Source organism: Rhinopithecus bieti, unplaced genomic scaffold, assembly GCF_001698545.2.
Source record: "Rhinopithecus bieti isolate Rb0 unplaced genomic scaffold, ASM169854v2 scaffold_14233, whole genome shotgun sequence".
Taxonomy (NCBI): Eukaryota; Metazoa; Chordata; class Mammalia; order Primates; family Cercopithecidae; genus Rhinopithecus; species Rhinopithecus bieti.
Genome location: NW_016807715.1, coordinates 268,171 through 333,452, shown reverse-complemented (window position 1 = coordinate 333,452; position 65,282 = coordinate 268,171). Strand labels below are relative to the sequence as shown.

Below are 65,282 nucleotides of genomic sequence, written 5' to 3'. Positions count from 1 at the left end.
TTCTAACTGGTGTGAGATGGTATCTCATTGTGGTTTTGATTTGCATTTCTCTGATGGCGAGTGATGATGAGCATTTTTTCATGTGTCTGTTGGCTGTATGAATGTCTTCTTTTGAGAAATGTCTGTTCATATCCTTTGCCCACTTTTTGATGGGGTTGTTTGTTTTTTTCTTGTATATTTGTTTGAGTTCTTTGTAGATTCTGGATATTAGCCCTTTGTCAGATGAGTAGATTGCAAAAATTTTCTCCCATTATGTAGGTTGCCTGTTCACTCTGGGGGTAGTTTCTTTTGCTGTGCCAACTAGCATTCCCTTCATCTCTCTTCCTCTACTTGGGTCTCCATAGCAATATTTAAATTAGGCTGGTTAATATGCAGTGATCTCTACGTGTTTAAGTGAGAGGAAAAGTTGGAAGTTTCTCAGTTTAAATCAAAAGCTCGAGATGATTAAGCTTAGGGAGGAAGGCATGTTGAAAGCCAAGATAGACTGCAAGCTGGGTCTCTTGCACTAAACAGTTAGACAACTTGTGAATGCAAAGGAAAAGTTATTGAAGGAGATTGAAATGTGTCTCTAATTGAATGATAAGAAAGTGAAACAGCCTTAGTAGTGATGTGGAAAAGGGTTGAGTGGTCTGGATAGAAGATCAACCCAGCCACAACAATGCCTCAAGCCAAAGCCTAATCCAGAGCAGGGTCCTAACTCTTTTCAATTCTATGAAGGCTGAGAGGTAAGGAAGCTACAGAAGACAAATTTGAAACTAGCAGAGATTGGTTGTTGAGGTTTAAGGCAAGAAGTCTCCATAACATAAAAGTATGAGGTAAGGCAGTAAGTTCTGATGGAGAAGCTACAGCACGTTCTTCAGAAGATGAAGGTGGTTGCACTAAACAAAAGATTTTCAATGGAGATAAAACAGCCTAGTAGAAGAAAATGCCATCTAGGGCTTTCATAGCTAGAAAAGTGAAGACAGTGCATGACTTTAAAAGGCAGGCTGGCTCTCTTGTTAGGAGCTAATGTAACTGTTTCCTTGAGGTTGAAGCCAATACTCATTTACCATTCCTAAATTCTAGAGCCCTTGAGAATTATGCTGTTCTACTCTGCTGTATTAACAAGGCCTGGATTACAGCACATCTGTTTACAGCATGGTTTACTAAATATTTTAAGCCCACTGTTGAGACCTACAGTTCAGGAATATAAAGATTCCTTTCAAAATATTATTACTCATTAATATTGCACCTACTCAGCCAAGATCTCTCATGGAGATATACAAGGAGATTAATGATGTTTCCATGCATACTAACACAACGATCTATTCTTCAGCCCATGTGATCCATGGGTCATTTTGACTTTCAAGCCTTATTACTTAAATACGTTTTGTAAGGCAATGGCTGCCCTAGATGGTGATTCCTCTGGTGGATCTGGGCAAAAGGAAAACTTCTGGGAAAAAAATCACCATTGTAGATGCCATTAAGAACATTCATGATTCAAGGAAGGAGGTCAAAATATCAACAGGAATGGAAGTTTGGAAGAGGTTGATTCTAACCCTCATAGGTAACTATGAGGGGGTCAAGACGAGTGGAGAAAAATAACTGCAGATGTGGTGGAAATAGCAAGAGAACTAGAATTAGAAGTGGAGCCTGAAGATGTGACTGAATGGCTGCAATCTCATAATCAAACTTGAATAGATGAAGAGTTGCTTCTTATGGGTGAACAGAGAAAGTGGTTTCTTGAAATAGAATCTACTGGTGAAGATGCTGTGAACATTGTTGAAATGACAACAAAAGATTTGGAATATTACACAAACTTAGTTGAAAAAGCAGTGGCAGGGTTCAAGAGGATTGACTCAATTTTGAAGTTCTACTCTGGGTAAAATGCTGTTAAACTGCATCACATGCTAGAGAGAAATCTTTTGTGAAAGGGAGAGTCAATTGATGCAGCAAACTTCATTGTTGTAATTTAAGAAATTGCCATAGCCACCACAACCACCCTGATGAGCAGCTATCACTATCAAGGCAAGACCTCCCAGCAGCAAAACCAGCTGAAGGCTCAGATGATCATTAGCATTTTTAACAATAAAATATTTTTAAAGTATACACATTGGCTTTTTTTAAAAAGGTATAATGCTGTTGCACACTTAATAGACGACAGTAGAGTGTAAACATAACTTTTATACACACTGGGAAACTGAAAAAATTCGTGTGACTTGCTTTATTGCAATATTCACCTTATTGTGGTGGTCTGGACCCTAACCCATAATATCTCCAAGGTATGCCTATACTAAACATACTTTAGCCCTTTGATAATGATTTAGTTGTCGTGAATTTTATTTAATGTGCTCAACTTTAATACACTGGTATTCCATGTTATTAAAAATGCCAGGATATTGGAATATCCATTAAAAAATCTCAAGTATTAATTTTTTATTTATTTTGTGTGATCTTTTAGAGGGGAATTCTAGGCTTTTTTTTAAGGACGAATTTTTTTCATCACGTTCTCTTCATTTCTTGTAACTACCTGTGTACTTACCTCTAATTCTTCATTTTTCTTTGTCTAATTTGCTCTTTTAATGTGGTGTGGATTGGGAAAGCAAATAACTGAAACCAAGTGCAGTTGTATCAACTAGTAAGTATAAATCAGCTTTGTAATGAATCAATTGTATGGTATTTTGCTGTGGGTTAGTGCAAGGACGTAAAAAACATTTGCTCAGTAAACATTTGCAAGGTGCTTATTTTTTTCAAGGTAGCATAGGTATTAGATAATCTATCAGATATAAACCCTGCAGTCAAAATTAGAAACTAATCTGAATGCACACATGTAGAATTGTAATATACTGTTAGCAATTTGAACAGCATTATTATAGTGAACACAGATACAGGAGTATGTAACTCTGTGAAACATTAACAAATACTTATTTTGAATGCTTGGCTGTTTTCTTCCTCCTAGCTTTTGAATAATTGATGTTGCCAAATGAGTTTCTTTTTTAATTGGGCACACAAAATTCATTTTTTACAAACATAAAAAATGCATGCCAAAATATATGCATATACAAAGCAGTAATATATATATTCCCCGTATTTGAGGTTTAAATTTGTAAATTTAAAATTTTTTTTCTGTGTCAAACTTTTGCCTGAAAATAAGCTGTATTGCCATCAGGTGGCAGTCATACCTTAGTTATGGCCACACACTGCAGTTAATACCCTTACTTGTAATAGCTACAGCATGATAATTATGCTGAGGGTGAATTTAGAAAACTTCATTTTGGTGCATACAGGAAAGGAAAGATTTCTGATAACAAGGAGTCTTAATTTAGAAAGGAAAAGATAAGTGGTTTGGAGTACAAGATTTGGAGTTTCTCAAATCTTCGTTTGAATCACAGGTTTATTGCCTACTAGCTATGTTATATTGGCCAAATAATTAACCTATTTGTTTCTTTGTTTCCTCACCTATTAAATGAAGATAATATCATCCTAGCATTTTTATTTGTTTTTTCTAGATCATTCAATTTGACATTGAGTTTTTATGTAGTTTAAGTCAAAGAATGAGAACAAAGTTTTCAGTATAGAGACTATGAGGTAGAGTACTGTCAAGAAATGATCGTTATTGTGGGACTTAAAGAAGGTAGAGAGAGAAGGAAAAGCAGCTAGCGCCAGTTTCTTAGGTCCAGCTGCAACTGCAGGAATCCAGATAACTTAAAGATGTGTTTTTTTCATGCTTTATAGCCCCAAAGGAAATCATCTTAATAGCCAGACAGGCTGTTATTTTTTCTCATCTTTCCTTTAATATTGGAGAGGAAAAAAAGAAGCATTTGGACCACATATGAAAGTAAAGATACAGAACGCATCCTTCTCATTGATATCTTCTTTCCCCACTTCCCTCATTGACTTGTTTGTCTGAAGACCCAGGTTTATCTGCTTAGGGAAACAAGTTTAGTAAATCAGAAATTCATCTGGCCAGATGTTGATGATAAGTAAAATAGGTCTCTAATTTGTTGGACATTTAAAACCAAAGAATCGTAGATCTTACTTTGTTTAGAAAATAATTGTAGATGTAATATAATTTCTCCTCTCTGTACTGTCCAAATAAGACATCTTTTCCAGCTCCTAACTGTTGCCTAATTTTGCTCCAGTAGCTGACAAAGCTTTTCCTTTCATAATTGAAAATGAAAGGGTTAAAATACAAATACAATGGAAGAAATGTTCAGCTAGATTCAACATGTATTTACCAAGTACTTGATTCTGTAATATGCCAAGCTGCATGTTTTGGGGGGATGCAAAGGTCATCAAAACATAGCCTTTTTTTTTTTTTTTTTTTTTTTTTTGAGATGGAGTTTCACTCTTGTCGCCCAGCCTAGAGTGCAGTGGCGCCATCTCGGCTCACTGCAACCCCTGCGTCCTGGGTTCAAGTGATTCTCCTGCCTCAGCCTCCCGAGTAGCTGGGATTACAGGCTCCTGCCACCATGCCCCACTAAGTTTTGTGTCTTTAGTAGAGACGGGGTTTTACCGTGTTAGCCAGGCTGGTCTCGAACTCTTGACCTCAGGTAATCCATCCACCTCAGCCTCCCAAACTGCTGGGATTACAAGTGTGAGCCACCACGCCTGGCCCACAGCTTCTATTCTAAAGAACATTATGCTTCAGGAGGGGACACAATTCACATATATAATTATTTTTAAGAAACAAGGTGGTAAAGGCTATGGTGGTAATCATAATAGCTTGTATTTATATATGCTTTCCAGATTTATTTTATTTCATGCAGTACAAAAATACATTGCTTTGGCAACACTGAAGAGGGAGAAGGGAAGTTTAATTCTGACAGGTGATTATGGAGGGCCTAATGGAGGCTGTTTCTCTCCTTCCCATAAGATGCCGGATTGACTTTTTAAATATCTCACGTTGTTAATACTCTCTTTTGGAATTTCTTAGGTACGCAGATTTTCTGAGGCATTCTTTTGTTTTGAGCATCCAAGAGAAGCTGCCATTGCATACCAGGAACTTCAGTGAGTAGTATAAATCCAAAATTAAAATGATTTTATTTCCTTTTACATAAGATACCTGTCTCAGAATTTATCAGTGACAGAATATACAGTATTAATATAAGAAATTAGGAGAATTTGAATTTCAGAAATCCCATCTTTAATCAAAGTAGGTTTCTTCTTATGAATTACTTCACAAAAGTCCCATACTTTACATATAAAGAAGCATAATGCACTGTATTCCTCCTTCCCTTTTTATCAGATCTACCATAATCTTGGTAGTCTCTTACAGCTTTGGCTCTATCCTTCCATTTGGCCATATTCTGTCTGTATTTTCACAGGTCAGAATTTCTTATGTTCATCCTTTTTTATTATAGATTTTCATAGATATTGTTTTCTGTAATTGTAAATGATTTACAATTAAAATATCCAGAACAAATGCCTTCTGTCTCTCCTACTGAGTAGATTCAGTCCTAGTTTCCTTTAAAGAATATTTAAAGGAATATTTAGAATATTTAATTAATATTAAAGAATATTTAGAGGACATTATGCTGAGCGAAAAAAGCTAGACATTAGAAATTGAATACCGTATGATACTACTTATATGAAGTTATAGAATAGGCAGAACTAAGATGAAAAAAAGACAGGACAGTGGTTTTCTTGGCATTGACTTGGGCTGGATTGGGAAGACGTGAGAGAACCATCTGAGTAGATGGAAATGTTCTGTATCATATATCCATTTGTCAAAATCATACAGCTAAGATTTATATTTTAATGCATATAAATTATACCACCAAAAAATCCTATAAATAATAATAGAGTATCAAGGTAGGTAGTGAGTGCTGATAAAAAGGACACATGTTAATTGTTGAAGTTCAGAGGTATGTATGTGGGGTATTTTATACTATTCTTTGATTTGTTTGAAATTTTCCATAAGACAAGGTTATCTGTTTTAACTGTTTTGTATTAGAAAATTATACATCTTGTTTTAAATAGCTGTTAATTTTATTTGTCAATATATGTTAAGTAGAAACAGTAAAATGAAACACGTCTTTTCCCAGCACTAGCATCAAATAATTACTAGGCAGTTAAGCTTTTGGTATTTCTCTTATATGTGATTTGCAGCAGATTAAGAAGTTGAGACATTAAGCATGGAAATTCACTTTGAAATAACATAAGAAAGTATAGAAGAATATAATGGAAATTACATAAATAATTAGCAGTCTGTAATTTAATAAGTCAATAATTTATTGCCAACAAACCATCATTTTCATTTTACCAGTTTTTATCGCTGACCAAGCAGCTCTTTCATAAGAAGATTATGTCTTACAGATGGGGGATAGGAATGGAGGAGGGAAGGGGAAAGTCTATAAAGGGGAGTTGGGTATAATTTCTTAAAATTACAATCTGACTTAAGAAATATTTTTCAGTGCTCAGAGTCATCTACAGATGTGCACCGCTATCAAAAATACTTCCTTCTGCAGTTCTCTTCCACCCTTACCTATTGAATGTAGTGAATTAGATGGAGATCTCAATTCATTACCTATAATCTTTGAAGATAGGTATTTAGATTCAGTTACTGAAGGTAAGTGTAATCTAACTAAAATATACAAGCTATGTGTATAGTTTTCAGTATATTCTTCCTAATATACATAAAACCATTCCCTAATGTGGAATAGTTTTTTTCCTTCTCTGGTTTTATTTATGTTTGAGGATATTAGAAAGTTATAGTTAGAAAAAGAATCATATGAGTTCTCACACTTTGTTTTAAACCTGAATCTTTTTTTCTTTGGATAAAAGACTTAGATGCACCCTGGATGGGAATTCAGAATCTTCAGAGATCAGAGTCCAGTAAAATGGATAAATATGAGACTGAAGAAAGCTCTGTAGCAGGACTTTCTAGCCCAGAGTTGAAAGTCAGACCTGCTGGTGCCTCCAGTATTTGGTATACAGAAGGTGAAAAGCAGCTAACAAAATCTCTAAAAGGAAAGAATGAAGAATCAAATAAATCGAAGGTTAAGGTTACTAAGCTTATGAAAACAATGAAATCTGAAAACACAAAAAAATTAATAAAACAGAACTCTAAGGATTCTGTGGTTTTGGTAGGCTACAAATGTTTGAAAAGTACAGCATCAAATGATCTCACTAAATGCTTTGAAGGCAATCCTTCACATAGTCAGAAGGAAGGTCTGGATCCCACAATATGTGGATATAATTTTGACCCAAAGACCTACATGAGACAGACAAGTCAAAAGGAAGCTAGCTGTTTGCCAACTAATACAGAGAGAACTGAACAAAAGTCTCCAGATATTGAAAATATGCAACCAGACCAGTTTGATCCTTTGAACTCTGGCAACCTAAATCTTTGTGCAAATTTGTCCATTTCAGGTAAACTTGATATCTCCCAGGACGATAGTGAAATTATACAAATGGAACACAATCTGGCATCCAGAAGGTCATCAGACGATTGCCATGATCATCAAACATCCCCATCTTTGGGAGTTAGAACAATTGAAATAAAGCCCGGTAATAAAGATCCTTTCAGTGGAGAGAAAATAACTGTCAAACTAGGACCTTGGACAGAGCTTCAACAAGAAGAAATACTTGTGGATAATTTATTACCCAATTTTGAGTCCTTAGAATCTAATGGTAAATCTAAATCTATAGAAATAACATTTGAAAAGGAAGCTTTGCAAGAAGCAAAGTGTCTTTCTATTGGAGAATCATTAACTAAATTAAGAAGTAATCTACCTGCCCCTTCTACAAAAGAATATCATGTTGTAGTAAGTGGAGATACAATTAAGTTACCAGATATTAGTGCCACATATGCCTCATCTAGATTTTCAGATTCGGGTGTTGAAAGTGAACCAAGTTCTTTTGCGACACATCCAAACACTGATTTAGTCTTTGAAACTGTGCAAGGGCAAGGTCCTTACAATAGTGAAAGATTATTTCCTCAGCTTTTGATGAAACCTGATTATAATGTAAAATTTTCATTAGGAAATCATTGTACTGAGAGTACAAGTGCTATAAGTGAAATACAGTCATCTTTGACATCCATAAACTCTCTACCTTCTGATGATGAACTGTCACCTGATGAAAATTCTAAGAAATCTGTTGTACCTGAATGCCATCTAAATGATAGCAAAACTGTATTAAATCTAGGAACGACTGATTTGCCAAAATGTGATGATACTAAAAAGTCAAGTATCATTTTGCAACAACAGAGTGTTGTGTTTTCAGGGAACTTGGACAATGAAACTGTAGCAATACATTGCTTAAATTCAAGCATTAAAGACCCTTTACAATTTGTTTTTTCAGATGAAGATACTTCCAGTGATGTGAAAAGTAGTTGCAGCTCCAAACCTAACTTGGATACTATGTGTAAAGGCTTCCAGAGTCCTGATAAATCTAATAACTCTACAGGGACAGCAATTACATTAAATTCAAAACTGATTTGTTTAGGCACTCCTTGTGTCATTTCAGGTTCCATTTCTACTAATACAGATGTTAGTGAAGATAGAACTGTGAAAAAAAATAGTGATGTATTAAATTTCAAACAAATGTATTCAGAAATCCCTACAGTTGAAAGTGAAACTCATCTGGGTACAAGTGATCCTTTTTCAGCCAGTACTGATATAGTAAAGCAAGGGCTTGTGGAAAATTATTTTGGTTCTCAAAGCAGTACGGATATTTCTGACACATGTGCTGTCAGCTACAGCAGTGCACTTAGCCCTCAGAAGGAAACTTCTGAAGAAGAAATTAGTAATCTTCAGCAGGAACAGGGTAAAGAGGATGAGGAGGAAGAGCAGGATCAACAAATGGTTCAAAATGGGTACTATGAAGAAACAGATTATTCAGCTTTGGATGGAAGAATAAATGCTCACTATACAAGCAGAGATGAACTAACAGAAGAAAGACTTGTAAAATCTGAAAAAATAAACAGTGACTATCTGAGAGATGGTATAAATATGCCTACTGTCTGTACTTCTGGTTGTTTGTCCTTCCCATCTGCACCACGAGAGTCTCCTTGTAATGTTAAATATTCTTCCAAAAGTAAATTTGATGCCATTACAAAGCAGCCAAGCAGTACTTCTTACAACTTCACTTCTTCAATTTCCTGGTATGAAAGTTCACCAAAACCTCAAATACAAGCGTAAGTAATGAAACACAATAGTATCTGCTGCTAAATATATATATATGGTGTGTGTGTGCATATATATGTGTATATATATGTATATATGTATAATCACGGATAGTGCTAAAGCATTGAGTGTCTATTTTGTTGTCTGGTTTCTGTAATTCAAAAAGTGCGTATTTGGTGACTCTCCGAAAAGGAGAAGTGAACATAATATACCCTTGGCCGGAAAGACCTATAGTTCCTGAATGATTGTGCTGTTCTGCTGTTCTATAGGCTAGACATCCCTGATACAGATTTTCCAGTGGTAGTTTTGTGTTAGAAGTATGGAATAATTGAGGTTAAAACCCTTTTTTCATCAGTCCCTCATTTCTTCTCCATTAACTTCCAGACAAAAGCCAAGTTTTATGAGTTTATCTAGGAAATAAGGACAATATTAGTTAAATGAGTAACAGGGTAATGGAAACTTCTTAAACTTACCAGATGCTGATTGCCTTCAGCTAAGTCAGTGGTTTCCAAAATTGAGATTTCATGTACCAGTAAAATATCCAGAAAAATCTGGGGATGATACAAGTTTACCAGTGTGTACTGGTTCTTAAAATATTCTACTGCCTCAGCCAGACTGAGTCATAATATTTGGGGTAAGAGGTCTGAGCATGTATATATAGAAAGAGATTTTTAAAGTTCTCAGATTATTCTGATTTATGCACAAAAATTAAGATACATAGAGTCTAAAGCTAGTGAAACCACTGAGGTTAACAATGACCCATTAAAAAATTGTAATATGCAGGGAGAATAAAGTTTGTATCACCATCTGGTTACTTCAGACTATCTGAGTCATCAGAAAGCAATGATCTCTCATATAGACTCTATATGTTTTCACCCAGCTTATCCTACTCAGTTTAATGTTTATCAGGTTCCTCTTCCAGCTTCACTTTATCAGTCCAAATGATGTATGTTCAATAGTTAATAATTTTTGATGTTTGCAATCCCCAAATTGATTAGATTGTCCATCATTGCAAACGAGTATATACCACTAATTGTATGTAGTCATATTACCCTCTTCATTCTGCTCCTTCTTATTGGTATTTTAGAGAAAATACAAAGAACCTAATCTGCTAAATACTGTAACTACCATTCTGTTATATTTTGTAAATCACTCCTTCCCTTCCACTTATGCAAGATTAAAAAGGAGCAAAGGGGATAAGATTTGATTACAGGATAAACATCAGATTATCACCTCTGCAGTCCCTCTCCCAGCTTTTCTGTGCATACAGTATTAAATTTTGCAGAAAGCGTAACTCCACTTGGAATGTTTTCTTAGTTGATTTCAAGTTTAAAAGAATATTTTCAAGTGATTTCAGGTTGAAAGTGTTCATTGTATTTGATAGAATATATACTACAAATGGTAAAGAAAATTACTCTCTGGTTTCTAAATCACTTAGGTGATGCCACATATTTTCGTGGTTTTAAAACCAAATATTGTTGGGTTTCCACTTCTACAATTCTCTAAATTCAGGAGACTCTTTTTGGTTCTAACAACTGAATATGATCCTTGGTAAAGGGTATCTTTTGTATTTTACTTCAGCTTCCTTCAGGCAAAAGAAGAACTGAAGCAACTAAAACTTCCTGGGTTCATGTACAGTGAAGTTCCTCTGCTGGCATCCTCAGTACCTTATTTTAGCATAGAAGAAGAGGATGGTTCTGAAGATGGAGTGCATCTGATTGTCTGTGTGCATGGTTTAGATGGTATGTGACATCTATTGATGTAACCCAGAGCAACTCAATATGTTTTTTTCCTAGTCTCATTTAGTTTCATCTAATCTTTGAACCAAAAAAAGATTTTTAATTGCTTAAATTAATTGAATCTTAAATGCATTCTGAAACAGAAATATGCTTAATTTTACTTATCTTAAGTGTAGTATTAGACTCCTTCGTAAGTAAACTTTCCGTGGAACTGACGCTTATGTGCCAACATTTTGTTTAATTTTGGATTTTTTTTTTCATTATACTTTAAGTTCTGGGATATACATGCAGAACATGCGGGTTTATTACATAGGTATACACATGCCATGGTGGTTTGCTGTCATCTACATTAGGTACTTCTCCTAATGCTATCTCTCCCCTAGTCCCCCACCCACCGACAGGCCCCGGTGTGTGATGTTCCCCTCCCTGTGTCTATTTGTTCTCATTGTTCAACTCCTACTAAGAAGTGAGAACATGTGGTGTTTGGTTTTCTGTTCCTGTGTTAGTTTGCTGAGAATGATGGTTTCCAACTTCATCCATGTCCCTGCAAAGGACATGAACTCAGTGGATTTTTTTTTTATCTTCTCTCATATTGTTGGTTTTGCCAGCTGTCACCTCATGGCAGTTATTTTGTCTCCCTTTGATAGTCTTTCTGGTTCCCTTTTACTTGGCTGCTTTAAACTTTATGTGCTAGAAAAATCAGTATTTCTAGAAGTTAAAATTTCATTAATTAAGATATAAATTAAATTCGAAATACAGGTACCTGGCTTTAGTGCTGGGGTTTAATGACAGCCATTTGGTTACTCAGCAGTTTTTTTCTAGATGTAGGAACTGTTAGAAGATGCCAAATTTCTCTAGACCAATGCAATATTACTGTATTACAATGAGATTCTATAGCAACAAACTGGATTTTTACAGATTATGAAAATATTAAACAAATGACCCTGGTACCAAATTAGCATAAAACTGTAGATTTTCTTTAAAAAAAAAACAAAAAAAACAGGCTCTAAAGAAAAAAAGCATTCTCAATGCTAACTTTTTTTCCCTTTCCCCAAATAATAAAGTTTTCAAAGAATTATCCTCCAAGAAAGACTTCTGGACCCAGTAGAATCTCTGGCAAATTCTTTTTAAAACATTTTAAGAAGCAAATTATCCCTATGTTACATAAATTGTTCTAGAGCAATAGAGAAAAAGGTAGAAAACAGCCCGTTTTATTCCTTAAAGTTAACCTAACCTTGTTACCAAATCCGATAAAGATATCACACCAACACCTGCCCTCAAAAAACAGTAGACCAATATAACATAAATATGCTTTTAATGAACTCAAATATATTTAACAAAACTCTAGCACTTGGAATTAATATACTAGAGTAAGTTACCATAACAAATAAGGTTTATTTCCCAGAATGGAAAGATAAGTAAGTATAAAGAATTTTAGTAATAAAATACCCTACATCAGCAAATCAAGTAAGAAACTTTATACAATTTAGCCGGGCGCGGTGGCTCAAGCCTGTAATCCCAGCACTCTTGGGAGGCCGAGACGGGTGGATCACCGAGGTCAGGAGGATCAAGACACATTTCTCTGGCTAACATGGTGAAACCCCGTCTCTCACTAAAAATCAGAAAACAAGCAGGGCGACCTGCGGGCGCCTGTAGTCCAAGTCTACTCGGGAGGCTGAGCAGGAGAATGCGTGAACCCGGGAGGAAGGAGCTTGCAGTGAGCCTGAGATCCGGCACTTGCACTCCAGCCCGGGCGACAGGCAAGGACTCCGTCTCAAAAAAAAAAAAAAAAAAAAAAAACTTTATACAATTTAATAACCATTCCCAATTATTAAAAGTAAGCACAAAACTTTGATCTCAGTCGGATTAGTCTGTTTCCTTAATGTGATTAAGCATATATATTTCAAGCCTATGGAAAACTTATAGTTTGTGGTGAATATTAGAGGTACTCCTTTTAAAATGAAGAATAAAACAATTACCTCTGTCAATGCATTAAATCATAAAATTCTAAAAGGTAAATATCAGGTAAAATAAAAATTCAGCAGTTGATAGTGACGTGTTTATACTGCTAGTAAACCAAAGGAATCCACTACATTATTTTTGAAGATAATTATTTTTGTATTTATATATGAGAGGAATTCAGAAAGAATGTGGAAAAATAAATTTGCCAGGCATGGTGCTGGACGCCTGTAATCCCAGCTACTCGGGAGGCTGAAGCAGGAGAATCACTTGAACCCAGGAGGCAGAGGTTGTAATGAGCCAAGACTGAGCCACTGCACTCCAGCCTGGGCAACAGAGTGAGACTCCATCTCAAACAAACAAACAAAAATTGTGGGAAAATGGAGTTAAAAGATAAAAATAGAAATATAAACTTCATTTCTCAATATAAACTCTGTCTACTTCAAGACACCTTTGTAAGTAGTTATGCCAGCCATTCTAGTACATTTCTAAGAACTGAGGGTCCTGGGAATTTAGTCATGTCAGTGCTTTATTTTTTACTTAAAACCAAAGAAAATGGATCCCCTTTACAGAGTTTTAAGATAAAAAAACAAAGTAGTCACAGGAACCAAATCAGGACTGTAAATCAAAACTCTCACAAAATTGCCCTCTTCATGAGAGTAATGAGTAGGAATATTGTCATGATTGAGAAGGACTCTCTGGTGAAACTTTTCCAGGCATTTTTCTGCTAAAACTGGCTGATTTTCTCAAAACACACTCATGATGAGCAGAAATTATCATTCTTTGGTCCTCTGGAAAGTCAAGAAGCAAAATGCCTTGTACATTCCAAACCACTGTTGCCTTGACCTTTGCTATATTAACTGGTCCACTTTTGCTTTGACTGGACCACTTCTACCTCTTGATAGCCATTGGTTTGATTGTGCTTTGTCTTCAGGATCATACTGGTAAAGCTATGTTTCATTTACTGTTACAATTCTTTGAAGAAATGCTTTAGGATCTTGATACCATTTGTTTAATATTTCCATTGAAAGCTCTTCTCTTGTCTGCAGCTAATTTGAGCACAATGGTTTTGACACCCATTGAGTGGAAAGTTCAACTTTAATTTTTCAGTCAGAATTCTGTAGGCTGAACCAATTGAGATGTCTACGGTGTCAGCTGTTGTTTGTGCTGTTAATTGTCAGTCCTCTTTAATTAGGGCATGAATAAAATGAAGTTGTTCCTCACAAATTGATGTGGGTGGTCTACTGCTGTATGCTTTATCTTCAACATTGTTTTTTCCCTTTTTGAAACAAGTTATCCATTTGTAAACTGCTGATTTCTTTGGGTCATTTCCCAATAAAGTTTTTGTAAAGCCTCAATTATTTCACCATTTTTCCACTGAAGCTTCACCATAAGTTTGATGTTTGTTCTTGCTTCCATTTTAGCAGAATTCATGTTGTTTGATAAGGTTTCTTTTCAAACTGATTTCTTTTCTTTTTTTTTTTTTTTTTTTTTTTTTTTTGAGACAGAGTCTCACTCTGTCGGCAGTGGCATGATCTCGGCTCACTGCAAGCTCCACCTCCCGGGTTCACGCCATTCTCCTGCCTCAGGCCCCCAAGTAGCTGGGACTACAGGCGTCTGCCACAACGCCCGGCTAATTTTTTGTATTTTTAGTAGAGACGGGGTTTCACCCTGTTAGCCAGGTGGGTCTCGATCTCCTGACCTTGTGATCTGCCCGCCTTGGCCTTCTCAAGTGCTGGGATTACAGGCGTGAGCCACTGCACCCAGCCTCAAACTGATTTCGTGCCTCCAACTAGATTCTATTCAGACACGTTATAACAGATTAGTATGTGTTTATTTTGGTGTGAAACATTTTTGAAACCCATACGTAGATTTTTTTATGATGCGCTTTCCATGAACCTTTTGAAGAACGCTTGTGTTCTGTATCTGTATTTTAAGTATATGTGTGAATGCCTTTTGAGTTAATAATTATTAAAATAAACTTTCTTAGATGTTTAAATGAATTTTTATTTTTCTCAGTCTGTGCCAGTATCACCAAAGGAAAGTCAACAGAGTAAATCTAAAATGGATGCAGAGTTTGCTATATGATTACCTAAAATGGTGATGGTAAGGCACCATTTATAGCTACTGTAGCCAGCAGTCACCAAAGTGATGTGCAAACAGTTTGATAAATACGCTGTTAGGTAGAAAAGTGAAAGCCACCAAAACTACCTAAAAAACAAACTGTTGGCCAGGCATGGTGGCTCACACCTATAATCCCAGCACTTTGGGAGGCCAAGGTGGGCAGATCACAAGGTCAGGAGATTAAAACCATCCTAGCTAACACGGTGAAACCCCATCTCTACTAAAAATACAAAAAATTAGCTGGGCGTGGTGGCATGCACCTGTAGTCCCAGCTACTCGGGAGGTTGAAGCGCTTGAACCTGGGAGGCAAAAGGTGCAATGAGTCGAGATCGTGCCACTGCACTCCAGCCTGGGCAACAGAGCAAGATTCTTTGTCTCAAAAAAGAAAAAAAGAAAAAAAAACTGTTGAATTGACATTGCCTGGCTAATAGAAATCAACTTTGACATAAAAATTGAGAACTCTATTTCATAGTACATTGTCTATTCACAAATGGCATAGGCCATAAGCTTGTCTCTAAAACTGTAAAATATATGATGGTGGACTTTGTGCCTTTTACTTTATCTCATCCTTTAAATATCATTTTCATTTTTTAGGAAACAGTGCAGATCTTCGATTAGTAAAACTTACATTGAACTTGGACTGCCTGGGGAAGAATTGATTTTCTTATGTCTGAGAGAAATCAGGTACAATATGACAGTGTTTTCAGTGAAAACAAACATTTTTGTACCAGTTTCTACCTAAATTTTGACTTACTACAAAATGCCTGTAGTAGTAGAAATAGTTTTTCTGATTTCTATGAAATTTGATGTAAATATATATCCAGAGGAAATATATATGATTTACATTTTGACTTATGATCTCTTCACATATGAAACATTTCTAGAATTTCACATTTCTATAGAAATATTTCATTAATTAAACCATTGTAAACATCTTATGTTTCATACTGGTAGTGAGCTAAACAACTAAATAATGCAAGTATTTTAAGAACACTGAACCTTTTTTTCCCCTAGAAATTTAGTCTCTTTGCTCATTTTAATATAACAAATATTACACTCACTAACTTCTCTAAAAAAGTTGGACTTAACCATATTTTCAGTACCTAAATTAAAAATAATGTTTATATTGTTAGTTTTTCTTGTGATTATACATATTCCCAAATATAATATATGTGCTTTGCTTTCTTTTTAGAATGATACTTTTGCTGATTTTGATAGCATGACTGATCGTCTTTTGGATGAGATAATACAATATATTCAGATATATAGTCTAACAGTCTCCAAAATAAGGTATCTTCTTTAATATTATTCAATTTATTTTTATATTTCTATGAATTATAGAAAAGTTAAACAGAATTTGTGGTAAGGTTGCCCTATTCTGAAATGTAGGAGACTACAACTCAAATTAATTTACAGTGAAAAAAAGTAAAGATTTTAGGGAAAGATTTATATGAAATGTCCAAAAAAGCATTATCTGTAGAGAAGAAAGTAGGTTAGAGCTGGGGAAGATGAGGGATGGTTGGGATAACTAAAGGATACAGGATTTCTTTTTGAGGTGGAAAAAAGGTTCTAAAATTGATTATAGTGAGTTACAACTCTGTGAATATGTAAAGGCTCTGTGACTTACATATATGTATATGAAGCAACAAAAACACTTTCAAAGTTTGTATACTTTTTTTTTTTGAGGCAGGGTCTTGCTTAGTCACCCAGGCTAGAGATCAGTGGCGCCATCTAGGCTCACTGTAGTCTCAACCCCCTGGGCTCAGGCGATCCTCTCACCTCAACCCCCCAAGTAGCTGGGACTATAGGCATGCGCCACCATGTCCAGCTAATTTTTGTAGAGATGGGGGTTTCGCTATGGTACCCAGGCTGGTCTCGAACTCCTGCGCTCAAGTGATCCTCCCACCTTGGCTTCCCAAAGTGCTGGGATTACAGACGTGTGCCACCTTGCCCAGCCAGATTTTATGACTACTGTATACGTTTGTGAGTCAGTTTTCCACAAGCAAGACATGATGATTACGCCAATATGAGTTTCATTATTTAATTAGATCTTGTTAATAGATGTAGGAGAGAAGAGTCTTTGTTTCAAAAAGGGTAGAATAAACTGACTACATTCATATCCCATCTCGGTTAGAGGAAGAAGCTGGTTCTGCGTACTGTAAACTTTTGGACAGTTTGTTTCCAACTTGAAGTATAGGGAATAAGAAGAGAGATAAGCAGTTTTTACCTAAAGTCATTTTTTAAAAAACAGAATTCTGTTAAAATATGAGAGAAGGTTCAGGTTTGTTGGTTGAAGAGATTATTTTCTTGTAATTATTCATTTGTGGATCTTAAAATCTTGTTTAGCTTTTATTCGTTTATTATTTTATGATGAGAAAAATAATATTTCAACTTATTTATTCCTCCTCAAAAGTATTGTCTTTCAGGTTAGATTGTCAGTTATAATCAATCATTTCCAAAAGTGTAATCTGGTTGATTGTAAACTGTTAGCTACCATCAGAATTCCCACCCCCACTACTTTAGGAAGTTCAGTTTGGGAGGGAAGTTTGTCCTGAGCTTCTCACAAGATACATCTGCAAGCTGGTGTTTAGACAGCTCTCAAGCTGTCTTCTTTCATTGCTAATTGTCCCCAGAGAATCTTATACCATCTATTGTAAAATAACAGTAAGTAAACAGGCTCTTTTGATTTAAACCAGGGGTCCCCAAACCCTGGGCCACAGACTGGTACCTGTCCGTGGCCTCTTAGGAACCAGACCTCACAACAGGAGGTGAATGGCATTGGGGTGGGTGAGCAAGCATTACCCCCTGAGCTCCGCCTCCTGTCAGATCAGTGGTGAGCATTAGATTTGTGAACCCTGTTTTAAACTGCACATGCAAGGGATCTAGGCTGTGTTCCTTATGAGAATCTAATGCCTGAGGTGGAATAGTTTCATCCCAAAAGCATCCCCACAACTCCGTTTGTGGAAAGATTGTCTCATGAAACTGGTCCCTGGTGCCAAAAATGTTGGGGACCACTGATTTAAACCATTTCATAATAAAAGTGAAGTGCTAGCTACATAAATACTATTCTTTTTGCATAAGTGAAGATTTATAGTAGGAAAATGCACGTATTTTAACCTATGCCTTGAAAATATTATTAGTCAAAACCTGTCCATCTTTGAAGTATAGACCAGAGAATAAGAGAAACAGATATATACTTTCTCCAAGTTGTCCTTTATAAATACAATTTCATAATTTTGTTTGAAATGATGAGTTAATAAGTAAATAATTTGTGTATGTACCTAAGAAGGCAAATAAGTAATCTAGTCATTATATTATTATCTTTAGTATGTATTTATATCTAAGCAGTTACAAACTTTGAGTAAAAGTTTTCAGATTAATATCTTGTTTCTTTAAACATTTAAATTATATAATAATGAGGATCTTCTATACATTCTCACATTTTTTTCCTTCAAAATGTGGTATATCATTTCAAAGTAGCAGTATACTTTTACTAACATTAGAAATTTTCAAATTATTAGTATTCACAATCCATTTTATAGTGGACTCAGCTTTGATTTTTGTTTCTAAAACTAATGCTGTGAGAAAAATAAAACTTTTTTTTTCCCTCTTAAAGCTTTAATTGGACATTCACTTGGGCAATTAATAATTCGTTCAGTGCTTACAAGGCCAAGGTTAAATATTCCCAACAAACTCATACGTTTCTGTCTCTTTCTGGCCTCACTTGTACACTCTACAACAGCAGTGCTCCACCTTGTTCTAATAACAGGTAAAAAGTTTTATTCTGTATTAAAAATATGGAATAGAGAAAAAAATGTGAACTTAGTATTTTCTAGTGTTTATTTTAAACCAATTTGTCAACACTGGAATTTTGGAAACAAAAAATGTAGCAAATTTTCTGTTTTGTTATGCACGTGAAATAAGTTGAATGAAAGTCATTTTGGAAATGGCTTGTCTTATATTGAGGATGGCATTTGGGTCAAAACTCAAAGAGCATTGTTTTCTTTTTTCCATTAAATTCTAATATTTTTAGTAAAGTTTATTTATAAACTATTTTGTCATTCCATTAATTGAACAGATTAACAAACACCTACATTTAATACATTATAAAGTTATAACATTTTTATATAAATATTAATCCTAACTTTTGATTCAAAAACAGTAAAGAGATATTATGAGAAGTTAATATGAAAGTTAAGACCCGAATTTTGATTAGTATTTATATTCTCATCAACAAATATTTGGAACTTGATTTGCCTTTTTTTTTTTTTTTTTTTGAGACAGTCTTACTCTGTCGCCTGGCTGGAGTGCAGTGGCGCGATCTTGGCTCACTGTAACTTCTGACTCCCTGGTTCAAGCGATTCTCCTACCTCAGCCTCCTGAGTAGCTGGGATTACAGGCATACGCCACCATGCCCAGCTAATTTTGTATTTTAGTAGAGACGGGGATTCACCATGTTGGCCAGGATGGTCTCGATCTCATGACCTCGTGATCCGCCCACCTCGGCCTCCCAAAGTGCTAGGATTACAGGCACGAGCCACTGCGCCCGGCCTTGATTTGCCTTTTGTTTGGCTTGGTTTTTCCCTTAGATTTTTACCAAAATGATTTATAAGTTAGTCAATGATTCCCATTGTGAAAATAAATTGTATTTAACTCTGTCTCTTTTCATTGATCCCTGAAAATCTTATTTCTGTTTCCTTTACCACTTCCTTTTAATAACAAACCATACCATTTTTTCTGTATCCCGTTTCAAGTTGGTGATTTAAAATACAGCCAGTTCTAGACTTTTACAGTTTGAAAAGAGGAAATGAGAAAAATGAAGTCCTTAAATAATGTGTAATAGAACCGAACATGAATAGAATGTAGTACTTTGAATTTCATTCTTCACTAAACTTTTTCCCAGATATGTTTCCAGCTATCAGATTTAACCAATTAAAGGATTGTTTTCCCACTCTGCTCTTCCTGTTTCCCTGTCTAATATTAGAAGTAATGAAAATGGAAAGGAATATTTCATAGTCTTGAACACTAACTTGAGTGATTAAGATTTTGCTTAATTTCCTTAAGAGCAAGATGCATTTAAATATGGGTTACTGATAATATAAAAAAAAATTAGTATAAAACAAATGATATTCAGCTGTCTTTTGAAAACATTAAACAATTTTTCATTCTAAGACGTGGTCCCTTTGCAATTAGTCTATTATGTCATAACTCAACTGTAAATATAGACTGATCATTCTGCATAGGCATTTGACCTACTACTATATTTGAAGTTTTTCTTCATCTGCTTCTTTATCATTTGAACGAATATATCTAAAGGTATGATTTTTCCAATTTGTTCTTCATATGCTATTATCTGTTTTATTACTGAATGAAATAGAAATAGCAAGCCGTTCATCAGCCACCATTAATTCATGTTAACCTAAGCATGCATCTTTATAAATGTTATCAGAACATGGAAATATTTTCCAAATGTATTTTGATTAGCCAGCAAAATGCTAATTTAGGCAGTCATCTTTTGAAGTGAAATATATATTAAAATGAATAATCTTGGCATATGTTTCTATATGTTTCATTTCATACTTCTATGTCATATATGACTCTCTAGGTCTCTGGTTTATGCAGAAATGGAAAAAATCAGGTTCGCTTTTGCAGCTGACATGTCGAGATCACTCAGACCCTCGCCAAACTTTTTTATATAAGCTTAGTAACAAAGCAGGTAAGTATATAACAGTTTGGAAAATATACATGTGAAAACTTTTTTAAAAATCAACATTTAGCAAATAAATTATCAACATGTCCTTCTAGTGATTAAAAAAAGAAGTGTCATTCTACTGTAATTTCCTAATAATGAAATAGCAGACTCACAACTGAAACTAAGCAGTTGAGAGATTTGTTTAGTCTTTTTCACATGACTATTTCTCTTTTGTGAGCTACACAGCTACTTTGAAATTGCCCAAAGAATTTCAACATTTGTAATTCAGTGCCAGTTTTGTTAGTCTCTGTTTTTAAACCATGTTTCTGCATGTCCTATCCCCGCTGTTCTAGCTGTCTCCCACCCCAATCCTCACCCCTTTTTATAAACTGCCACGTTTTTCTACCTTCATATTTTATTGTATTGTATTAGATTAGATTAGATGGCTAGCAAGCATTTCTGAAAGTGTCAGAAACTAAACTGTTAATGATTATCCTTTCTACAATTCTCACTACTGGATGAATCTTACTACTTATTTCATATTAACTAATTATTAATTATATTCCCCATTTTGCATATATATTCCAGGCTTTACAACCTAAAGTTCTCAACTGCTCCTTTGCCATTTTTACTCTCTATAAATAACCTTACTTCTGACCTTATGCTCTCCCTCAATTCATCCTCGTACATCTTCCCAGCATATTTTTTCCAGTGTCCTTTGAAATCCTTATTTGAGGGAAATTTCAGACTGCCTTTATTTTCTTCAAAGAATGTTATCGCCGCTTACTTCTGAAAGTGGAGATGTAACTGAAACAGATTTTTTTTCCCCTCCTCGCCCCATGTCTTCACTCCCCGGCTATAGAGTGGAGTTTGGCAAACTTTTTTTTAAAAAGGGCCAGATAGTAAATATTTTGGCTTTGTAGACCATACAATCTCTTTGCAACTACTTAACAATATCATTGTAGTATGAAAACAGCCACAGAAAATACAGAAACAAATGAGCATGACTGTGTTTCAAACAAACTTTATTAATTCAAAAACAGCAGTAGCCAAATCTCACAGGCCATGTCTTGCTAATACCTGCTGTAGAAGCTCAGTTCCTCGTTTACTAAGTACCACCTAAAGTAAGGAAAATAGTCCTCTTGCTTTCTATTTCTAATTGCAATCATTACTCCTCCACTGTCATATAAAACCACTTTATTTGAGGCTTGTATCATCCAAGCTGTGATACCATCTATTCTTCTTTAATATAATGACCTCCTGGTTATCCCAGGAGAATAAAAGACATTGACAAATGTTTGTGACATGATTATGTTTGGGAAAAGATTCTCCTCTTGGATCTTAACATACTTAGATCTGGAATCATTTTTGGTAATTTGACGAGTCAGCCCTTTCGATAATTGGTTATGCATCAGCGTGCCTTTCTCACCTCCAGTGTCCCTTCATTCCACTCCATGCTGAACTCATACCCATGGCTACACTGTACTTACGAAATTTCAGCCAACATTCCATTCTATTACTGTGATGTCTTATCCTTCTTTTTCTCTCGCTCCCTTCTTCTCAGCTGCTTTTTAGACTCATTTGTGATTCCTACTACATTTTCTTAAGTCTCCCTGCCCTTCGTGCTTTTACTCCCTTCCTGACTCAAGCCTCAGACTCTATGGATTACTTTTGTCATTCATGTATTACTCTTTGTTTTTCTATCCTAGTCATCTTGCAAATCTACATTACTGTTTTTATACCTAGCCTTTGAGCTGTTCCAAAAAAGATCACACAGACACACAGAATCAGCAGCACTGTAGGTCCATGGGGTCCCTATCTAGTTATCTCTAGTTAGCTTCCTATCTATTCCCTTAGATACTCTCCCAAATTTTCACCTTTCCTCAAACTTCAGATTTTCACTGCTCCCTTCATTTCTCACAATTAGTTTTGCTTTTCCTTTCTACTTTATCTTTGAAATTCAAGACATTTCTTTCTACCTACCAATATTAACTAACCTATGTTTTCCTTTTAGTTCAGTGAAAGATTTATAATCTGTTCAAGAATAATTACCCTCTCCATTTTGGAACTCATTCCTTCTCATCAGTATCTTTAAACTCTTCCCCTTTTCAGTAATTAATCCTTTAATAGATAAAGTTATTCCCGTTTCTTCCATCTTAATAATAATAAATATTTCTCTTGATCACTTATTCTGTACTTGTCCCCCTATTTCCCCTTTTATGAGGGGGTTGGGGGGTACGGTTGAACCTTTTGAAAGAGAACAGTCACTTTCATTACTTCCCCTTTTTTTCACTTTTTTGGTTTTGTATGCACCACTACACTGAAGCTTGCCAAATCCAGTGATCTCTTTTCTTTTATTTGAACATTAAGATATTTAAGACTACTGAAAACTCCTTCTTGAAATACTTTTCTTTCTCCATTTTTGTGGGATCCACTTCTCCTGGTTTTTTTGCATCTTGGCTTTTTTTCTGCTTCCTATATGGGCTTCTTTTCTTTCCTTGTCCCTTTATGAAAGCTGTTCTTGTGTTTTAGCCTCTGTCTTCTGCTCTTCTCACTCTGTACATTCTTCTTGGACACCATCATTCCATATCCATCTTTACCATTGGTAGCTCTCAAATATTAATATATATCTCTAGCTTGTCCTATATGCTGTGCTCTAGACTTATACACCTAGAGGCCTACTTAGCATCTTCACAGAGATGTCTCATGGGTGCTTCAAATCTAGCGTTTTCAGACAGTGCATCTGTTCCCTCTGATTAGTTCTCTGGATTCCACATCTACTGGAATGGCATCACCATCTGCCTAGTGAGAAACGTAGAAACTGTTCTTGACTCTGCTTTCTTATTTATACCTCATATCTACCGAATTACCAAGTTTTAAAACATTTAATCTTCTTAGTGACTGATGGATGCTTCTCTTCTTCTTCTTTGCCACTGCCTTAGTTCAGCCTTCATCACTTTTACTTAGATTATTGTTCAAACTAGTTACCCTTCCACATATATACCCCCTTCTCCCCATTCTCACTTCCTCGTTAGATGAAATGATCATCCAGTGAAGCCATAGATTATATTGGCCATCTAATATCAAACCATACTGGTCCCATTTGAAAATCTTTCATGATGCTTTGTGGTGTCCACAGTGAAGTTTAGATTCCATGGATAAGAGCATCAAGCCCTCTATAATCTGGTCTCTGATTCTGTTTTCTTTTTATCCTACACATACATACACAAACACACACACACACACACACACACCCTTTGCTGTGGTCATGCTATTCATGGTTTTTGATTGCTTGCATTTTCTCATGCTTTTTGTATCACCCATTCCCCCTCATGTATTTACTCATCTTTTCAGAAATAATTCTGTTTATCTTGTAAAATTAAACTCTAATGCCACCTGCTATCAAAAGCTTTTCTTGATACACTATCTGATTTAATGCTCCTGTATTCTCAGAATACTCTCTATATACCTTTGGGGTTTTTTGAGACAGGGTCTCACTCTGTCACCCAGGTGGGAGTGCCGTGGCACAATCATAGCTCACTGCAGCCTTGAACTCTTGGATCAAGCAATTCTCCCACCTCAACCTCCTAAGTAGCTGTCCCATATATACTTTTATATCCCCAATCTTATGTCTCCAGGACTGATTTCATTAATGAATTTCAATCCTCATTTGCCTGCTAGACATCTCAATTTACATATCATACTAAATACATCTAAAACAACATACTGTCTTCTTTGGCCACTTCTCCTGATGTCTTTTTTTTAATGGTACTGTTCTCTCAATTACTTCTTTGAGACATCTTCGGGTCATCTTTGTTTGACCTCACTTCTTTGCCTCCCATATCTCAAAATTGTTAATATTATCTCTGAACTTCCATACCATTATAAATCAACCTTTTACCATACTCATTATAGTTTATCTCATGTCAGTTATTTTTATGTCTTAACTTCCTTTCCTTAAGTAGGATCTGTCATGACAACTCATTCCCATTTCCCACATACACATTCAGTATGTACCATAGCTCTTCTAGTATATACCGATTGAAGTAACAAATCAATCAATGATATTTTAATATTATTTTCAATATTCAAAAACATTTTAAATATTATATAGTAAGATATAAGTCTAGCCCATATAATCAGTGACTGGTAGTTGCAAGTCCAAAGTTACTTGGATTTGTGAACTTAAGCCCTGGCCATTTAAATCTACATCTGTCTTTATCCTCATTCCTATCACCCATGTTTTCCATTCTACTCTTGAAATATTTGATATTAATATATTTAGTTATTGAACATACCACTACTTTTGAGTCCTGCTTTAGCTTTTTCAGGATTCTGCCTTAAATGTTGTTCTTAATATGAGAAAGAGATTTGGGAATGATTATTACAGGTACTATTATTAGAATCAGTGAAAGGAAAATTCTCTTATAGATTGGGTTTTATGATTTTGTTTGTAATGATACGAAGCATCAATGGTATGTTTCTTACAATATACAGAAATATATACTTGATTGATCAAATTACAAGATATTCCTACAAAATGAAACATGGCATATACTTCTCATGCGAGAAAAACAACATTAGCTAGAACCATTTTGTGGAGCTATGGAGTTCATACCCTTTGCTGACAGGTTAGGAAATGTGTGAAAGGCAGAGCTGAACATAAGTGTTCCTGAGGTCTATGTCTTTATACAGCATTATACAAAGTAAAATTTAATTAGCAATAATAATAGCAGCATAAGAATATCTAAACTGTAAAGAAAATATAACTGTAAAGTTTTACAATATAGATTAATCCATGGCCTTCCACATCTTTACAGATATGTGTGTTAATAAGTTTCTAATTATTAACAGGAGTGAGTATATCTTTTGTACTTGAGCTGTTCTTAAGGATTAGTTCAATTTTTTTCTTTTAAGTTATTAATTTATTATTCGCCGTATAATGCATGATCTGGTTGTACTAGTCTAAAACTGTTAAGAAGCAAACTCAGACATCACACATAGGTATTAGTTATAGTTCACACACTGACTAGGCTACCTAATTTAAATAAACTCCAGTTTCCTTATTGGTAAAATGAGAATAGTAGTATCTCACAAGATTATTAAAAGGATTAAGTGAGATAATATGTGTAAAGTGATTCTGTAGCGTTCAAAACTTAGTAAATGGTAAAAAAAAAAAAAAAAAAAAAAAAAAATGAAGAAGTGACTTAAATAATACTACTATCATAAGCTGGGTGTAGTAGCTCACACCTGTAATCTCACCACTTTGGGAGGCTGAGGTGGGTGAATTGCTTGGGCTTAGGAGTTTAAGACCAGCCTGGCCACCGGGCACAGTGGCTCACACTGTAATCCCAGCTCTTTGGGAGGCTGAGGCAGGCAGATCACCTGAGGTCGGGAGTTCGAGACCAGTCTGACCAACATGGAGAAACCCCATTTCTACTAAAAATACAAAATTAGCCAGGCATGGTGGTACATGCCTCTAATCCCAGCGACTTGGGAGGTTGAGGCAGGAGAATTGCTTGAACCTAGGAGGCGGAGGTTGCAGTGAGCCGAGATCTTGCCATTGCACTCCAGCCTGGGCAACAAGAGCAAAACTCCATCTAAAGAAGAAGAAAGAAAAAAAAAAAAAAAAAAAAAAGACCAGCCTGGGCAACATGGTGAAACTCCATCTCTACAAAAGATACAAAAATTAGCCGGGCATGGTCATGCATGTACACCTGTAATCCCAGCTACTCCAGAGGCTGAGGCACAAGAATTGCTTGAACCAGAGATATGGAGGTTGCAGTCAGCTGAGGTCGTGCCACTACACTCCAGCATGGGTGATAGAGCCAGACTTTGTCTCAAAAACTAAAAAAAAAAAGCCCACTAGTGCCAGGCATGGTGGCTCACACCTGTAATCCCAGCACTTTGGGAGGCTGAGGCAGGTGGATCACCTGAGGAAAGGAGTTTGAGACCATCCTGGCCAACTTAGTGAAACCCCATCTCTACTAGAAATATAAAAATTAGCCAGGCGTGGTGGTGGGCGCCTATAATCCCAGCTACTAGGGAGGCTGAGGCAGGAGAATCACTTGAACCCAGGAGGTGTGGGATGCAGTGAGCCGAGATTGCACCATTGCACTCTAGCCTGAGCAACAAGACTGAAACTCTGTCTCAAAAAAAAAAAAAAAAAAAACACTAGCATTATAGATTACAAAATTGACTTTTACACAAACAATATATATCTATTTTAGGAAAATTTTTTAACAAAATTTTATCTAAATGCTGATACTACTAGCTATAAAATTATTTGAATGACTTAAAATTGTTTTTATGTTTTAAGATTTATCTTTGTACTCACAAATTTATTAGTATATACCTGAATTGAATTAATATCCATTTTTGTAAAAAACATTAAAGAGTACTATTTTCTGGCTGGGCACAGTGGCTTATGCATGTAATCCCAGCACTTTGAGAGGCCGAGGTGAGTGGATCATCTGAGGTCAGGAGTTTGAGACCAGTCTGGCCAACATGGTGAAACCCTTCTCTACTAAAAATACAAAAAAATTAGTCCAGTGTGGTGGCACACACCTGTAATCCCAGCTACTCAGGAGGCTGAGGCAGGAGAATCGCTTGAACCCAGGAGTTGGAGGCTTCAGTGAGCTGAGATCCTGCCACTCTACTCCAGCCTGGGCAACAGAGCAAGACTCCATCTCAAAAAGAAAATAAGTACTATTTTCTGGTAATTGTGACTAATGCATTGGTTAATACTAAAATACTTGAAAAATAATAATAGCTAATACACATGTAACATTTACCACGTTCTAGGTATGATTTAAACACACAAACATATTAGCTTATTTAACTCTCTGGGGTGGGAATATTGTCCCCACTTTGTAGATGAGGACACTGAAGCACAGAGAGATTGAATGACTTGCCTGAGGTCACTTAGCTTTATGAAAAGCTAGTAAGCATTCGTGCATGGTTCAGACTGCATCATGTTAAGCCAATAATGTACGTTTTCAAGAACTTAAGAAGCTGCCTCTAATTGCACTTTTAAATATCAACAAGTATTTCAGTTGATTTTAAAATTATAATGTTATAGAGATGGAAACAGGTGTCTCGAACTATTTCATGTGGGGTGTTAGGTTTTGGGTTTTTTGAGCGGCGGGGGGCATCATCTAATGAATTGTGAGAAATGAGTAGTCCATCCCTAGAAAGTTGCTATGCCTGTATATTTACATATAAATTACTTTATTCACAAAATAGAATATATAGGTTCACATCAAACAAATAAATGAAACAGGAAAACATGGAACAAAGAAAAAGAGTACTTAACCAATATGCTATTCTCAAGTGTTTTAAAACAATCAAAAGTGATCATTTCTTTTTTATATTTTATTCTTCTTAAGCTACAGTCTTGGATGTCCTGGTTTGATTATTGCTTCAGTTTCTTCTGAACAGCGAATTTTCTGTTGTTTTGGAAAAACCTAAAATTACTTGTCTAAATCAAAATTCAGGCTTTTGCCCTTTTACCTTTTTTATTTAAGCAAAGCCTCTTCTGTGGGTCATCCTTTTGAAACAGTCTTTTTCTATGCAACATATCATTAGTTAATAGCTTTCCTTTTATTGAAAGCTGTTCATTATTTTAAAATGAAGAAAGCTTTTTAAAAGCCTAAAGTAATTTGTGTGTTTTGTAAAACAATTGAGAAATACTATATTTTTTATAAAATTCATAAATTTATTGGGTGAGAAATTACCTTTTCTTGTGAACACAATAGATCTGGTAAAGGGTTACAGAAATGTTACTTTTGAAGGGAAATTACCTATTTTGATTAAGGAATTACAATTATAAACATTCATTAAATTTTTATAGCAACTTTTGACAAAACCTATGGTATTCTACAGATTGCTAATAGAATATGTAAATAATTTGCAGGCGGCATACAAGCATCTCAGNATTTTAAAATGAAGAAAGCTTTTAAAAGCCTAAAGTAATTTGTGTGTTTTGTAAAACAATTGAGAAATACTATATTTTTTATAAAATTCATAAATTTATTGGGTGAGAAATTACCTTTTCTTGTGAACACAATAGATCTGGTAAAGGGTTACAGAAATGTTACTTTTGAAGGGAAATTACCTATTTTGATTAAGGAATTACAATTATAAACATTCATTAAATTTTATAGCAACTTTTGACAAAACCTATGGTATTCTACAGATTGCTAATAGAATATGTAAATAATTTGCAGGCGGCATACAAGCATCTCAGCATTGAATAGCAGGGGAAAGAAAGATGAAGGAGCTAGAGCAATGCGAAAAGTAAAATAAGTATATAATATACAGACATTTGATGACACCGGTGTTAAAGTAGTCAAGGTTATATTACTAAAGCAGAGAGAGGAATCATGGCCACTCTGACATTCCATGAGGGCTCAAAATAGCCAAAAAAGAACCTGTTCATTGTTGGAATTTCAAAAACAAAATATCCTTATTTTAAGATCTTCCTAAAACAACTTGCTTGGAGTCTTTTACCAGCTGTTGAATTCTGACGAATAAAGTATAAAAATTAAATAAAGCTCCTGCTGTCCTACTGAGGCACAAAGTACTCTTTGTATCCAGGAGATTACAGAGGGATTTAATCTTAGGTATCACTTTTGATATGTAAATAATATGTATATTTTGTTTCTGAAAGTGTGGGAAAGAACCAGCATCAGCTAACATTGTTTTAGGAAGAAAATTCATTCAAATTTATGTAAAATGAGTGAAAATAAGAATAGTTTAATATTGTTTAGAGTATATCAGTTTTAAAAGTACAGAGTTTTCTTAGCTTCAACACTATTGACATTCTGGGCTGGAGAATTCTTTATTTTCAGGGGTTGTCGTGAACATTGTAGCATGTTTAGCAGCATCCCTGGCCTCTGCCCACTAGATGCCAGTAGCACATACACTTTTCCACCCTCAGCGGTGACAAGCAAAAATACCTTCAAATGCTGCAGAATATTCCTTGGGGCAGAAAATCACCAGTTTAGAACCACTGCTTTAGCCAGTTCCAGAGAGTAAGCACAAAATGACTTAAAGTGAATTGCATTAAAACTCTGAAGTTTCAGAACAAATGAGTAGCCAGAAGAATTGGAAAGACTTTAGATTATGAAGATGAAAGTTGCAATTAAGGTGTTCATATATCAATCATGTCATATAGTCCAGAGCAATATGGAAGATTTATTTTAAACTTTTCTTGGTAAAAGTAACAACATACTTACAAATTTTTCTGGTTAAACCTTGTCATCCTATAAATAGGGAAATCTTGTCACTTTCCCAAATTAAAGGTAACCGTTCAACAAATAATTAGGCACTTGAGGGGCTCAGTGAAGTATTCACCCACAGACTAGTTAACTAGGTTGTCTTTGAGGAGCTAGAATCAAGGTAGGTGTAGAAAAGATGAACCTAGAATATTAGCTCCCAAAGTAGACTTCCGGCATTTTTGTTGGCTGTACTTCAACACAGATGAAGTACTGCTGTAATTCCTACCAGCACTGCACCTCTGGAGCTTGCTGTCTTCACTTTGAGTTTCTGCCTTCTGTAGCCAACACTGCTAGACAAGAAATTGAAACCAAAAGATTCAAAAAGGGCCATAATAGATTTAACTAACTTGGTTCTTGGCTAATATAAAAAGCAAACCTTCTGTGTAAAAGCACAATATTAGTATTAATACACTTGTTGAATAACTAGAAAACTGGTTACCAAGTTTAAAATGCATTTTTAAAGTACGGTACTGTCGTAAGAATCACATTTAGAAATATAACAGCATAGTGTGTTTAATCAGTATCAGAATTTTTACATTTATTTTATTATCATGGAAACTGAGAGTGAAAGGGTATCTTTGAAATCCTCTGACTATTCTTTACTGATTATGCCTACTTCCACTGAGCTGCGTGAACATGAGGAGCCATAGACACTTCTTGCAGGGATCTCAGTCTAAAGCAGTAATTCCAAACCTTAGTGTTTCTCTAGAGAAGTACATCAGAATCTCGGCAAAGAGCTATTTTGAAAAATGTCTTTAATATAATTTTATTTGGAAAAATGTAATGCCTTTTATTCTTAAAATATAGAAATCTTTTAAAATCTTAATCAGTGGGAAATTTGTGAGGAAGTTTTAAAATGATCGTGTAATCTGGCAAATACATAATTAATTCACAGAGCACACATCTGGAGGTAACATGTAATATTGTTTATGCCTGAGTGGTATAATGTGTACTGCTGTTCCTAATACATAACAACCCAACAGAAAAAAAATGGGCAAAAGAGAAAAGAGGTAGTTAGCTACCAACAAATAAAACTAAAAATACATGTATATGGAAGGCCAATAAACAATAAGTTAATCATTTTTGCCATTAGGTTGGTAAGATTTAAAAGATGCTATACAGTATTGATGAGCGTGTGAAACAGAAATCTTCATATATTCATGGTAGAAGGAGAAATTACCTTTTTGGAGAGTACATTTATCAGAATTTTAAGAATGTACTCAACAATTCCACTTTTGGGATTTTTCCTACAGAAATCTCACATAATTAGGTAAAAGCTATTCACTGCAGTGTTATACTTTTTTTATGTCCCTTCCCCTCTGAAGTGGAATGGAATGTCCTTCGCTAGGGAAATAGGAAACATACGAAAAGTTAATCCTGGTAATTCCATGTAGTAGTTAAAAGAATGAGATAAATTTATTTATACAAACATGAAAAGCTGTCCCCAAAATATTAAGTGAAAAAAAGACATAAAATAGCATAACTACTATAATCCCAGTTATATTTTTAAAATGAAAAATAAATCGTATATATACCAAGAAAGGAATTTGGAACAAAATACAGACATGCCTTGGAGATACTGTGGATTTGGTTCCAGATCACCATAAAAAAAGGTTAGTCACGTGAATTTTTTTTGTTTCCCAGGGCATATAAAAGTTATATTTACACTATACTATAGTCCAGAATGTACAATAGTATTATGTCTAAAAAAAAAAATGCATACTTTAATTTTAAAACACTTTATTGTTAAAAATGCTAATGATTATCTGAGCCTTCAGCTAGTCATAATGTTTTTGTTAATCAGGATGGTGGTTGCTGAAGATTGAGGTGGCTATGGCAATTTCTTAAATTACATCAACGAGGTTTGCTGCATTAATTGACTCTTCCTTTCACAAAAGATATCTCTGTAGCATATGATGCTGTTTGATAGTATTTTACCCATAGTAGAACTTCTTTCAAAATTAGAATCAATCCTCTCAAACCCTGCCACTGCTTTTTCAACTAAGTTTATGTAATATTCCAAATCTTTTGTTGTCATTTCAACAGTGGTCACAGCATCTTTACCAGGCAGAGATTCCATCTCAAGAAACCACTTTCTGTGTTCATCCATAAGAAGCAACTCTTCATCTATTCAAGTTTGATCATGAGATTGCAGCCATTCAGTCACATCTTCAGGCTCCATTTCTAATTCTAGTTCTCTTGCTGTTTCTACCACATCTGCAGTTACTTTCTTCACTGAAGTCTTGAACCCCTCAAAGTTATCCGTGAAGGCTGGAATCAGCCTCTTCCAAACTTCTGTTCATGTTGATATTTTGACCTCCTCCCGTGAATCATGAATATTCTTAATGGCATCTGTAATGGTGAATTTTTTCCAAAAGGTTTTCATTTTACTTTGCTCAGATCCATGAGAGGAACCACTACCTATGGCAGCTATCACCTTACAAAATGTATTTCTTAAGTAATAAGACTTGAAAGTCAAAATAACTAATGGATCACTTGGGCTGCAGAATAGATGTTGTGTTAGCCCACATGGAAACATCATTAATCTTCTTGTATATCTTCATGAGAGGTCTTGGTTGAGTACGGGGATTGTTAATGAGCAATAATATTTTGAAAGAAATCTTTTTTTCTGAGTTGTAGGTCTCAACTGTGGGCTTAAAATATTCAGTAACCCATGGTGTACACAGATGTGCTGTAATCCAGGCTTTGTTGTTCCATTAATAGAGCACAGACAGAGTAGATTTCATATAATTCTTAACGGCTTAAAGTAGCCGTTTCATATAATTCTTAATGGCTTAACAGTGAAAAGTAGCCCTTTTTGTTTCCTTCAAGAACTTTTCCTTTGCATTCACATCTTGACTAACTCTTTTGCATAAGAAGCCTGGTTTTCAGCCTGTCTTGGCTTTTGACATGCCTTCCTCACTAAGCTTAATCATTTCTAGCTTTTGATTTAAAGTAAGAAACAGAGCCGGGCATGGTGGCTCATGCATGTAATCCCAGAACTTTGCGAGGCCAAGGCTGGGGATCACTGAAGCCTAGGAGTTTGAGATCAGCCTGAGCAGCACAGTGAGATTCTATTTCTACAAAAAATAACAAAAATGTACCCAATGTGTTGTCGCATACCTGTCGTTTCAGCTACCTCGGAGGTTGAGGTGGGAGGATACCTTGAGCCCAGGAGGTAGAGGCCACAGTGAGTCATGATTGCACCACTGCACTGTAGCCTGGGTCAGGGTGAGACCCTGTCTCAAAAAATAAAAATAATTAATGTGAGAAACATGTGACTTTTCCTTTCACTTGAGCATTTAGAGGCCATTGTGGGGTTATTGATCAGCCCAATTCCCATATAGTTGTGTCTCAGGGACTAGAGAGGCCCAAGGAAAGAGAGAGAGACTGGAAATGTCTCTCCCATTGGTGAAGCAGTCAGAGTATAGTTCATAAGTTCACCGTCTTATATGGGCATGGTTCATGGCATTGCAAAACAATTCCAGTAGTAACATCAAAGATCACTGATCACAGATCACTGTAACAGATATAATGAAAAAGTTTGAATATTGTAAGAATTACCAAAATGTGACACAGAGACACAAAGTGAATATGTACTATTGGAAAAATGGTGCCAATGGACTTGCTCAATGCAGGGTTGCCACCTTCAATTTGTAAAAAACATAATATCTGCAGAGCACAGTAAAGCAAAGTACAGTTAAACAAGGTATGCCTGTATAAAACTGTGATTGCTTTATAAATATTGAATTTGAAAAAGTTAAACATTTTAGGTGTACAATCTTCTGGAGTTGTAAACAATACTAACAAACATCTGGCAAAATGTTTTATTACTATGAATTTTCAGAAAGAACAGACATCAGTGACATTAAATAATGTATCTTATATAAGTAATTCAGATACAATTGAGTCTGGTTTCTGCTTTTGATAAGAAACCCTTTGTATAAACCTCAGTTAAGAAAAATGCAAAAAAATGAGGTATGCCTGTACACAACTGTTAGCTGTGTCCTTAGTGAATGGCAGCACGGGCGGCAGTGGGGTTGGGGAAGGCAAGAGGAGCAGTAAAAGGGAAAAGTTGAAATTTTTTTTTTTTTTTTTTTTTGAGATGGAGTCTTGCTCTGTTGCTCAGGCTGGGGTACAGTGGCGTGATCTCGGCTCACTGCAGCCTCCACCTTCTGGGTTCAAGCAATTCTCCTGCCTCAGCCTACCAAGTAGCTGGGATTACAGGTGCCCACCACCATGCACAGCTAAGTTTTTGTATCTTTGGTAGAGACAGGGTTTCACCATATTGGCCAGGCTGGTCTCAAATTGCTGACCTTGTGATCCACCCGCCTCGGCCTCCCAAAGTGCTGGATTACAGGCATGAGCCACTGCACCCAGCCAGACGGCTTCAGTTCTAAAAATGAAAAAGGGTAGGGCGAGAGGTAACACAGTTATATGTCACCTATCCAGAACCCTTGAGAAATACACATTTCAGGAGCCACTTACAGAATTATTAAAAATAAAATCTGTTGTTGGTCAATATATTTGAGAGCCTACTGTTTGTTCAGCACTAAGCAACAACATATTTTTAATTTTTTTCACTTGGAGAGAAATTAATAAAATATTTTACGTCTTTTTTTGAATATAGAGCACTAAAAATAGTTTAACCCAGCCTCTTCCAACTGTTTTCACATCAGCGCATCAATAGCAAATGATTATATTTTCAAAGCACAATTGGGTAAGCCATTATTAGATAAACCAGTGAACCAACCAGGTTGTTCCCCCAGCAGAGGGGACCAGCCTGGGGACTTCAGCCCTACCCAGTCATCTGAGAATGCTAACCAGATCAGTTTCTGGACCCACCTATAACTGCACACCATAGGAAGTTCTCCTTTAACCTGTTGATTTGTTTACATTCATTAACAGTAGTTCCATACTACGCTGAAATAAAATGGTATTCTCAGAGATACAGATTTTAACCCTAAACTAATCAGTCTCCTGATCCCTAGTCCAATATGTCCTTTCTTCTCAACTAGACTGCCTCAACTTGGGTAAGTTCCTAGTTCCCACCAAAAGTTAGGGCCAGATTTTGATGTTAAAGACTACTTAGGTAAATTGAGTGGACCTTAATATATGGGAGCCAATATTGATATTTTTTGAGGGAAGACATATACTTTATAATTTATAATTTTAATCTGATACTTTAAACTGGGACAGACCAAAGATATGGCCACTTTTTTATCCCTCCCAGACATATTGCATAACTTAATTTTTATAGTGGATTTGGAATTTTCTAAACGTTACAATGAAATTTTTTTTAAAGAAAAGGAAGCAGATATAAATTTAAAATTCTTCCAAAAAATTAAAAATAAAATTTAACTTGAAAGAAACATATAAAATAAAACTCTCAGGAAAGAAATTTATAATGGAAGTCATGAGACCAGCAAGTAGAGAATAGCAGTGATACTGGTAAGAAGAGAAAGCAACATATACTACATATGAAGCAAGCCAAACTTGATAATGTAGTATATATGAGGGAATTAATAATTAAAGCTGGCCAATATTTCTCATTGGACTAGAATAAGAATAGGCTTATAGAATAAAGAATTTAAGATAGCAAGCGAAATTTTGGAAATATAATTTGGTGTTAGGAATAGTGAATGTTAAAGTGACGCAAAGCTTTGTGTCAAGTTATCTGGCAAGAAAAGGAGGCCAGAAATTTAGATTTGATGAGCAGATACAAAAATGATAATTAAAAGCAGAGAGAATGGTGAGTAAAGAATAAAATGTCATATATGCCTGAAAACAAAGTAAGTTTTGTTTTCTCCTAAAATTACCCATCAGAAAGGAGAGTGCTGCCTTATATTCAAATCACTAACACAAGGTGATCTCTCAGTTACTTATTTTCACTTACTTGGAGAAGACATACTGGCCTGAAATAACCGTTGTATTTTGGATGCAAATTCAGGCTACCAGGTAGTATTAAAATTTGGTCAAATAAGATAAGACCTGAGAATTGACCCTTAAACTTTTAGCATTGTCTAGGTCATTGGTGATCTTGAAAGAGCAATTTATATGGAGTAATTAGGAAGAAAGACTTCTGAGAATAGGTTAAGTAAAGAACCGGAGGAAAGGAAGAGAAGGGAGACACATAGAAAACTCATGAAGAATTTTGTTACAACACTGTGCCAAGAAATGGGTAATAGAGGAGTATAAGGTCCAGGTACAGGTTCATTTATTTGGTTTTTGGGGGATTTTTTGGTTTTGGTTTTTGTTTTTTGAAACGGAGTCTCGCTCTATCGCCCAGGCTGCAGTGCAATGGTGCGACATTGGCTCATCCGCCTCCCGGGTTCAAGCAATTCTTCTGCATCAGCCTCCTGAGTAGCTGGGATTACAGGCGCCTGCCACCATGCCTGGCTAATTTTTGTGTTTTTAGTAGAGACGGGGTTTTGCCATGTTGGCCAGGCTGGTCTCAAACTCCTGACCTCAGGTAATCCACCCTCAGCCTCCCAAAGTGCTGGGATTATAGGCGTGAGCCACCATACCTGTACATTAATTATATTTTCATAAAATATGAAATCTCAGCTCATTCTATTGGAATTATAGATTTAGCTCATGCAATTTATGGGAAATGTATGCCATAAAATCCAATTGGCAAAGCCATTTCTCACTGTCAAACAGTCAACTCAAATTGACTTTTGTCAGAAAAGTTAGACTTTATATTTTGCTTGGTTTTCCAGAGACTTTTATACCCTAGGGCCATATACCTTAATCAGATCTGAAATAGATTGGAGAGAGAATATCTTTATCTTGTAAAGTGGGAGAAAGTCAAGTCACTTTTAGAAAAGAGCTCATCTGGAGGTTGGGATCTGGAAATCAATTTTCTTTTTTTCTTTCTTATTTTTAGAGACAAGCTCTTGCTCTGTCACCTGGGCTGGAGTGCAGTGCTGCAACCATGGCTCACTGCAGCCTGCACCTCCTGAGCTCAAGGGGTCCTCACACCTCACCCTCCTGAGTAACCGAGACTACAGTTATGCAACACCACACCTAGCTAATTTTCGTAATTTCGTAGAGACAGGATCTCACTTTGTTGCCCAGGCTGGTCTCAAACTCCTGGGCTCAGGCAGTTTTTCCCCCTCGACCTCCCAAAGTTCTGAGATTACAGGCATGAGCCACCTCGCCCAGCCTGGAAATCAGTTTTCTTAAAGCTATACACACCTGGCCTGGCGCGGTGGCTTAAGCCTGTAATCCCAGCACTTTGGGAGGCCGAGACAGGCGGATCATTAGGTCAGGAGATCGAGACCATCCTGGCTAACATGGTGAAACCCCGTCTCTACTAAAAAAAAATACAAAAAACTAGCCGGGCGTGGTGGCGGGCGCCTGTAGTCCCAGCTACTCGGGAGGCTGAGGCAGGAGAATGGCGTAAACCCGGGAGGCGGAGCTTGCAGTGAGCTGAGATTGCGCCACTGCACTCCAGCCTGGGCGACAGAGCCAGACTCCGTCAAAAAAAAAAAAAAAAAAAGCTATACACACCTATCTACACCATAGAGAGTCTTAGATGACTCCAGGGGTAAATGTATGAATACCTGTGCTCTAGGACACACAGATGATTCCCAAAGTGGTACTGATAATGATGAAGATATTGGTGTCAAATTGAGTCATGAGATGTGAGAATGAAGGTGGGGGAGGAGTCATTTTTTCTTAATATTTTATACAATATTATTTTAAACATATGTTCAATTAACTTCTCTAATAGATACTTGATTATTTCGTTTATCTTCTTAGGATTGTATACATTCAAAATGTCACCTCCCCCAAAAAAGTGGTATAGTCTCATTAGGAAAAAGGAAGGATGGCCTTATTTTTGGCATAGATAGTATCATACTGTCACACTTGACTGTGTGTGAATCCATACTTTTCCCAAGATTAAGATCTTTAGGCCAGGAGTGGTGGTTCATTCCTGTAATCCCAGCATTTTGAGAGCCTGAGGTGGGCAGATCACTTTGAGGCCAGGAGTTCAAGACCAGCCTGGCCAATATGGTGAAACCCCATCTCTACTAAAAATGCAAAAATTAGCCAGGTGTGGTGGCCCACATCTGTAATTCCAGCCACTCAGGAGGCAGAGGTTGCAGTGAGCCTAGATTGCACCACTGCACTCCAGCCTGAGCGACAAAGCGAGACTCCATCTCAAAAAATAATAAAAATTTTAAAAAAGAAAATATAAATCATATTAGGCAAGTGTTATAAATGAAAAGAAAGTAAAAAGTCAGGTTTAAATGATTTCTTATGAGGTGTTTTGTTTGTTTTAATGGAAGAGTATAATTTTGTTTCTTTGGAAATAGTCCTAAATATTGATGAATACCTTTTGGAAGGTAAGAATATCATGGGATACTTTCTATAGAACATTAGTCCACATATTCTGTTTCCTGCCTATCTCCACACCACCGAGCAACAGTGCTTGCTCCCAGTGCAAACACACATTCTCACTCGGCATCAGCACTACATAACAGTGAAGTAGGGTTTTTTTGTAGAGAACATGTAGAAATTTGGAGAAAGGATTCATCAAGTATTGACAAAGACAGAAACTTAGTACTGCTAAGGAAATTTATGTTTTAGTCACTTAATATGATACAAATAACTTGTTTTAAATCTGGTTAACTACTGCATTATAATTTATTATATTCTATTCACAGGGCTTCATTATTTCAAAAATGTTGTGCTAGTGGGATCTCTACAGGATCGCTATGTTCCTTATCACTCTGCCCGCATTGAAATGTGTAAAACAGCTTTAAAGGACAAACAGTCAGGTAATGGAATAAAAGTATTTCAAAGAGTTATAGGTATTAATGAGCTCTTTCTGAAGCTTTTCTTGTCACTTTCTCTCTTATCTGTCACTCTTCTCTTTCCTATTACTTCCTTTCCACCCACTTATATTAACAGCTATCCTTCTTCCATTTTTCTTCCTTTCTTCTCACCTGCCACGTGAACTGCCTTTACCAATGAAGTAGTTCTTTCATCTAATTACAAATGCCTCTCCATTTTGCTGCCTCAGACGTAGTTCATACTTTGATTTCCTCTGAATTATTGGGACTGACAATTGCGGTCATCCTTGTCACATGTTCTGCTATACCTCACTTTTACACAAAGGTGGCAGCAAGGATTTGCCCCTCTTTACTGATAGTAAATGATAAAGACTTTATTTATTTGTTCTTTTGCTATTTGTGAATAACAAAATAAATTTAAATTATAGCCATTTGGAGCCAGAAGGAAACTTGAATCCTGTTTGCTCATTTTATAACTAAAGCCCAGGGATGCTAAGTGGCTTAGGCAAAGTCAGTTAGTTAATTACAGACTTAGGTCAAGAACCTGGTCTCCGGCTGGGTGTGGTGGCTCCCGCCTGTAATCCCAGCACTTTGGGAGGCTGAAGCCGGCAGATCACCTGAGGTCAGGAGTTCGAGACCAGCCTGGCCAACATGGTGAAACCCCGTCTCTACTAAAAATACAAAAACTAGCCGGGCATGGTGGCGAATACCTGTAATCCCAGCTACTTGGGAGGCTGAGGCTGGAGAATAGCTTGAACCCAGGAAGTGGAGGTTGCAGTGAGCTGAAATCGCGCCATTGCACTGAAGCCTGGGAGACAAGAACAAAACTCTGTCTCAAAAAAAAAAAAAACTTGATCTCCTACCTCTCATTATTGCCTCAAATCCTTTTTAGGAATGAGGCTGATTTTAAACTCTTAATCCTTTATTTTTCTACATTGTGATGGTGAACAGCTCCTTAAGGCAAGAACTCTCTTAAGCACATTTTTATTGGCAGTGCCTAACATGGTGCCTGGTACATGGTAAGTACTCCTTTATTGTACATTTGTGACATCAAAATAACCTTTTCTTAACTTCTGTTCTAGCAAAGGCTAGAGTCCGCCTAAGGAAAAAATTCAGAAGAAGTTTAACCTTCAGATGAGTAGCTGAAACTAGATAAATGTCCCTTATTTTAACAGTAAGGTTCTGTGACATTGGGGGACAGGGGAAATCAAATGATGAAGACATGTTTAGACCTCTTCCTGTATTAACATATTTTTAAAATAGCATGGAACCACAAATCCAACCTGACTCATAATGAAAACTAAGAGGAGAGGTGGGAGTAAAAAGTTTTTGATGAGTATGTATTAAGTCAGTCTTTCTCTTAAACACCTCTCTTCTCTGTATCTGATTGTGCTTCTGTATACTTTTCCCTTCTTGTCATTCCTCAGGCAGCATCCTACCTGTCCTCTGAAACGTAATATTTACCTCTCTAAAGCTCACAAGTTCCATGGACACTGTTAGTACTCATTTACTAATATATAGTAGTGCATAAGCATTATGTTTTGCCCCTTAGAAGGCAGTTTATACATTTATGTGGATGTATTCTCACCTTTATCTTTTATGTGCTTAGTATGACCTCAGTAAATCCATTGTAAGAATTAGCAAAACGTAGTTTGGGCGCAGTGGCTCATGCCTGTAATCCCAGCACTTTGGGAGGCTGAGGCAGGAGGCTCACCTGAGTCCAGGAGTCTGAGACTAGCCTAGGCAACATAGCAAGACCCCATGTCTACCAACAATAAAACATTAGGTAGGCTAATTTAAATGGTGGTGCATGCCTTTGTGGTCCCAGCTACTCAGGAGGGTTAAGATGTAAGGATCACTTGAGCCTGTGATGTGGAGGCTGCAGTGGGTTGTGATCACACCACTGCACTCCAGCCTGAGTAATAGAGTGACACCCTGTCTCAAAACAAAAACAAAAAAGAATTAGCCAAAAATAAGGAGAGAGGAGCACAAGTACTAAATAAACCCGCAGACCAAACAAAAGATCCTGTTTGTTATTTGAGCCAAGCTCACATTGTTCATCTGACTATAGGAGGTTGCTATTCTTTCTTAAAATAATTTGGAAGTTTTGACTGCCACAGAAACATTTTTAAAGTATTTGCTGTAGACCAAGTTTATAATTTTGCCTTATCAAAATGTCTCATCATGGCTAGCTTGTTTTCGTAATTGTTTAATGAGTTATAAGTGACTTAATGTTAAAGAAAATTATTTCTTTGTTATAGGCATTGCTTTGAGTTAAAAATACCAAATTTCGGCTGGGCGCGGTGGCTCATGCCTGTAATCCCAGCACTTTGGGAGGCTGAGGCGGGCATATTGCCTGAGGTCAGGAGTTCAAGACCAGCCTGACCAACATGGTGAAACCCTGACTCTATTAAAGATACAAAAATTGACCAGGTGTGGTGGTACATGCCTGTAATCCCAGCTACTGAGGAGGCTGAGACATGAGAATCGCTTGAACCTGGGAGGCAGAGGTTACAGTGAGCCGAGACCACGCCGTTGCACTCCAGCCTGGGCAACAAGAGAGAAACTCCGTCTCAAAAAATTCAAATTTCAAGAATAATGTATAATAAATTTGTTATTTCCACTTGACTAGATAATGTGATTACTTATATTTTCTATAAACAGTCCCAAAATGATAGTTGAAGGAAAATTAAACCTTTTAAAACAGCCATTTTCTGCTTTATATGGAAATAATGTAACTAAATTTTATAACTTATCTAAAATTGGCATAGTTTTTTTTTTTTTTCAGTTACTCATGTGAACTAATTTTCCTTTTTTCTGTTGGTTCCACAGGACAGATCTATTCCGAAATGATCCACAATTTGCTTCGCCCTGTTCTGCAAAGCAAGGACTGTAATTTGGTTCGCTACAATGTCATCAATGCATTGCCTAATACAGCTGATTCACTCATTGGGAGAGCTGCACATATAGCTGTACTTGATTCGGAAATATTTTTAGAGAAATTCTTTCTGGTTGCTGCCCTCAAATATTTCCAATAGTATAAAAGCATTGTTAGCGACTGGACAATTACCTCATTCAACAATGTTTCAAATAATGTATTATATTAAAATGTAGATGCTGATAAGTTCTAAGAAATATTTATACCTTTTTATATGGAAGATAATTTATATCATCCATGTTTAGTGCTTTTTAAACATCAACTTTACTTTCTAGGTAATGTGGCTGTGCAATATTTTTTAATTTTATCTTTTACTTTTCTATTACTTTTCATATATTTTGCTACCTAAGTATTTCAGTGAAACTTTAAGCCCATACCTATGTCTGATTGTTTATCGGCTTTCCACAATTCTTACATCAGACTACATTATATTAGAGACCATTATTGCTAGAATAGCGTGAGATTTAAAATTTTCTAATACTGGGGGTATTATTTAGTTAATTATAAATTTTACTTTTCACATATTACTGTGTTTTAACTGGAAATAAAATTATGGCTGCTACAATATATTTTTTGAAATCAACTTCTGTAGTTCTAAAATACACCTTTATCATACAATCAAACCAAGTAGTTCATATATGACAGTGTCATAAAAGTTTTCTATAAAGTCATTACTGTTGCTTAAACATACGTCATGCCTATTAAAATATATTTTCTACTGGTGATTTCAACATTATTTCGCATACTGACTTTTCTTACTGGAAATTTTCCTGTTCATGTTGGCAGCAGATAAAGATCTTTGAATGTTTGAATGCCCTCTGCCTTGATTTGGTTGGAATTTTTGCTAAGTTGGTAATGTTGCTTGAACTTTATGACTACATTTTCTTTTAACTTTTTTCATGGACTTCCTTATATGTACATAATAATTAAATGTTGAAATTTATGAAATACTTTTATGAATTTAGATAATTTTAAATATTGTTAAAATTTATTGAACTAAAAGTAATGTAAATAAAATAATTCATGTTAAAATGGAACAAAATAATTAACTTTACATGTTTGGTGATACAGATGCAAATGTTTTTGATATATGGAGATGTTGAGTCTTTTGACTTCACTAAAGGTGCTGAATAGCATTAAATTCACTATTTTCCTTTTCTGTTTTACTTGTGAAAATAAAAATGCACTAAGGTTGGGTATAAGTTCTGTTTGCACTCACTAACTGTGACAGACAGAGGTTTTTGTAAATATTTATTGTACAATTGATGCATGTTTATTTTTAGCATTGTGTTATTGCCTCTGGTGTTAATAAATGAACAAATGGCTATCTGGAGGAACAGCTACAACACTTGTAATCCTTTGCTTATTCTCAGAATACTAGAGGTATATATATTTTATTTATAAGATAGACCAGCCTAATTGTATAACTTATAGCCTTTGTATATTTATAATTTACATATTTTGTATATATTAAGTATTATAGTTAAAATAATTTTGATTGCTATTGATAATTATTTACTTTTTAGAAAGTATTCAAAATTTTCATAAACTAATATCCCAAGTGCATTATAACTAGAAAATGTAAATATATTAATTAGCCACCACATATTTTGCCAAGCACATTTTAATATTCCTATATCTTGGCTCTGAGTTTGAAATGTGCATATTCTAAGTTTGGATAATTTTCAGGTTTATCAAATGACTCGTTCTTAATCATATAAATAGTATTCATAGTGGAGATTGCTCTTACCATAGTTGGTTGATTAGTTTTTGGTTATTTTAATACAGTTTTAAAAGCACATTTGTGTTCATGGTTTAAAATCTAACAAATTTAACTTATTTGATTTATCTGGGAAACCATCACACACTATTCACTTCCAAATTCAGATTGTGGGAGATGGGGTGCAGTTCTAGGGGAGAGAGGAAACGATTATCTGAAATGGTATTACTTAATCTTACTTTAGAGAATCAATCTCATTGAAGTATACCAGTAAGAGTTCTTGGTTGCAAACAACAAAAAAAATTATAATCAACCTGAGCAGAAAAATAATTTATTGGAAGAGGATCAGGTAGCACAGAATTGATGGAAGGGCTGGAGAGCCAGGTTTGGAAAACAAATAGAAGCCAAAGGAAAGTAGATGACCAAAATCATAGCCAAGTTCTGATGACCTCAAAAAGACCTAAACGACTGTATTTGCTAACCAGGATGACCCTGAAAACTGGATTTCAAGTGCTTGTTTTATCACCAGATTCAAAACGTAGTAGAATGTCCAACTGACCAAGTTTAAGTCTTCTGCCAGTGCTTGGGCTGTCAGGCATCAAAGACAGCAGGTGTATCTGACCTCGTTAGTTTCCACAGTAGAAAATAGGACCCTTGATTCTACCAAGGTTAACCAAACATATGAAATTGGTTTGATGACAGCACCAAATATAAACACATCAGGTGTAATGTAGTCCATCTTTTTTCTTCCCAACATCTGCAAGCATAATTCTCTCTCCATATGTACACATTGAAAATGCATCTTTCTGACATAGTACTACTCTCCCTCATCCAGTTTTAAGTCCAGGACCTCAGTGTGATGTTCTCTGATTCTGTAATAATCTCATCTCAATAGTTTGCAACTCATAAACAAACAAAAAAAAATTGTGACCTAACCCCCACCCCTATACATAATAACAGTATGATAAGATAGGAAAGAACCTGGGTGTGGTGGCTTATGACTAATCCCAGCACTTTGGGAGGCTGAGGTGAGAGGATCGCTTGAGCTAGGAATTTAAGACCAGCCTGGGCAACATAACAAGACCCTATCTCTACAAAATAATTTAACTGAGCCTGGTGGCATACAGCTACTTGGAAGACAGGTGGGAGGATCACTTGAGTCCAGGAGTTGCAGGCTGCAGTGAGTTAATGCACTACAGCCTGGGCGACAGGGAGACCCCCAACTCAAATATATGTATATACATGTGAAATAAGAAAATTTTATAGACATGCATGAGCCAGTGAGGAAGAAAATAAAATAGAGCAGTGCTTTGCAAGTGTCCATGGTGAGAATTACCTGGACTGCTTTAAAAATACACATTCCAGGACCTTATTACAGACCAACTGAATCAAAATTTTCAGGATAGTGTAAAAGCAGCATCACGTTTTATGTCCCAAATTTCTCTAATAACACGTCGCAAATACAGTACTCAGTCCTGTCACTGGTCGTGAATCTGGATGGTTATGATTTCTCACCACTGCCAACTATTTTCTGTTTTCTTTGTGTTCAACCAGCACCTCTGCTGATCAGATTTATGTATCCAGTGGATGACAGAGGCTCTGAGGTGTGGGTGGTCTTGCCTATATATGGTTGTAATCGTCTTATATGTAACTTTTACCATTCAGCATGGTATTTTTTAAAATAAAATATAAAACCATGGTATTGCGAGGAGGTATTCCAGGAGACCCCCTGACTTCTGGTTATACTCTTCTCCCTACTCTCTTTTCTCCATGGTCATCAGGGACAATCACTCCAGCTAGCATCATCACCACTTTCTCTAACCTTACCTAGAGGAATGAAGTCAAAATGGCTGAGTGGCAATTCCAGCTGGGCACAAAAATTGCTATACCAACAGAACCTGGATTCACAGAGGTGGCTGGCAAGAGCAGTGAAGGGTCTGAGATTTTATCCCACTTGCAAGGTTACAGGCTCGGTTGCTGCAGTTTCGTGGATGCTGACAGGATACTCCTGGGCAAAAGACAAAACAGCTTTATTACAGCAAAATAGAAGCCAGAGTGTCCGCATATTTGCATCAGTTCCTGTAGCCCAGTTCCCACAGTGTGATGCAGAGGGCCAGATGACGTCTGTGCACGTGGGGGGTTGCATTACAGGAGAAGAATCCAAGATCAAGAATCAAGCAGTTTTTGAACAAACAAGCTAGTCTCTCTCCCCCACGTAGCAGCAGTTAAATGGTAGTAATGCCGTGACTGCCTTGACCTACTTAGGTGCCTATATGACTAGCTACAGAAACTGCTTAGTATCAGGAGATGGCTAAGACTTGCGGTCTGGCACACTCAGTAATAATATATATGCATGTTCAGGGGCCATGGGAGCTTGTCCCTTCTCTCCCACAATGGAAAGCAAAATATATCAGTGAGTCAAACGCAATAGCAAGAAGTCAGCCCCTTTTCTACTCTTTGATCTCTGTTATTCTGTCAACAGAAGAGATATCACCAAATACTGTTAACTCATTTGGAAAATATGACAAATCCTTTAGGGCAGTATCCCAAAGTGTATTTTCTTACCTGGTTCCAAAACAACCTTCAGTAAGGTTGTCCTTCATTTCATAAAATTGGTTGCTTTTGGATGATGGAATACATAAGACTGTGAATCCTACAGGCATTAGTCCCCTGCTTTACATCTTTCACGGGAAAATGAGTTATTCGGTAAGAAGCAATGTTGTGTAGGATATTGTATTAAACATGGAGTAGTGTGTTAAGGTATTCAGTAAGTCCACAGGTGGAGTATATAACAAGCATAAATCAGGGAAAGCAATCTAAATGCAGAATAATTGTCTGTTCCTGTAAGAACAAATTGCTACCTCCTTCATAACAGTAGGATTTCATTGTAATCAGACCTGCCACCCAGGCCACACAAAAGTATATCAGGGGATCAAGTTGGTCACTGCAGTTGGTAAGTAGTGGTAGTAGCCAATCAGTCATGACAGAAGAAAGACGGTGTTAAAAGTACATGTATGTCTCTATTCTTGCCACCATGGCTACCTTGTTACTGAGTCCACAGCTGTTGTGGGGGAAGGAGGCTGAGTGATGTCCACAGAATGGGTCACTGTTGCAGCCCGTGTGTAATCCCCTTTTGAGAGCAGGCTGGACCTAATAACAGGATACAGTAGAAGTGGTGGGATATCACTACCAAGATGAGATTACAGAAGGTCAGAGCATCCATTTTGAGGGGTCTTTCTTGCTCTTTAGTTCATTTGTCCTGTGGAAAGCCAGCTGCCATGTTGCAAGATAGCCTTTGGAGAAGCCCACTTAACAAATAACTGAGAAAGTTTCCAGTCCAAAGTCCACAAGGAACCAAATCTTGCCAATAATCATGTGAATGAGCTTGGAAGCAGATCCTCCCTTAGTTGTACATTTATATGAGACTGGGACTCCAGCCAACAGCTTGGCTGCAACCTCATTTAGGACCCGGAACCACAGTCACTCTGGCTTCTAGATTCCTGATCCACAAAAACTGTCAGAGAATAACTGTTTATTGTTTTAAGCCAATAAATTTTGGGATAATTCGTGAGGCAGCAATAACTAATATAATAATCTTGTTCTGATTAACAGCCCTTCTGCAATGGGAGCCTTTTTTTTTTTTTTTTCTTTTGAAACGGACGTCTTGCTCCTCTCACCGGGCTGGAGTTGTGTGGCCGGATCTCAGGCGTCTATCTGCATTATCTCTCTGCTCCCGGTGGTCTTACTTGCCAGCTCTTTTTTTCTGTCTCTGCCTCCCACTTCTCCGCTTTTTTTTAATATTTTGTCTGTGTGTACATTCTACAGGCGCCTGTGCTACCTTTTTTTTTTTTTCATCGCCCGGTTCTATTGTTTGTTTTAGTTTTTTTTAGTAGAGACGGGTTCTTCGAACCGTGTTATGCCAGGATGTTGGTCCCTTTGATTTCTGACCACTCGCTGATCCCGCCGCGTCTCGCGGCCCTCCCAAAGTGCTGGGACATTACAGGCTTTGAGCCACCAGCGCCCGCCTTTTTCTTGTTTTTTTGGTTTTAACATTCAACAGAACCCCAAATGTTTTCATACTCGGGGCTACTTTGAGAGGCCCTATTCTAAAGACCTAGTCCAAAACTTACATTCCCAGTTCCTAGCCACTTGACAAACCAGTCACTGCCTATGAAATGATGTAAATTTTTATCTCAAGCCCTATCTCTTTTTAGGCAAAGCATACAAGATAAGCTAAATTCTGGCCAGGTGCAGTGGCTCACACTGCAATCCCAGCACTTTGGGAAGTTGAGAGGGGTGGATCCCTTGAGGCCAGGAGTTCGAAACCAGCCTGGTCAACATGGCGAAATCCCGTCTCTACTAAAAATAGAAAAATCAGCCAGGTGTGGTGACGCAGGTCACGGGGACCTGTAAAATCATAAAACAAATAACCTAAGTTATGCATGCCGGAAAGAATTTTTTTTTCCCTCTGCTCTTCCTTCAGGGCCTCTGTTAAGTGGGGCTCTAAATATGAAAAGCAGTCCGTTGCCAGCTGGGCCAGTTTATTGAGGAAAGCCATCACCCAAATTTGAATTTTTCCCTTAGTCAACTAGCCACAAGGAATTCATCATTAAACTGTAGCTATAAGCTAAAGGTCAAAAGCATGACCTTAGGACTGTGAGCTCCCTACAAATGAAAACTGTTTCGGTTTTGACTCTGGCCCAGTTCTGTGTATCTCACTTTCTCTCTCTTTTCTTTTTGTTTTTTTGAGATGGGAGTCTTGCTGTCTCCAGGGCTGGCGTGGGGGACTGGAGTGCAGTGGCACATTCTCTGCTCACCGCAATCTCCGCCTTCCGGGTTCAAGCGATTCTTCTACCTCAGCCTCCCGAGTAGGTGGGATTACAGGCATGCGCCACCACACCCTGTTAATTTTTGTATTTTTAGTAGAGACGGGGTTTTGCCTTGTTGGCCAGACTGGTCTCGAACTTCTGACCTCAGGTAATGCACCCGCCTAGGCCTCCAAAAGTGATCGGATTACAGGAGTGAGCCACCATGCCCGGCCCACTTTCTCTTCGTGAAGGGATCTCCTTATCTAGGAGAACCAGATAATTCTCAGTTCATGATGCGAAACTTCGATCACATAGCCACTTGATGTCACATGGTCAGACACTACCAAGGCCCAATAGCTAGCCAGAAACTTTTTTTTAAAAAAAGACACAATTCCAGAATTCTGGGGGCCTTCACTACGATTCTGTAAAGATTTCCACGAGTTGCACAAAGCATCCAGGTCTGCCACATCCCACTCAACACTGTTAGAGCTGTTAGGATGTAAGGGTCAAGTGGCAGAGCTCCTTGCACTGGATCCTGGCCCGGATGGAGAGCCTTCTCTTGCTCTGCACCTCATTCAAAAATGTCGCCTTTCATATCATCTGGTTAGTCGGCCAGAATGGCCCAACTAGGAGCTGACTGAACAAAGATTTAAAACACAAAACAGGGAGAATTAGGTAAAAGAAGCATTTTACATGAGTGAGAGAGTAAAAGGCGTTCAATCTTTGTAAACTATAAAAGGGATCTTCCACGGGACCTTTCGGCTTAGACTGACAGGCATGAACGTAATTATTCCCTCTTCCAACTTCAGCAAAGATTTGGCGTTTTAACACGGGATTCAAGGTAGCTTGAGTCCTTCTTGGCGAAAGAGCCTAGGAATGACTCTTAACTCCTTTTCTAAAGCCGGCCACGGAGGGCCAGCCCTCCGCAGGAAGGCTCCGGATCCTGCCGGCTGCTCCTCCCCCTACTGCTTTGCGCCTGCGCGGAGGCTTAGGGAGTCGGCGCCATGACCGTATCAAGGCTTCCCGGGTTGCTTAACCGGGTCTCGGCCACTGCGTGGAGAGCGGCAAGTAAGCACCTGGCCTCGGGGCCAAGGTCGCGGGAGGGGTCGTGAAGGCCCAGGCGCGGAGAGAGGAGCCTCCAGCGGAGGAAGCCGCATGTGTCCCAGACGTTCGGTGGCGCCAACCGCTGCCCAGCTTCTCCCGCCGAGACGCCCACCCCGTGGCCTGGGCAGGTCCTTGCAGCGCCTCGGGTCTCGGGTGGGACTAGAGCGAGAAAATCGCTAAGGCCCTTACCCCCGCCCGGACGTCTGCTTCCTGCCGGGCACGCGGTGGCCCAGCAGGACCACAGACGTTCCGGGTCTTTCCTGTGGGAGCTCGCAGGGCACACCGCACTTTGATGCCCCTGAGAAAAATGGAAAAGAAGGCCCTTTGGGAATGGGAGTCATTGATTTACTTATTTATTTACATCATTATTTACAGGAATCCGCTCGCCTGGTCCAGGATTTGTGGCAGTTTACAGTTTATCTTTTAAAAACGGGGAAAAGTGCAGAAGTGAGCCAAAGGCAAATAAGTATAACGTAAATTAGATGAAGCCAGGAATTGTTCGTACAGAAAAAGCATTCATGCTTTCAGTAAAACCAACATTTTTAAACCCATTGTGGTTGGAAATATTTCTCAAGATGATTCAGTTAGCAACCCAGACTATGCAAAACACAATTTTAACTTGTGACACCTGGAGAAGTTATGTAAGTTGAAAACAATAATTATTGCCCTCATAATAAATGGCTCCGGATTTCTATGCAATTTGTTTTTCCTTTGTGCAATCATTTTCCCCAAATACAAACATTTTACATAATTGTATAAGTTTTAAATAGTCCAGAAATGAGTAATACAGAAAGTGAAAGTCCCACATTATCCAAACCTCAAGGTAATAAAGTTAAAATTTTGTAGGGTTCATTCAACATCTCCCTTTAACTAGTTTTAAACAATTATGAAGTATTCCATACATATATATACACACACACATATATATATATGTATGTAGCACACATGTAAGCTATAAAGCACAACCAGCATCTATGAACTCATCCCCCAATTTAAGAAATAGTCTCCATTGCCAAGGAGGTCTCTCTGTGCTGCTTCCTGATACACCTGCGCAATGGTGTTTTAAATCTTCGTAGAAATGGTTTCATATTGTTGATTTTTTTTTTCAGCTAACGCTGTGTTTTGTGATTGATCCACATTGATGTATGAGATTGTAGTTATTCATTCAACTGTGTGAACCTATGATACATTTTCCAATGCCCTTCTCAAAGGACATTTGAGTAATTCTAGAAACACCAGGATTGGCTGCTACACATTCTTGTGTACCTTACTTGTGCATTAGTGGAAGGAGTGGAATTCCTGGAGTATGGTGTAGGTCTTTTCAATTTTACAATATGATGCCAAGGTACAACGGCATTTTCTAATTCTATAGCAATTTTCACTTCTACCAGCAGTGTATTAGAGTTTGTGTTGTTCCACAAACTTGCCAAAACTTAATTTTGTCTAAGTTTTTTATTTTTGGCTGCCTACAGGGTGATGAAATGACACCTCTATGTGATTTTGCTTTTCTCTGATTAAAGAAGTAAAACATCTTTTCAAATATCAACTTTTTGTGAAACACCTTTTTCTCTTTTCTTTTCTTTTTTTTTTTGAGACGGAGTTTCGCCCTTGTTGCCCAAGCTGGAGTGCAACCGCAAGATTTCAGCTCACTGCAACATCTGCTTCCTGAGTTCAAACGATTCTCCTGCCTCAGCCTCCCAAGTAGCTGGTATTACAGGCGCCCGCCACCACACCCAGCTAATTTTTTGTATTTTTGGTAGAGACAGAGTTTTGCCATGACCACAGGTGATCTACCCACCTTGGCCTACCAAAGTGCTGGGATTACAGGCATGAGCCACCGCGCCTGGCCTTTTTACTTAACAGATTCTTGTTTATATTCTTTACAAGTATTTGTATGCTAAACCTTTTTTTAGTTATGTAGGTGTCAAATATCTCAATTTGTGGTTTGTTTCTGTCACTACTAGGCAGAATAGAATAATGAGTCTGCATATACAATCATGCAGCTTCCATATAAAAGGTATCTTTTAATAAACGTTTATAATTTTATCTGTAAAATTTTGTCTTGATCCTTTTGTTTATTGTTACTACCTTATGGTCTTGTCTAAGAAACCCTTTTGTACTCTAAAGTCATAGACATAGTCTCCTATATTTTCTTCTTAAAAGTTTGTAGTTTTGCTTTTCACATTTAAGCCTTTATTCTACCAGGAATTGATTTTTGTGTATGGTGTGAGGCAGGAAACCATTTTTCATTTTTTTCATGTCAAACACTTGTCCCAGATTCATGTATTTATAGGACCTTTCCCTTAATGATATAATGTCAGCCATCATAAATCAAGTTTACTTATACATATATGCATACGTTTATTTATTGGCTCTTTTTTCAGTCCCATTGACCTATTTGTCTATTCCTGTGCTGATACTGTCTTGATAACTATAACCATAACTTTGTAATAAATCTTATTATTTTCTGACTATTGTTTATGTATAGAAACCTGATGCTTAATGATTTTGTATCTAAATTACCTTATTAATTTAAGTAATTTACTTTGCAGATTTTGGGGACTTTGCTGCGTAGACATTCATATCATCTGCAAATGGTGACAGTCTAGTTTCTCCCTGTCTGATCCTTCTTTTTGAGAAGGGGTCTTGCTGTGTCACCCAGGCTGGAGTGCAGTGGCGCAGTCTCTGCTCACTGCAACCTCCACCTCCCGGGATCAAGTGATTCTCCTGCCTCAGCCTCCCGAGTAGCTGGGATTACTGGTGTGCACCACCATGCCTGGCTAATTTTTATATTTTTTATAGAGATGGGGTTTTGCCATGTTAGCCAAGTGATCCACCCGCCTCGGCCTCTCAAAGTGCTGGGATTATAGGTGTGAGCCACCGTGCCCCCTGCCCTCCCTGTCTAATCCTCATATCTTTTTCTTTTGTTTTTCTTTCCTTGCTCAGATTTCCAGCACCATGTTGACTAGAAGTGATGACAGCAAACGTACTTATCTTGTTTATGATTATAAAGGGAATGCATTTGTATTTTATCATTAAGGTGTGATATTGCAGTCATTTAGATAAAACTGCTACTTTTTTTGTTTAAGTCACCATCTCCTAATAACTCTTAAGGCATGTTTTATAAATGAATCCTCAGGGAATGGTTCTAGCTATCTCCCAAATAACTCTGTTCTTTTAAACAAAACAATCACCTTCTTATTTTTTTGTTAGAACTCTTTATTTTGGATTTACGTTTACTTACTGGATTTAGTGATCCGTAACTGTGGGTCTTCAGAGTCCAAGCCTTTGTGAAATAAAATTTCATGGAACATGAAAAAAAAGATGTGGTAGTAGCTACAGTTATACCCTTTTCAGGTTAAGGAAGTCCCTTTCTGTGTAGAGTTTTGGGATTTTGTTTTGTTTTTGTTTATGTATTTGTATTTGTTTTTTAATGATGAGTAAATCTTGAAGTTTACGGAATTGATTTTTCTTCATCTTACTGAGGCGTTTATCATTTTGTGCTTTAATCTGTTGAGGTGGTAAGTTACAGATTTTTCTAGTAGTGAATCACTTGCATTCCTAGAAAGTATTCCAAAGGATCATAGTGATTATATTTTTTAATATAATGTATTTGTTGTGCTTATATTTTTTTTAGAAATTGGCCTGTAATTTTCTTCTCTTATACACTGAAACCCATGCCTCCTGGGTTCAAGTGATTCTTCCGCCTCAGCCTCCCGAGTAGGTGGGATTACAGGCACATGCCACCACACCCGGCTAATTTTTGTATTTTTGGCCTTAGAATAACCTTAATATTAAAACCAGGGAAAGCTGGGCACGGTGGCTCACGTCTGTAATGCCAGCACTTTGGGAGGCCAAGGCCAGCGTATCACGAGGTCAGAAGTTCGAGATCAGCCTGGCCAAGATACGGTGAAACCTCGTATTTTGGTAGAGACGCCTGGCTACTTTTTTGTGTGTGTGTATTTTTGGTAGAGACGAGGTNGGCTAATTTTTGTATTTTTGGCCTTAGAATAACCTTAATATTAAAACCAGGGAAAGCTGGGCACGGTGGCTCACGTCTGTAATGCCAGCACTTTGGGAGGCCAAGGCCAGCGTATCACGAGGTCAGAAGTTCGAGATCAGCCTGGCCAAGATACGGTGAAACCTCGTATTTTTGGTAGAGACGCCTGGCTACTTTTTTGTGTGTGTGTATTTTTGGTAGAGACGAGGTTTCACCATATCTTGGCCAGGCTGATCTCGAACTTCTGACCTCGTGATATGCCGGCCTTGGCCTCCCAAAGTGCTGGCATTACGGACGTAAGCCACTGCGCCCAGCTTTCCCTGGTTTTAATATTAAGGTTATTCTAAGGCCGGGCATGGTGGCTCACGCCTGTAATCCCAGCACTTTGGAAGGCCAAGGCGGGCGGATCATGAGGTCAGGAGATCGAGACCATCCTGCCTAAGACGGTGAAACCCTGTTTCTACTAAAAATACACTCACCAAAAAAAGTAGCCAGGCATGGTGGCAGGCGCCTGTAGTCCCAGCTGCTCAGGAGACTGAGGCAGGAGAATGGTGTGAACCTGGGAGGCGGAGGTTGCAGTGAGCCAAGATCAGGCCATTGCACTCCAACCTGGGCAACAGAGCGAGACTCCGTCTCAAAAAAAAAAAAGGTTATTCTAGCCTCATACAATGTATTGAGGATTCTACTTACCCTTTTCCCTTCTTTGTTAGATTTTGTTTAAGATTGGAATTATCTATTCCTTGAGGGTTTGTTGCAACTCACCTGCAAAACTGTCTAGTCCTGCTTTTCTCTTCGAGGGAAGACTAAATTACTTGTTTAACTTCTACGGTGGTTATTGCGGTATTTATCAGGTTTCCTCTCTTAAGTAGGTTTTGGTAAGTTAACTTTTTCTGGAAAGGTTTTCATTTTGTATTGTTTCAATGTATAGGCATCAAGTTTCTGGTATTTTTTCAAAATTTTCTGCTCTCCATATAATTATGTGCTCTCTTTTTCTCATATTATTTATTTTGCCTTCTCTTGTTTTTTTATAGTAACCTTACCAAAGGCTTTTACAACACTTTTAGTCTTTTTTTGGTCTTTTTTGTTTTTGTTTTTGAGACAGAGTCTTGCTCTGTCGCCCAGGCTGGAGCGCAGTGGTGTGATCTTGCTTAACCACAACCTCCACCTCCCGGTTCTAGCAGTTCTCCTGCCTCAGGCTCCTAGCTGGGATTACAGGTGCTCACCACCACGTCTGGCTAATTTTTGTGTTTTTAGTAGAGACGAGGTTTCACCATGCTGGCCAGGCTGGAACACTTTCAGTCTTTTGAGACAGTTTATTGTTGATCTTCTTTGTTGTAAGTTATGCAAAGGATATTTATTGTACAACATGGTGACTATAGTTAATATCAATGTATACTTGAAAATTGTTGACAGTAGATTTTAAGTTTTCTCACAAATAATTGATAGGTATGTGAGATAAAGCATATGTTAGCTTGATTTAGCTATTTCACAATATATACATATTTCAAAACGTGCTGTACACCATAAATGTATGTAATATTTATCAATTAAAAAATGAAGAATATTTTGAAAATTATTTTCACATTGTAAATTATGTTATCTTTTTTTTTTTTTTTTTTTTTTTTTTTTTTTTTTTTGAGACGGAGTCTCGCTCTGCCGCCCAGGCTGGAGTGCAGTGGCCGGATCTCAGCTCACTGCAAGCTCCGCCTCCCGGGTTCACGCCATTCTCCTGTCTCAGCCTCCCGAGTAGCTGGGACTACAGGCGCCCGCCTCGTCGCCCGGCTAGTTTTTTTGTATTTTTTAGTAGAGACGGGGTTTCACCGTATTAGCCAGGATGGTCTCGATCTCCTGACCTCGTGATCCGCCCGTCTCGGCCTCCCAAAGTGCTGGGATTACAGGCTTGAGCCACCGCGCCCGGCCAATTATGTTATCTTTTATTCGTTTTTTTCTTGTTATCTTATTTTTCCATTTTCCGTGGTTTTTGTTTTGTTTTGCTTTGTTTTGTTTTGAGACAGTCTCGCTTTGTCGCCCGGGCTGGAGTGCAGTGGCGAGATCTCGGCTCACTGCAAGCTCCGCCTCCCGGGTTTCACGGCATTCTCCTGCCTCAGCCTCCTGAGTCGGTGGGACTACAGGCGCCCACTACCGCGCCCGGCTAATTTTTTGTGTTTTTAGTAGAGTCGGGGTTTCACCGTGTTAGGCAGGATGATCTGGATCTCCTGACCTCGTGATCCACCCACCTCGGCGGCCCAAAGTGCTGGGATTGCAGGCGTGAGCCACTGCGCCCGGCCGGTTGTTTTTTTTTTTAAAAAAACATGCAAATGGTGCGTCTCACATAAACAGCATATGGCTGGTTTCTGGTTTGTCTGTATTGGGTTTTTTTGTTGTTGTTTTGCACTGATAGTCTCTTTACCCTTATTATAATTACTGATATAATTACATTCCTCTGTTCAGACTCTTGGGTCTGTGTGTGTGCGCACATGCATGCACAGGTATGTGTATGTTGGGTGGGATTTGATTTTGATAAACCTATAAAGCATATGCTACTAATCTTTTGTATAGTCTGTATATAAAAGCATTTTCTCTCTATTCTTATCTCCCACTTTACTTCTGGGAACACTTTTTTCTTTTTTCTTTTTTCTGAGAGCCTTGCCCTGTCACCCAGGATAGAGAGCAGTGGAGCAGTCATAGCTCATTACACCCTTGATCTCCAGAGCACAAGCCGTACTCCCACCTCAGCCTCCTGCCGAGTAGCTAAGACTATAGGCACCACTGTCATGCAGTCATGCCCAGCTAATCTTTCATTATTTTTATTTATTTGTCTCTGTGCTTTTTTCTGTATAATTTCTTTGAAACTTTATTCCAGATCATAAATTCTCTTTTCAATTGTATTTATTCTGCTATTTGGCCTTTTTCTTTCTTTTCTTCTTTTCCTTTTTTTTTTGAGGCAGAATCTTACTCTGTCGCCCAAGCTGGAGCGCAGTGACGCATTCTTGGCTCACTGCAAACTCTGCCTCCTGGGTTCAAGTGATTCTCCTGCCTCAGCCTCCCGCATAGCTGGGATTGCAGGCACCCGCCACCACACCCAGCTAATTTTTGTATTTCAAGTAGAGATACAGTTTCACCAGATTGGCCAGGCTGGTCTTGAACCTCTGACCTCAGGTGATCCACCCGCCTCTGCCTCCCAAATTGCTAGGATTACAGGTGTGAGCCACAATGCCTGGCCAGCTTTTTGGCATTTTTATTGAGTTTTAGATTTGTTATTTCTGAATTTACATGTTTTCTTTTCTTTTCTTTTCTTTTCTTTTTTTTTTTCTTTTTTTTTTTTTGGCCTAATCATTTTTCTTTTTTCTTTTTTCTCTTTCTTTTTCTTTTCTTTTTTCTTTTTTTTTTACAGAGTCTTGCTCTGTCGCCTGGGCTGGAGTGCAGTGGCGTGATCTCACTAACTGCAACCTCTGCCCCCCTGGGTTCAAGCGATTGTCTTGCCTCAGCCTCCCAAGTAACTGGGATTACAGGCGCCAGCCACCACACCCAGCTAATTTTTTGTATTTTTAGTAGAGATGGGGTTTCACCTTGTTGGCTAGGCTGGTCTGGAACTCCTGACCTCAAGTAATCTGCCTGCATCAGCCTCCCAAAGTGCTGGAATTACAGGCGTGAGCCACTGTGCCTGGCCTAAAAAAACTTTTGCAAAGCCAAAAATAAGTAAGCAAAAAGAGACAATGAAAAATGATTAGGCTGGTGGGCACGGATTTGCAGATGCAAATCCTCTCAAGAAAAATAACTCTCCACATATGTCTCATGGAATTCTCAGAGAGAATCCCAGAAAAACATTCAAGGAAACAAAGCCATCACAAACAAGTCAGTAGAATCAATGTATAATGGAACAGTGGGACAATAAAGATTTTGTGTACAGGATTCAGAATATAAAATAATACATTAAAAAAATTTGGCCAGGTGCGGTGGCTTACGCCTGTACTCCCGGCACATTGGGAGGCCAAGGTGGGTGGATCACCTGAGGTCAGGAGTTCGAGACCAGCCTGGCCTATATGGTGAAACCCTGTCTCTACTAAAAATACAAAAATTAGCTGGGTGTGGTGCCACACATCTATAATCCCAGCTACTCAGGAGGCTGAGGTAGGAGAATCACTTGAACCCGGGAGGCGGAGGTTGCAGTGAGCTGAGGGCATACCACTGCACTCCAGCCTGGGTGACAGAAAAGACTCCATCTCAAAAAAAAAAAAAGATGCATAGGGATTTTTGGAAGATGCAGCTAGTGTGTAGTTAAGCCTAAACACAGGTGTGGGTCAGCCAGTGGCTTCAGAATCTCAGAGGGGCTTCTTTTTTTCACATCTTCACTCAGAACCAAGGTTAAAGTAGACACTTTTCCTTCCTTAACTGTCTTCTAGTTCCTTGCTATTTGGAATAGCATCATAATCATCACCTGGGAGCTTGTTAAAATGCAAGAATCACAAGTCCCACCTAGAACTACTCAGAATCTGCATTTTAACAAAATCCCCCAGGTGGTTTTTATCTATGTTTTAAATCTTTCAACTGGGTGTGATGGCTCACATGCGTAATCCCAGCACTTTGGGAGGCAAGAGGATCGCTTGAGTTCGGGAGTTCAAGACCAGCCTGGGCAACATGGTGAGACCCCCCCCCCCCATCTCTACAAAAAATAAAATTAGCTGGGCATGGTGATGTGTTGCTGTAGTCCCAGCTACTGAGGAGGCTGAGGCAGGCTGAGGCTGAGCCCAGGAGATCAAGGCTACCATGAGCCATGATTGCGCCACTATACTCAAGATTGGGCAACACAGCAAGACCCTATTTCAGAAAACAACAAAAATCTTCTGGTTCACTTTTTTTTCTCAGTCTGTGAGCCTCCCAGAGTCCTGGCCTCTAACACGCTTTCTGTTTGCTTGGGTTTAAGAGACTGTCATCTCCCTGCTGTCGTGAAAGCTCTATATCCCAAGCTGTAGGCAAGAAAGACACAAGAAGGCTGGGCACCATGGCTCACGCCTGTAATCCCAGTACTTTAGGAGACCAAAGCAGGCGGATCACTTGAGGTCAGGAGTTTAATACCAGCCTGGCCAACATGGCGAAACCCCGTCTTCACTAAAAATACAAAAATTAGCTTGGTGTATTGGTGGGTGCCTGTAATCCCATCTACTCGGGAGGCTGAGGCACAAGAATCCCTTGAACCCTGGAAACAGAGGTTGCAATGAGCTGAGATCATGCCACTGCACTCTAGCTGCCTAGGGGACAGAGTGAGACTCTGAAAAAAAAAAAGACCAGCTTTGTCAACATGGTGAAACTCCGTCTCTACTGAAAATACAAAAACTTAGCTGGGTGTGGTGGCTAATTTTCTTGTCTCTGTCTCAAAAAAGTAAGACACGAAAAGTGTAGCCATTTGACTTTGTGTTTACCTTTATGACTGTAGAGTTTTGGCATTTCTGATTTGTCAAAGTACCAGAGAAAAGTTTTGGGTTGTGTGTTGTTTTTGTATATGTGTGTGTGTGCAAGAGAGAGTCATTCTTTTGCTTTTATTACTTCTTCTTTTAGAAGGTTTTCTTCTTGTCTGTTATGTCCATGTAAACACAATTCTAACTAGGTTTGGATAAAGTCAAACCACCCCTTGAAGTAGAAGACATGGGCTTTATGGTGGTTATTTCCTGATGTTGTTACAAGAGCCTTTTGTTTTAAGTTTGCCAGCTCTTTCCCATGTAGTTGAGGTAGTCAGAAGTCTGCTGATAGCCAAAATGCAATACTAACATGAATACAGTTACTATTGCTCAACACCTACTATTTAATAGGCAGAGTTAACAGGAGTGGTCCTTGGGCTTAGCTCCTCATCTGACACGCCCTTGTTTCTTATGGTCTGCCTTTAAAGCTACATGTATATGCTTCATTACCAACACCCCTGGCAGGCTGATGTGCACACACTTGTGTTCGAAGCTGTAAAGCCTGTAGGTACCAAGGAGCACTGTGTCCCATCTTATATTGTACTGTACAGAAATGAGGGGCATTATCTTCCCCTGTGTTCTGTCACACTGTTACCTGACTACAAAAATAGTTCTGCTTATGTTTCCAATGGCCTCAGAGTTCCTTGAGAAAACTAGTCTTTCAGCTTTTCCTTGTAAACCCTCTTTCTACAGATAGTCTTTCAGAAGTCTGCAAGGTCCTATTAGGGACCAATTTCTCTAACTTACACTTTACTACTCCTTGCTTTCCCCAAGATCCAGTTTTCTGTTCTTCACCAGAAACCCTTACGCAAATTAACTTATGCATCCCAGAGTTAGGCTCAAGTTATTAATGCACTTACTCAGTGTGTACACATACACAGACATACACCTATTCATTTATCTTAACCACTAGTATGCATGTGTTTGTGTCTATTTCTTTAAACGAGGTTGGGTTATGTAGTGATGACTAGAATATGAGAAAAATATGTGTAATGAAAAAACATATGTAATGCTGTCAAGGGCTTACAGATAATTCCATCGAAATAACAATAAATACTCTTTATCACTATACTAAATGCATAAATTGTCCCATTTATTCAGCAATCTCATGTGATAGGTACTGTGATTTTTCTATTCAGAGGAAAGGAAACAGAAAGGGTAACTTGACCAACATCCAACACCGAGTAAGTGGTTGCATTTGTTTCCTATTGCTGCTATAACATATTACCACAAATTTAGTGGCTTAACACGTTTTACAGTTTTGGAGGTCAGGAGTCTGGAAGGGGTCGCACTGAGCTGGAACCAGGCAGTTAGTAGGGCTGTGTTCCTTCTGGAAGCCGCATCCATTTCCTTCTCTCTTTTAGCTTCTAGAGGCTGCCCACATTCCTTGGCTTGCCCCCTTCCTCCATCTTAAAGCCTGCAACATCGGGTCTGGTCTGTCTTCCAACCCTCTCTTCCCTTTTAAAGGACCCTTGTGGTTACATTGACCCACCCTATAATCCTGGATAATCTCGCTATTTTAAGGTCATGTGTTTAGCCACCTTAATTCTGTCTGCTACCAAAATTCTTCACCATGTAACCAAACCTGTTCACAGATTCTGGGTATTGGATTCTGATTATCTTTGAGGCCATTATTCTTCTTGCCACAGGGGTGTAGCTGGAACTTGTACCCAAATTTGTCTGCTTCTAAAGCAATTTCTTTAGGAAGCTGAAAACCCCTAACACTGAGATCACTTTTTTCCCTGTGGTTTTTCCCTTATGAATATTATCTCGATGAGGGTTTGTATAACTTTCATAGCGCTGAAAGTTCAACTCTCTTTAGAAACTAGAAAAAAAAAATGATCTCATTTACACATTGCAGACACCCAGTACATTTTAAAATCCCAAGTTTTATTTTAGATTCAGGGGGTACATGTGCAGGTTTGTTACCTGGGTTTATGTGTGATGCTGAAATTTGGGATATGAATGATCCCATCACAGGTAATGAGCATAGTACCCAAAAGTTAGTTTTTCAACTCTTGCATCCCCTTCTTCCCTCCCCCACAGTAGTACCCAGTTTCTGTTGTTGCCTTATGTTCCTGAGTATCCAGTGTTTCACTCTGTAGAATTAGAAAATTGTGTGTAAGAATATGCAATATTTGGTTTTATGTTCTGCATTAGTTCACTTAGGATAATGGCCTCCAGCTGCATCCATGTTGCAGCAAAGGACATGATTTCATTATTTTTATGGTTGCATAGTATTCCATGGTATATATGTACCACATTTTCTTTATCCAGTCCACCATTGAGGAGCACCTAGGTTGATTCTGTGTCTTTGCTATTATGAATAGTGCTGCAGTGAACATACAAGTGCATGTGTCTTTTTGGTGTGAAAAATGAGTAGTTTTCTTTTGGGTATATACCCAGTAACAGGATTGCTGGGTCAAGTGATAGTTCTGCCTTAAGTACTTTGAGAAATCTCCAAACTGTTTTCCACAGTGGCTGAACTAAGATACATTCCCACTAGCTGTATATACGCATTCCCTCTTCTCTACAGCCTCACCAGCATCTGCTGTTTTTTAACTTTTTAATAATAGCCATTCTGACTGATGTGACATGGTCTCTCATGATTTTAATTTGCATTTATCTACTAATTCGTGATGTGGAGCATTTTTAAATATGTTTGTTGGCCGCTTGTATGTCTTCTTTTGAGAAGTGTCTCTTCATGTCTGTTGTCCGTTTTTTAGTGCGGTTGTTGTTTGCTTGTTGAATTGTTTAAGTTCCTTATAGATTCCGGATATGAGACTTTTCTCAGATGTGTAGTTTGCAAATATTTTCTCTCGTTCTGTTGGTTGTATGTTTACTCTGTTGATAGTTTCTTTTGCTCTACAAAAGCTTTTTAGTTTAATTAGGTCCCATTTGTCAATTTTTTGTTGTTGTTGTTGCAGTTGCTTTTGAGGACTTAGTCATATATTATTTCCCAAGACCAATGTCCAGAATAGTGTTTCCTAGGTTTTCTTCTAGGATTCTTACAGTTTGAGGTCTTACATTTAAATCTTTAATCCATCTTGAGTTAATTTTTGTATGTGGTGACAAATAGGGGTTCAGTTTCATTGCTCTGCACATAGCTGCCAACTATCCCAGCACCATTTATCAAATAGGGACTTCTTTCCCCATAAAACAATGTATTTTTAGAGACATGGCCTCACTATGTTACCCAGACTAGAATTGAGCTCCTGGGCTCAAGCAATCCTCCCTCTTCAGCCTCCAGCGTAATTGAGACTACAGGTGCATGCCACCGTGCCCAACTTGATGTATTCTTAACATTTTAGTTGACAGAAAAAGAGGACCTTGATTAGGATTTAAATGTAGCCACTTCTGACTTTTAGAGATTTGAATACTAAATATTGTCATTGAAAAGTTTGTACTAAGTTACTCTTAATATTTGAACTCCTGGTTTTTTGACATTGCTTCAGATAGGAATTAATGTTTTAATATAAGTTTCTGCAATATTGATAACGATTAACTAATTTATTTCATAGCCCTTCTTTTCAAACGGGTGGTCTTCCAGAAAGGGAAATGGCTGGACAGGAAGGAAGAATTTTCACTCTACATCCTTTGGTACTTTTGAACTTTGAGAAATGTGAATGTATGAACTAAAACAAATAAATAAAATTTTATAAATGTTTAAAGTGGAATAAATGAAAAGCTCCTAATTTTCTATTATCTCCACTCTTCTAGGATCACCCCTTCTGTGTCATTCTCTGAGGAAAACAAGTTCTTCTCAAGGAGGAAAGTCTGAACTTGTCCAACAGTCCCTTAAGAAGCCAAAGTTACCAGAAGGTCGTTTTGATGCACCAGAGGATTCCCATTTAGAGAAAGAGCCACTGGAAAGTAAGCATAATAAAGTACCTCTCAGTTTCTGAAGTATCAAGGAAAGTGTTTCAGTTATTGAGAAAATGAGTGAAAGAAAAGAAATATGTTACTGCTTAAATTCTGTAGTAATAAAGCATATTTCAACAATGAGTAAAATCACCATCCATCAACACCTGTAGGTTTCTTTTTTTTTTTTTTTTTTTTTTTTTTTTTTGAGACGGAGTCTTGCTGTGTCGCCCAGGCTGGAGTGCAGTGGCCGGATCTCAGCTCACTGCAAGCTCCGCCTCCCGGGTTCCCGCCATTCTCCTGCCTCAGCCTCCCGAGTAGCTGGGACTACAGGCGCCCACCACCTCGCCCGGCTAGTTTTCTGTATTTTTAGTAGAAACGAGGTTTCACCGTGTTAGCCAGGATGGTCTGGATCTCCTGACCTCGTGATCCGCCCATCTCGGCCTCCCAAAGTGCTGGGATTACAGGCCCGGCCAAGGTTTCTTAATAGAAAAGATTTTCAAGACTCTGACAGGTATATGCTTGTGTTTGTTTTATTATACCTCATTATTCACATAACAAAATATATGTTCAGACTTTCTTTGATACAAATAAATGATGTTATTTGTATCAAAGAAGGTTACATTATTTGTATCAAAGAAGATCTTATGTGAATAATGAGGTATAATAAATATAACCACAATATATATAATGTATACATATTATATATATAAAGAACTCCAATAACTCAACAAAAAGTCAAAAATAGCAAAACACTTGAGTCTTAACTTACATGTTTTGCTATATGAATAATGAGGTATGATAAATAACAAATATATAATATGTGTATATTACATGTATGTGTGTAGAACTCCAGTAATCTACAAAAAATAAAAATAAAAAATAGCAAAGTACTTGAGTAGACATTTCTCCAGAGAAGGTATAGAAATGTACAAATGGCCAACAAACACATGAAAAGATGCTCAGCATCAACGTCATTATCGTTAGGGAAATGCAAATCAAAACTATGAGATACTACTTCATACCCACCTGGATGGTTATAATAGAAAAAAATGGAAAATAACAAGTGTTGGGAAGGATATGGAGAAATTGAAACCCTCAGGCATTTCTGGTGGGAATGTAAAACTTTGCAGTCGCTGTGGAAAACAGTATGGCCATTCCTCAAAAAATCGAACATAGAACTACCGTTTGACCCAGCAATTCCACTCTTAGGTGTGTATCTAAAGGAATTGAAAGCAGGGACTTGAACAGGTATCTCTGTAACTATGTTCATAGTATTATTAACAGTAGCCAAAAGGTGGAAACAACCCAGTGTTCACGAACAAATGAATGGTTAAACAAAATGTAGCATATACATACGGTGGAAAACTACTCAGTCATAAAAAGCAATTACATTGTAATATATGCTACAACATGGATGGACCTTGAAAAAATTATGTTTAGTGAAATAAGCTGGACCCAGAAGAGCAAATATATGATTCCACTTTTATAAGGTACCTAGAATAGGCAAATTCGTAGAGCCAGAAAGTAGAATAGAGGTGATCAGGGACTCCAGGGACTAAGAGGGAAGTCATTGTTTAGTGAGTACAGAGTTCACTGTGGGGGTGATGAAAACATTTTAGTTATGGATAGTGGTGATGGTAGTACAACCCTGTGAATGTATTTTGTTGTTGTTTTGTTTTGAGATAGAGTCTCGCTCTTTCACCTAGGCTGGAGTGCAGTGGCACAATCTTGGCTCACTGCAACCTCCGCCTCCCAGGTTCGTGTAATACTCCTGTCTCAGCCTCCCGAGTAGCTGGGATTACAGGCATGCCACCACAGTGGCTTATTGTTGTGTTTTTAGTAGAGATGGGATTTTACCATGTTGGCGAGGCTGGTCTTGAACTCCTGACCTCAAGTGACCAACCCATCTCGGCCTCCCAAAGTGCTGGGATTACAGGCATGAGCCACTGCGCCTGGCAGTGAATGTATTTAATACTGCCAAATTGTACACTTACAAATGGTTAAATGAGAAATATTATGTCATATTTATTTTACCACAATAAAAAAGAAAAAAGCAAAAACCAGCACATTTCAAAAGCTAATCATCTATTTGACACAATGGTAGGCATTCAACTGTCTTGTTTCACTCAAGTTCATGTTGAACCTACCATCCCTTAGAAACTTCTGACAAACATCACCATATACAGCAGGTGCTCTTCAATCCTTGTTTTATTTGAACAATCCACAACCTTTGACAGTGTTAACTATTGCTTCTGGAAATCTCCTGCCTTGATTTCCATTATGCTTTCCTTAGATTCATTTTTTTGTGTTTGTATGTCTGTGTGTGTTGTTTTGTTTTGTTTTGTTTTGTTTTGTTTTGTTTTGTTTTGTTGAGACAGGGTCTTCCTCTGTTGCCCAGGCTAAAGTGCAGTGGCATGAACACATGGCTCACTGCAGCCTTAACCTTCCCAGCTCAAACTGTCCTCCTGCCTCAGTCTCCTGAGTAACTGAGACCACAGGCACATACCACCATGCTCACCTAATTAAAAAAAATTTTTTTTATAGAGATGAGGTCTTGCCATGTTACCCAGGCTGGTGTCAACTCCTGGGCTCAAGCAGTCCTTCTGCCTCGGCCTCCCAAAGTGCTGGGATTATAAGTGTTAGCCACCATTCCTGGCATGCTTTCTTTAGTTTCTCACCCTAT

General features: G+C 37.7%; 2 protein-coding genes across 2 annotated transcripts in view; both read left to right on the top strand.

Annotated features, from left to right (window-relative positions):
• The first annotated feature begins 4,638 nt into the window (after positions 1–4,638).
• On the top strand, positions 4,639–42,990 carry LOC108536645 (protein FAM135A). The gene is given in 15 exon segments (XM_017883638.1): positions 4,639–4,989; positions 6,396–6,550; positions 6,766–9,121; positions 10,692–10,852; positions 15,527–15,547; positions 15,550–15,576; positions 15,579–15,616; positions 16,125–16,208; positions 16,279–16,291; positions 18,549–18,608; positions 18,611–18,673; positions 19,213–19,233; positions 20,538–20,648; positions 38,581–38,694; positions 41,542–42,990. Coding segments are annotated over 14 exon segments (3,411 nt in total). The 5' UTR covers positions 4,639–4,989; positions 6,396–6,414; the 3' UTR covers positions 41,748–42,990.
• A 6,163-nt stretch (positions 42,991–49,153) lies between these two features.
• Positions 49,154–65,282, top strand: part of SDHAF4 (succinate dehydrogenase complex assembly factor 4) — a 24,167-nt gene continuing 8,038 nt past the window's right edge. The window contains exons 1-2 of the mRNA XM_017883637.1: positions 49,154–49,243; positions 62,456–62,608. Of these exons, the coding sequence (XP_017739126.1) occupies positions 49,180–49,243; positions 62,456–62,608 (217 nt within the window). The 5' untranslated portion in view covers positions 49,154–49,179. The remainder of the gene's footprint in view (positions 49,244–62,455; positions 62,609–65,282) is intronic.